Here is a 58,705-nt window from a genome sequence, read left to right as displayed (position 1 = left end):
AAAAGAGAACGTGTCTATTGGGGAGAATGATCCACATAGTCACTATACATACTTTCTATAATGGCAACTATGTTACTGCCTCCACTTCTCCCACACCGACTAGGAGGGAAATACAGAAGGGTTTAGATTTCTAATGAATTGTTGTTATTTTTTCTCAAACATTTTCATCAACAGGAAAAAGTATGGGAGTTGTCATGGCCAGAGAAAAGTGAGCTATGGTCTAAAGATCAGAGTTATTACGGGCTGATCAGAGTCAATGACCTCTGTTTTATGAGGTTGTCTGATTTCTGTAGTAACTTTCACTTCACTGTAGCTTGCACACTGAAAATTTGGGCATAAACCCCAGTTTTGCTTGTTTCCCTATGGCAATAATGCATTTGCTGTGTGTACTGACTTTACTGTAGGGTCAGGGAATACTGTTAAGAAACCACTTAATGTTTTTCATGTCTAAAGAGAAGAGCAAAATGCTTGGCTCAGTGAAGCAGATTTTCAGTTGGGTGACTGACATGGAACATCAAACACGTTTACTACTCAAAACCTATATTGTCTTGGCTCTTCTTTGTGGATCAGTTAAATGTTTCATTTTATTAATTTTTTAATGCAGTCAGGATGTCAGATGGCCCTCTGCCAGGGCCTCAGCCTGGTTAAAGGTGCTAAAGAAAGAGTCATCTCACAAGGATAATACACTCAGAAACAGCAGTGCACGGTATTTCTTTCTCATGGCTTTGTCATCAGAGGGTCTGAAGAGTATCTGAGTGCCTCAGCTAGCATCCCTGTTTATCTCCGAAGAACTAGCCTGTTTGGAAACTGTTCTTTTCAAAGGAGAACATCTGGAAAAGTCCCTAGTGCCTAGTTTATCCCTACTTTAGAAGGAAGAGTCTTCTGAGAGCCTGTATGTTCTGATTATCAGCTGAGCCCTGAGAACACAAATTGCTGTCAGAAACCTGTACCAAATTTTATAGTCAGGATTCTTATATTCAGGGTGGCAAATGGGGTTCTCTTTAGTTTTTCCCTGGATCTTCAAGTTTTTTTTGCTTTTCTCTCTTCTCTCAATGATTTTCTACCAGGAAAGAAAGCCGGGGTCTTCAAATGATTTATAGCCTCCTGAGCGGATGCACCATCTCTACTTTTCTTACGCACTCCTGGTCCCCCTGAGAGGGTTCCTGATCCTGCTTGTATGGAAGAGAAGGGGAGAATTTATACAGTAAACAGCAGAGAGTACTCCAAGAGGCCTGAATCTCACAGTCATTTCAAGGAAAGCAAAGGTTTGTGGACAGCTCTCTCTTCCTCCCTCAATCTCAGTCCCAATGTGGGTAAGCTGAAGCTGGGCAAATAAATGTCTCCTTCTGTACCAGGGTCCTGCCGTGCAGGAGTGCAGGAAGAGCAGCCAGGAGCTGTACAGATGCAAACCACAATGGAAAGGATTATGGTGAATCACATGGCCAAGATGAGTGTAGTGAGTGGGAGGGGAGGGGTGTGTTTCTACAGGCGACTAGGAGAAGAGGGACTAGGAGAGAAATTAGAAGTTGTCAGGAATTGTTAATAAGAGGGAGATCCTTGAAAACCCAGAAAAAGGCAAGTGTCACAGCCACCCTCAAGGCGAAGTAGGAGAATCCAGGGAACTACAGGTCAGTCAGCCTAATTTCAGTCCACAGGAAGATTATGGAATGAAGTGAAAGAGCCTTACAGCCTCATGGCAGCTGAGAGCAGGAGCATGGGGAGATCCAGAGAGGTGACAGAACTCCACGGGTGCCACGAGAGGGCACCTCTGCTCCAGCCCCAGGAGATGGCTTGGAGGCTTTGAGAAGAGGGTGACAGAGAAGAGCATCTCTGGGGCCTGCAGTGGTCCAGACAGGCAGGGACCACAGCAGTAGGCACCTGGCTGGGGCCATCTGGCAATATGATGGGCCATGAAATGAGCAGTTGCAGATGCTGGGAAACCTATTGCCTTGAATGTTGCCACCTGCTTAAGCCTGGGAGGCCCCCAGGCATTTCCAGGTGTCTGAAGCCTTCACTATCTGCAGCAGCATCCTGCACAGCTGCCCTCCACCTTACCAGCACTGGTGGCAGCTGAACAAGTGAGTCACCAGGAGCTGTCAATCTGCTGTCCCGCCTCAGGCTGCCGAATCTTGCTGTATCTTCACTGGAATAACCCCCAGATCACATCCCACAATTGCCAAAACCCCTTCATCTGGGTCAGTCATTGCCTGTGCTCCAGCTGGGGCTGGTGGTGTTTGGGGACAAAGATCTGAGGACTTAGCGCATCCCCCAGGACCAACTGGGTGATGGGCCCATGGCTGATGGTCTCTGCCTCCAGTCAGCTGCAAAAGCGCTACACGCCTTGAGCCCCGGCGGGGACCAGTCCCAGCTCCTGCCCCAGGGACTGGCCCTGGTCCCTCTGTTCAGGACGATGCAGGAAGAACATGTAGGGAGTTTCTAACCTTGACTTATTGATAAGAGCCCAGGTAGGCGCCACTGTCACCCTGATGCCATTCAGTGAACTTTTGCTTAAAATCTAGGAAATTCCATAGAAAACGCTACTTGATAAAATGCCCTGCCAGCAGTATCAAGCAGTCCAAAGTCAGTAGGAAAGAGAGGGGCTTTGGCTACCCACCAGGAAGGAGATGGAGGACAGGGACAGGGGTGTGGGAGCACTCCAGCACCGATACACCAAATGGTCTCAAGCGAGAAGCCTGTTGTGTGAGCCTGGCTGTAAAGGATTGGAGCTAGTCTGGCAGCATACCAGCATAGCCCTACTGACCAGCATGTGTGTGTGAATCGACATGTTCTCACCAGCAGCCTTCATCTTGCAATGACAGGATGAAGTCCAAGTAGGTCAAGAGAGAGAGGACCCAGAGCCATCATTTGTCAAAACAATGGGGATCAGTGAATGTAGGTGAATTGGAAAACTGTACAGCAAAGAGCTTGCACTTGGTTTTCTGCTTTAGATTGTCTTACTGCAGTCCAAAATTGGGTTTTGGAAATGTATGCATGCTTACGTTAAATATGTTCATGTATTTATGTTAAAATATCTTTCATGATTATATCTGAAATGTTCTTGGACCTGCAGTGTGCTTTGGATTGGCTTGTAGCTTTTGGATGTAGGATCAATTCCAGATCAGCTATCATGACCAAAAAAGGGTTGAATTTAGATTGTCACTGAAAGACACACGAGAAGAAAGACCTCTTTCTGTTTTTGAAAACCCGTATTTCTAATATGCAGAGCAACAAACCATTTACTAAAATGTAATTAGAGTTCAGTAACTTTTCCATCTGATTTTCCATCACTTTCCTTACCTGCTATACTCTGGTTGCTATGTTGATCTCTCTCAACTTGTCAAAGGTACTTTCTAGTGTTCTGCACTTAAATATCACATATAATCACAGGCACTCAGTAAGATTCTTTGCCTACTCATTTTCAGTTATTTCATACGATCATACTTTAATAAAAGTTCAAAGCTGAAAGATACAAATTTTCACTCACCTGGATGTCCATCCTAAATCCATTGTACTTACAAAAGCACTGTATGTATTTAGTGTTGTGATCCATGGTCAAATCAAAGTCCCTCCTGGAACCTCAGGGAATAAAGTGAATGGGACCTTGGGAAAGTGGTGTGCATTGTAGGACTGAGACCTGTACTGGCTTGGCTTGAGCTTGGCTGCTTCTTCAGCATCTCAGTCGAGCTGCAAAAAAATATATTTCTTGTTTTCAGAAAATACAAATTCAGAAAAACATATTTTCTTCTTTGTAAAATTTGCACTTAAGATAAATGGAGAGCCATTTAGTACAAGAGAAAAAAAGTTACAAGTGTGACAAGGAGGTTATAATTGTTGGCTTTCAGCTGCTGTTGGGAGATCACAGAAAGAAGAGTTCCTCAAAAAGATACCATATCTAAAGAATATGAAGAATTCCTAACCACCTTTGAAGTCTGCAGATTGTCTGGGAGGTTTCCAGGAGTAAGCAACACAACTGCCAGTAGTTCAGCTGCCTGAAAGATTAACATAAACACATCAAAAACTGCTCTGAACTGTACCCAGGTGAAACATGCGAAATCTAGTTTGCATTTAGGGAAATCAGTTGTTTCCCAAACTTCATAAAACCTTTTTATCCCATCAAAGCAGAAAACATAAACCAGGCCTTTTAACAAACTTATATTATAGAAGCTTCTTGTGTGGTAATGGAGAGCCTTAATTACAAATGCCAAGGTATGAGTATGTTGTTTAATTTCTGACTTCCTATTTGCATAATTTGCAAGTTCACTGAGGAATGTGCAGTTTCATTGCTGTTCTTCTGAGTCATGAGTCTTCTGAGTCTCTTCTGAGCCTACTGTTTGCTGTCAGCATACATAATATGTGTTTGTCCCTGGGAATTCATTTAGCTCTCAGAGCTTTAAGTTTGAAAATATTGGCATTTATGTCTTTTCTCACAGGAAAGAATTTATCATGATTGCTGCATAACAGACAGAAATGGTTGTGCTCAGCTAAACCATGGGTTTTAACTCTGAGGAACTGAAATGAGCAGGTTGTGATTTTTTTAAGGGTAAATACATATCATCAGAAAAATCCATGTGATTGAAATTCAGTTTTGGTGCCACTTTTGAAGAAATTTCAGGGGAAGAAATCAGAAGTACGCACCGATTTCTGCTTAAAATCAGAGAGAGAGTGTTGGAATAGCTAATAGTATACTAGTATCTGACTGGAATGAGAGGAATAAGGCTTCTGGTTCCTGCTTACATGAAAGCAGAAGTGGCTGTACAAAGGCAGTGTCTCCCAGAGAAGACAGAGGGTAAGAAGTAGCCATGTGGGTATGGCAGTCTCCACATGAATGGACATGGTGGAGCAGCAGCCTGAATGTGATCTCTGACCTAGCATATTTATGTTAAATCTTCAAGGCCACACTGAAGGCATATGTCTTGTATAGAAAGTCCTGGGTCCTTCTTTCAGGACCAGCCTATCCAAGACTTCCTCCCACAGTGTTATTCCTATCTCCTTTATATCCAAGTTTTATTTTTTGTGTGAATGTTCAGACAAATGCTAACCCATTAATGTCAATCTATCACTCTCTCATGAGAAAGAGTATGTGAAGGTAAAGAAGCTCTATGAATTTCTTCTGCGGAAAAGATGGCTCATTTCCCTTTTTCCCCTCCCCCTGCTTTATCCAGATAACAAGCCTGAGGATTATCCACACCCTGGATAACTCATTCACTGTTTGTATCTGGGCTTACAAGAAGGTTTGTCCAAGGAGGAAAGGAAATCCACTGGGGTCTGTCTTGGCAGAAGCTAGCTGTGACTTCGCTCAAACAAACGGATCTTGGCTCCCCTAGAAAACCTAGGAGCAAGCTGGGAGATCTGAGGAAGCTAATAAGTTGTGGTGCAGACTGTTGGTCTCTCTGAAGAGAGGCAGGTGACTGGGGATTTGATTCCAGTTTGCTGGGGAAGGGTTTCAGGTTTGGGTTGGTTTTTCCTCCTGAACCAGGAGAACAGCCAAGCTTGGCCTGAGGTCTGAGCTGTAGCTCAAGACAGAGCTCTGGAAGGGGCCTGCCTTATGGTAGCTGTTGTGTCAAGTACAGACAGGCTCTATAGCTTTCTGGGAAAAAAGGAAAAGTGAAGCACCTGAGAGAGGAACCTTACAAAGAATTGCATAAGGTGGCCCTAAGCTTTTTGCCTCATGCCCCCCCCTCCTTGTGGGTCTAGCAGGCACCTGAGGTCCATTCGTTTCAGACCAGAAGGAAGCAGTATGCTGGAAATTGTCTTGACTGAAGGTGGTAATATCAGCCCTATAAGAGCAAATCTGATAAGCCTTGAAGTTTCCTGCCTAAGCTCATGCTTTTATCCTTGCTGAAACCTCAAGTTTGAAACTCGCTAGTTCACAAACAAGCTATAGAAGAGCAAGCTTGGGAGTTCACTCTTTGTTGGCATAGCTGTTTCAGCACAAATACCCCTTACAAATGTTTTAACTGTCCAGTGAGCAGGGGGAGACAGATGATGACCAGGTGGGCAGGGGGAGGTAACCTCTTCCACATGATGCCACACACAGCAGATGTCCTCTCTGAACCAGAGAGGGTGGCCAGTGGCTGGAGTCTGTTTGGCTTCCCTGGCCCAAGCTTTCCGTTTCACACATAATGCATGTTGCCGTTGCGGCTGCCTGTGCCTGCCCTGGCTAGTGCAGGGGCAGGAGATGTCCCTTCCCTGCCTGGACCTTTCTCCTGAGGTCCTCCCTTATGTGTTCGCTCCAGGATGTGCTCAGGGGCTCTTAGAAACTGATTTTGTTAAACTGGCACAGACTGTGGGGTAGGTATACTCACTCCCAGCACAGACTCAACCATTTGCGGGATTACACAGAAATGTAATTTTCTTCTGCTAGGCCAATGTTCATTATCTTGTTTTAGAAAAAGTGTAAGAACAGGTGCTCTCTGCAAACATATTTAATAAAGTACCTTGATTGCTCTGAATTGATTTATGTATGGTAATTACCTTGTAATATAATTAGAAACTCTTATATTTACTTTCCTTAAACTTGCTGCTTTGATGTTGCGCTTGGGCGTCTGTATTGCTTTGTGGGACACAGTCCAGAGCTGCCTGGACCCAGTCCAAGATTACTAATGCGTAGACATGTTTGCAAAACAGGACTTTTAAAATCAAGCAAACATGGGAAGAAGAGGTTTGGTTTTTTTCTGGTGCTCTGTCTAAAATTTTGGAATTTAAAACACTGATTTAGTACAGTCATTTTTGCCAGAATTGTTCAATAATCACTGATAATAGCAAACATCTCCCCTTTTTCCAAGTAGGAAACCCCCCCTAAATATTCATCTAGAAGAGGTATAGCCTATGGGGGAACATATCTAAGTGGAAATTTTGGGCTTCTCTTGGCTTTAAATAGGATCTCTTGGAAAACCTCTCAGACAAATCAGACTGTTCAGGTGCACACTGGGAGTTACAGTGGAGAAGCCAGATATCTACCCATGAAAATTGCCTCTTCTGAAAAGTGGGGTAAATTCTACTGGCACAAGGTGCAGCTTCTTGTCCAAGGCAACTTATTTGTACTGAAGAATGAAAGTGTGTTTATATTTTAGTGCAAACACAGCCTTAATTGCAAGCAAACAAAATGACCTGCTTCCAGCTGATTAACCCCAGCAAGTTCCTGAAATATAAAATAAGGAATAAATGAGTTTTGTTTAATGAAACAACTCATACCAAGAAAAGTAAAAAAAAAAAAACAAAAAAAAAACCAACCAAAACTTGTGCTCAGGAACAACCCAAATATATGTAATTCTAAATCAACGTTTATGGAGAAAATTCTGCATACGAAATTCAGCTTTCATAAATATGCGGAATTAATCAATCCTTGAAGGTAATACTCTGAAAGGGAGATAACTGCAAAGAAAAGTATTTTATAGTCATTTCTAGATCCCAATTTTTTGTAGGTTTAGAGAAGAAGACAAAATATTTGGTAATAAAAAATAATAGACATATTAACTCATGCAAAAACAGATGTTCAGATTTTTAGATTAGGAAATCAACCCTTAATCCATGCAATTATCCAAGTAATCTTAATTCTATCGTCTTGCTCATGTATCTATTTATAGTGTTCAGTGCAACTATGATGCTGCCTCTGATCTTGGGTACCTATTCTTGAGTCATTGCTCCAAAATTTACTATTTTCCCTATAGCTTGCTATTCACATTCGCTATTATTTGTAATATTTGAAATCATTTGCCTTGTACTGAAATTCCAATAAAAGTGCTTTTTTATAAATTATGAGCTACTGAATAACCTGGAAATACCTGGATAGTGTTAGGTAATTTTGACACGCCTCTGTGCGTGTCATCCACAATATTAAAGTAGTTGTCCTGTTATCACTTTGGCATAATTAAAAGTTATACTCCACTTTTTTTCTATAAAGTTCACAAAACACACCCTCTGAAATCTCACAAGCTCTTTCAGGAAAAAATAGGAAATCTGAGACTAATATTTTAGGTAAAAATTAATCCAAACCAGGCAGGAGAAACCCAGAAGCTGTTGAGTCAACCAGTTCTACATGCCAAGAGGCAAATTAGCAACATACCTATTTAAAACAATTTTTTGCAGATCGTCCTTCTGTCCCTGGGTCAGAGCCATACTTGTGATTTTAGGGAGAAAAGGAGTTGTGTGCTCTGAGACCCAACCTTGGCTCACCCAAAAGAAAAGCGTGACACTCAGAGGGACACTAAAAGTGACAACCAGAAACCAGTTGACACTGGTGGCTTCAAATAACTTACAGAAATGGAGTAGACTGGAAAGCTAGGAAAGGGGGCAGATGCAAGGGGGAGAAGGCCAAAGGGGAGAGATGATGACAGATGCGGTCTATTATTTTTTAGCAGCAAATGAAAACGCTGGGGAGTGCGAGCATGGCGAGAGATGCAAAGAAGCAGCCATCACCCTGGCCTGGGTCCTGGTGCCCCGTGGGGAATGGTGGGTGCTCTGCTGGGTGCAGGGAATGCGGCCATGACTTCCAGTGCCGTACCAGATGAAGCAGATAAGGTCACTCCCACAAAGGAGAGACTTCAGAGCCTTTCTTCTTAGACACACGGGAAAGCATGGGAAAGAGCGGGGATACGGCTTGCTACTAACCAAATCAGAGAATTCCTGGAAATTTTCTTTAATGCTCCAGGCAAAGGCAGCCATGAACTCTCTTTACAGAGCACCACACCAGGTAAAGAACAAAATCATAAGTGTGAGACTAGTTTTCACCAATGACAACGAAAGTATCTGTACATGAAAGACTTCTGTCAAGCCTTGATTTGTATTAACAAGAGCTGGCCCAATTTCCAAGAATCTTTTTTCAAACACTGACTAGAGACCAAAGCCAGAAACCTGGAAAATGAAATAAAATTTGTTGAACTATATTTCTTCACTCCCAAGTGATGACTCAATAGATAAGTTTAGGAACGCAGCCTATTACGGTTTTGAGGGAAATGAACTGGAATAACATACAGAATCAAAAGCTGCAAACCCAGCTTCAAATTACAAGCCCACGAATCAGGCCCTCTCTTTACAGTGAAGTTGTGTGAAAGTGACTAGTTATGTTCTCCTCCTGTAGCCACCCAAGTCCCAAATGCCTTTTGCTCTCAGGGCAGGTGCTGGGTACAGAGCCCTCACTGGCATTACAGCTGGCCCTGCAGGGCTGAGCCGTTCTGACCCGATCTCACCACGCTTCTCTGCTAACCCTTCCTGAGAGCCTCTCCACCGGTTCCTCACAAGGTGCCCTCAGTGGTGGTAACCCCTCAATAAGGCTGCTATTACCAGCAGGACACATGCAAGAGGTGAAGGGAGCCTCGCCATCCCTCTTGCCTCATCTGCAGCTTCTAGGCTGCAAGCAGAGCATCACTCATCTCAGGCGCTTTGAACAGGTTTTTCACAACATAAATATAACATTTGTAACCATTTCAACTTTCTGACAAGTCTGTTGCTAACAGCAGCACTCCAAATACTGTACCAGGTGACGGTACATGGGGCATGTTTAAGCCTGTCCAGTGGTCTCTCTGTTGGGCTCTTTCACTTCTGCACTGGATGCCAGCAGAGTACTTGGCTTTCTGGGTTTTTATCTATCAATAGCTGTCTGGGAGAGAATACCTTTCTATTTTGCCTCGGGACAGCAGGCTTGCATGTCCTAGGATCTTATTCCTGATGTTAACATACAGCTGAAAACGCAGCCAAAAGCTGAAGATTTACTTTGGGGTTTTATTCCACGCCCATTTCTATAAAACCAGGAAGAGCAATTGGAGGAGTACTGGTGCAAACCTTCAGGGAAAAAAACCCAACCAACCAAACGAAAACCAGCTGTGTGTTTCAGGTGAAGCAGAAATTTGACCACTGTGTGTTTGAACAAATGAATCTGTTGTGCTCGTTCCAATACTTGTCTGTCTTCTTCCTCTTTTTTTTTTTTTTGAAACCCCTAAAAACAGAGCAATTCACAGCAGGCTTAAAAAAATAAATGTATAAGCTGCTTGAGACTGTAGGAAATGCAGGGGAGCAATGAACTCCATTATCCTGAGTCCATGAGTCCATTACAGATATGATTATATCTTATGGGGAAAGAGACAGTCTCTTCAAGTATGCGAGATCTAAATGATTTGGGGTTTGCAAGTCAAACAATCACAGTGCGGAGGCAAAGGCTGCATTAGAGCAGAGCAAGTCCTTTGCTCCCCTTTCACCCTCACCACCCCCAATTAGAGATGCTGAGCATGAAGACAGGATATACAGTGAGATGTGTGTGGCATCAGATGTTTGCTCCTGCTGGCCCAATCTGTTCCACAGGGGACTGCAACTTGGACAGACCCAAGTTCTTGGGGGGACAAGGTAGGAAGACAGTACTTCAGTCTTGTGGATCTGAGTACAGCATTCCCACCCATCTGAGCTTGGACAAGCTCAACCGAGATGTGATTAATATCAAAGCATAAACCAGATCTTTTCAGTGAAGACTCCCCACTCCCTCCCTTGCAACACAAGCAATCTTTTTAATGGTTTCTTATACAATCCTGATGTGCAAAGCTACTGACAGGTATGACAGGACAAACGCACTCTGTCTGGTCGTGACAAACATTAATTTTAAGTTGTGTGTAGCTCCCACAGCACAAAGAGGTGGAACTCATCTTGCCTGAATGATGATGCACTCAACGCAGCAATCTACGCCTGCACTAGGTGGGTAGGCTGCCATTAAACTCCATGATCAGCACAAATGGTGGCATCTAGGGGACTATCCATTTCATTCTAAAGAAGACACCCATAGAGCGTGAATCATACCTAAATCTTGATGACAACTGTGGGAGTGTAGGCATCCTCATTGTAAATGTCTGAAGTTTTGTGAACTGAATCCAACCACCATCTGTTTTACATAGTCCTCAGATTACACAGTGGTCACTACCACACATCGTACTGCTGAGGATCTACAGAGCAACTGTGGGACTTGTCTGTCATATACACTTAGGATCAAAATATCTTTATTGGTCTCTGACTTGAAATGACATTGTCATTTTCTTTGAGCTCTTTTGTCTCTCTTGTTCCTTCCCCCCAACATGCACACACAAACGCATACTAACCACGTGCACACACAGAGAAAATTAAAGATACAGTACACGTCAGCCTGAGGGCTAAGCTAATGTTCCTTGCATACAAGGCCATTATGGAAATAGGAATGGAAAATTTCAATGAGCCACCATCAATAACAACCAACTCAGACTCAAATGTTTCTAACTTGTTGAAAGCAAGTCTAATCAAAAATAACCTGGAACACTTTTGGACTTGTTGGGAATACTTGTGGGTGTGGCTGTAATACGTTTGATCTGTGTGCTAGGGAGACTTCCATAATTTTTTTATGCTGCAAGTTTTCCAGGACAGAGTCATCTTAATTCAGCACAAATCCCATTAAAGACATTTATTATGGACAATAAAAGTGCATGAATATACTATAAGAAAATGCACCTCTGAATTTGACAATGCATCAGCAAACACACCACTGATGCTAAATGTCTCAGCTATAAATGCTGAGGTCTAAAGATTCTGCATTGTCTTAAATGGCTACATCACACACATCATTTGCTTTGTGGTGTACAGGTCTGGAAGGGACATTTTCCCAGGAAATGGAAGTGTGCTGATTATAAGACTCAGCAGCCTTGTTTCACGTTCTCTATACTATTTCATTAGAAATTACGCATATTTAGAGATGTGAAAAAAAAAAGTGCAGTATAGTGTTTGGGTGCTTCTTGCTTTCTAAACTCCTGAACTAATAAATAAAAAAAAGGTAGAGTAAAAGGCAACTGATGTGGAGCTTGCTGCACCCTGCCTCTCCGCATGATCTGTCCCCACCCCTTCCGTTTGGGATGACTCCCATGCTAAGCCTCTCCTCCTCACCTCCAAAGGCTGCAGAAGAGTTGAAGAGCACCTGGTAACTGGATGGGCAGCAGCAGGAGCAAAACTGTCAGCAGAACTGGTTTTCTTCTTTTTGTGTTTAGAGAAATCTAGCTGGTATCTCACTGAGCAGAAGAAGCGAACTGGGCTAAAACAGGATCCTATACTCCAGGTATGTGATGGCAAACTGGTCCACAAAGACTGAGTTGGCAGCAGAGAAAGGCTAACTACTTTTAACTGTGCTGAAAGGGAGAAATCTGAAATGGCTAAGCAATTAGATACAGCTCTTTGAAAAGGCATGAAATATTCAGCAAAACCCAGTCTTTTAAAGAGTGACTTTTATTTTGGTTTTGGTAAAAAAAAAACGCACAAAGAAAGTATTAGGGAGCAGGTAAGGTGAAGATAAAGGGTATCAACTTTGGGAAAGACTGGATTTCATTTTGAGTCTTTGCTGTGGCACAGCAACAATTCTGAGGACACTGATAACCATTTTATGTCCATCAGTAGCAAGATCGCACTATAGGACCATAATAATTCCTTTTGCTCTTATGGCAATGAATTCCCATTCTGTTCCTTGTTTGGTCCATTGGAGCACATACCAGTGAAATTAATTATCGCTGGAGTTTAAAATGTTATCACTGGAACCAGGAAAAGGGCAGAGATGTAACACCTTGGCATCACTAGTCTCCAAGGTCCTGCCAAAGAGCACAGCACTTCGAGATCACGTGCTCATACTCGCTTTCTGAGAAGTGGGGATTATCCGTAGGACTATCTTTGCCCCTGTTTTACCTAATTGTTTTTAAAAGATTTTTAGCTTCACTTTCCAACAAGGTATTTGGTTTTTGCTATTGAAAGCTAAGACTCAGCAAGTTTTAACCATGTAATTTGTTGCTCCCTAAAAATGTAGTAGTTCAGGTCTGTCCGACCACACAAGGGAGCCCACCTTTGCCTTGTGATAATAGTAAGTAACTCAGTTTCTGCATTACTTGTATGAAAGCTGAATAGTATCTAGACATCCAAGGAAAAGCAGGATGACTGGCGAGAAGGAGAGGCCTTATCTTCACGAGCAGAAGTGTGACAGCAGACTCACAGATATCAGTCTTTTTTCCCTGCTAGCAGCAGTCAGTTTTCCCCCTGTTCCTAGCTTCCCACCAGGCCCCATGTCTCCTCGGTGCTGGAGCTCAGCGATGAGGAGCGGGGCATAAAGGCAAGATGCTGCTTGCTTGGAACCGTGCCACAGGGAAAGCGGGAAAACGAAAAGTGTAATGGCTGAAGTTGGTGGGAAGAGGGAATGAGGTGAGACAGGACAGGTAGGAAATATCCTATCCTGTTCCTTCGCCACACCGTGTTGCGTAGGACAAAGCGGGCGGGAAGAAATAAAGCTTCTGACTGAACAGGATCTCATCAAAGACTTCTAAGCAGTTCAGGTGTGGCTGACTATTTACTAACGTTCTCCTCTCTGCAGCCTGGTGCCTGGAGGAGAGCCAGCTGGCTAGGCATCAATCAAGATAGGCCAAAGAAATGATTTATGGGAAGCAACCAACAGTTAGGGAGTAGGCTGTTTCACAACTATTGCAAAGCTTAATGCCTCCTAAACACTACTTCCTTGAAGGGGATACCATAGGTTGTGCCCTGCTGAAAAAGAAGACCTTAGTGGAGTAAGAGTGGCTGCCATCTCAGAAGCCAGTAGTGTTAGCTATCTTTGGGAGTGCCTGTGAATTCTCCAGGCAGTCTCCTGTACTTCAACAAGCTCATTCATCCTTTGCATGAACAGACACCTCTCAAGCATTTTCAGGCCTATTATGGGGGGCTTAAACAAGGAGATACTCTCCCATGCATGTTACAACTTCCACTTTCATATGATGCCAAACCAATGGAGAATTTAGTCCTGAAGATCAGGCTACTTTATGCTGCCTAGCACCAACCCTGACATTCAGATGTTGAGAAAGGTGGGAGAACAATTAACAAATGTAATCGTCTCTCAGATTACTCACAATGTGAGATCATCCACCTCATGGCTCTTTCTGAAGCAGCTTGAATTTAGCCATAAAGCCACATTCACCCAGTTCCTATATCTCTACACCACACTATCAGCCAGGGGTTACGGCTGTAATAAGCATATTTGCTCGAACTCAGTGCCGCCAGATCTGGTGACAGCAGCCCCAGGGTTGGGAGAGGATGAGGAAGAACAGTGTCTCTGTGCTATACGTTGGGTAGGCTGATTATCTTGGATATAAGGCAGTCTAAACGCATATAAAATCTGGATGCTGTTATTGAGCCTGTGTAAATCATGCAAGCTGAGAAGTGTGTAAAGCATAAGCAAGCAGTGAGTCTCTGCGGCACCAACTCTCTGTTCTCCACTCTGCCTGCACCGTGGTTGCAAGTGTGTCTGCATTGCCCAGGCAAAATTTCCCATTACTCAGCGAAACCTAGCTCTCCACTGCTGTGGTTAACAGAGAGCTGAGGAAGGTATACATTTTCACCAGAATTTGATGCACTTCACGAAGAGTAGATAGTTTTCTGAAGTACACGTTACAACGTGCACAGGAACAATAGGGTCATGTAGAAATGATGAAGCAGAGACAGTCATAATGTATATGCGTCTGCAAAGACAGTTTCAAAGTCAGTACATGGCTAGGAAATGCTACTACTAACACTGCCCTTGCAGAGTTAATTAGATTGCTTGTATAGATGCATTATAACACTACTTTTAATTACAGGATCACATTTTACTTTTTCCACAGAGCCCATTCCAAGCTCCTGATGCATAGAGTCAGAACAACTTTTGACTTTAATCTCTCTAGCACAGCTGCTGGCTCATTGTCTGTAATTGCTGTTTTTGGAGAAGGGACAAACCCAGGCACTCTCACATATTTTGAATGAGATTTGCATATCTGCTTGTTTTCTTGCAATCCCTTTCAAGGGCATATGGGCCAAGGCATTGGAATCTAATTTACAAATCCATACTGCAGACCTTCACCAACTGCGCCCAATGCATCAGCTTCCAGAACAGCTGTGATGCTCCTACCGAAAGCACAGGTTACCCAGCAGGTGCCAGCACTGACAGAAGCACTGAACACTTTACTTTTCTATAGCAGTTGAGTGCTGTGGTCCTCACCCATCACATGATTCAGAGAAACCAGATTCCCCATGAAGACACGTGTGATGGCCCCATGCCTGGGGAGAAAGTGACATCTGAAGCCATACTGCTCCACACCAGTGCTGACAGAGTGGTATGGGAACAAAAGAAATGTGATGTGAGAACCAGAACCTACATGGTTCTTTTTTTGAATTTTATGACTTTGCTTTTGGTATTTCTCTTCATTTTCAACTTAATAACACATAATGGGTTAAGATCCATTCTGCACTGGAACTTTGCTTTTGCTTTTTTCTACTTTCTCATTTCAGACAAGGATGTCAATATTATTTACAGAAGTTATTGAACTACTTTCTGCAGATTGTATTTGCCTTTATCTGCCCTTAATAATCTGTGTTGATTTTCTTGCTCTCTTTTTTTAGGTTTCCAAATGGCTGATCCTTTTCTATATGATACTGGAGAAAGATCTCAATATGGGTGCCTTGGCCATGAAGTACAAATTGAGCACATCAAGGCATATGTTTGCAGACCATCTTTTTTCACAGACAAAGCTGTGATTGTGATTCATGATATATTTGGATGGTTGTTCCCAGACATTAGATACATAGTCGATTTGATTGCAGGTCATGGATACATGTAAGCAATTCTCTTTCCTGTCCTCCTCTTAAATGCACCAAGAGATCACCAGGCCCAAAGATAAGCATGCTATATACCATACACATAGGGCAACCATACCATTTCAGTCTGAGCGAATAAAACTGCAAAGGGACACATTGTTCCTATGAGGCCACGAAAGCTACTAAAATGGACCCATCAAAAATGCTACCTGAGCACAATGCCACAAGGAGAGTCATGAAGTGCCAGTGTTTGTTTATGTGGCAGGCTGGGTGATTAAAAGATAAACATTGTTATCTGTAAGTTGTACAAGCTTTTCACAACCAATCTTCTCAAGAGTTGCTTTAGCTCTTACTAGCAGAGACATCTACGCGTGTTTATATAGAATCAGGAGGGTTGCTTAATCCCTTTGCTTTTGTATTAAGTATGTCTAAGGAAACATCAAGTTTATTTGTGGGGTTTTTTTCCATAGAAAGACATATACTTTTAGCTCTGCTGATTGCCAGAACGGGATGAGTAGAAGATGATTCAGATAGTAACCATGTAGATGTGTACTCTGGAGCAGAAAAGACATTAGGAGACATTTTTACGTCTATAGATTCTCCCCATCTGCACATGAAAGTTGACTTGATTCCCTGTCTCACACAGAACCATCTGCCCAGACTTCTTCAAGGGGACAGACCCCTGGAAAACTACGGATCACTGGGCTGACTTTGCTGACTGGATGAAAGCTCACGATCCTATGAAAGTAGACAAGTAAGACACATATTTGTACTTGAACATTAAAGAGCATCCAGCAAACAAGGGGAATTTGTGTGAAATGTTAGAAGTGGCATCTCAAGCTGGCTGCATGCACACAATTGCTTATTCTGGGTGGTTCTTCTGTGATTCTGGGCGCTGTCTTGGCTGGGATTTGGAAAGGATCATCTGCTCCATCCATCACTCTGCTTATTGTCCCCATCTTTTTCCTGGCCCCTTTTCTAATTATGTTATATTGGCCACACAGGCCCATAGCCAGAGTTTCACAGGCTATGAAATACTCAGCACTCTCACCCGCAAGTGCTGATTCTGCCTCCATTCCCTCAAGGTAAGGAGGCAAACTCTTCGACAGCTGCTCCTGCTACCTGCTAGTCGTCACTTGCTCATCTTGCTTTCTGCATGTAGATAATGATAGGTGCAGATGACATTCTCCTGAGCAGCACTAGATCAAAATTTGCCAAGACAGCCCAAAACTTAAAATACATCTGATCAACTATATTGTTTTTCTCAATGTGAAAGAAAGGGCCTGCTACCTGTAGAGCCTAGAATTGACTGTAACAGGGCTTTCCTGAATTACGGGAAGCATTACTGTTTCTTCAGCATTTATCACCACAGTCTAAAACTTCAGAAGATGACAGTAAGGCACTGAGACCCTATTACTCAGCTGTCATCAGGTAATCCACAAGTATTCTTCTGACCCTTTCAGGAGGTCCCAGCAATTACAGTCTAACTTTAACATCTCTCAGCAAAGCTTTTGACCACATACTTGCAGAAGCTGTGACCGAATTTTTTGAAAAGACAAATAACTAGCACATGTAAAAAAATCTTACTTCAAAGACTAAGCAGACGTGGGCACTGTGTTAAACAATTAAGACCTCAAGGACATGGGTGTGCTGTCTTTTGAGGGTTCACCTGTAGCTGCCCTCAAGGTCAGATCCATTGCTCTTTCAGAACACAAGGAATCCAACATATCCATGACTGACTTAGCCTCCTTCCAAACAAACTGAATCTGAGAAAGCCCATCCATTCACAGCGCACTCCCTGGCTACAGGCCAAGGACACAATCTCCTTCTCATGTCACTCTCATACTGTTTTTTTTGTCAGCCTAACCAAATCTGTGATGACCACACTAATATACCAAATATTTGAAAATATACTTATTAGCGTATGCAGTCTGCATTTAAAATTCATTTAAAACTCTGTAGGTAATGAAAAAGATAAAACTATTAAGACTTTAAAAGTTAGCAATTAAAAACAATTTTCATATTTTTTGCATTATACCTAATGCAATACCTGTTTTTTTAAACATTATAGTTACTGACAATTTAATTTTGAGTAATTGCTACTTTAGCATAGTATTATTGCATGTGGGCTTGGTAGGATATTTTAATATTAACTCATGCAACAGGAATGACACAGCCAAGATAAATCTTTATCTAAATAGGTGGACTCTGTAGAGATAGCACAGTGAAGCTTATCTATTCCTGCAATCCATAATGCAAGATGTTGTTCTACTTGCAGATATGTCTTGTCTTTAGTTGTCCTGTCCTAGACAAAGTGATTCAATTAAAAATTTGCTTATTTTGAAAACAAAGGAGCAGGTCACAATTCAGGTAAGTGTTTAAGTACCTACATCTGTACTTTCCTAAACTAGGACCGGAGATGTTAACTCCCATTTAAGAACAGAAGTCACTGCTCTGGGCTGAAATGTGTTTTTAAAGTATTCTGTTTTAAATGATTGGGGGTGCAGATGCAGAAAAATTCATGTATCTCTTTTAATTTATTTCTTAAATTGTTAAGTACTGATTCTGCAATAGATTCCTTAGTTTACTTTTGTTTATATGTCTTAGGGAAGCTGATGTTGTCTTGAAGTATCTAAAGGAACAATGCGGTGCAAAGAAGATTGGTATCGTTGGGTTTTCCTGGGGTGGAATGGCAGTACATCACTTGATGCTGAAAAATCCTGAATTAACCACTGGGGTGTCCCTCTACGGTAGTGTAGAACACATGGAAACTTACATGGGCTCACACAACTATGCATAGTTTGTAAGTCTAGTTATTGCTTTGTAACAATTTCTGTAAATACTCAACTCAAAGGTGAGTTGCAGATTTTAATTATTTCAGCAATATGCTGTCTTGGTATCAAAATTTAAGAATGGTGTAAACCAGAAAAAAAAGTTTCCTTTTGCACAGAAATTTTCTAATCTTTTTTTAGCACTTGGAGAGTGGGAAATATATTTTCTAAATGCTTTTTTTCTCCATCGGAATAGAAACTGTCCTGATCTAAAAGAAGTATTTAATAAGTAAACTTAAATAGAAATTTTGTCTTTTAATTTGCCATTTGTCTTGCAATATTGTTAACCTCACTAACAGATTGTTTCTCAAATACACTACAGGAATAATTAGGGACTCCGAAGAAAGATACAATTTACTAAATCCCACATTTTTCATTTTTGGTGAGAAAGACCACACTATTTCTTATGATCAGGTAAGTTGCACTGGAAATTATTTTCTTTTTCCCATAGTTCTTTTATCCTACACAGAAATCCTAGTTTGTTAGAAACCATTTTCAGATATGAAAAATCAGACAGGCTGGACTGTTTTGCTTATATTTCAACTTCCCCTGTATCTTGCTTAGGTTATTCAAAGCTTCTTTTTTGAGGTGAGAAATGCAGTAAAGACCAGTCATCAGTCTCTGAGTGGCTGGACAAGCAGAGTATGAAACTGGGCAGGAAGATCCAACTGGTATGAGCCAAACAACTCAAAAACTTGGATATTACTGCTATGGTTGAGACAACAGGTAGTTAAACCACTGAATTGTTTCCATTTGAATGGAAAAAAATTTTCAGCCTAGTAACTGAACTTTTTGATGATGTGGAACAATGACTAATTGCTTTCGGTACAAGAAGACAAAACGAACTGTGTCAGAAGAGTGGGCGTGAATCTTAAGTATGACAATGACAACTTGTGGACTCTGTTTTGACTCCTGGCTGCCTTCTACATTCTGATATAACCCCTATTGTAAGTGTTATCTGAGAGGGTGGAAAAATATATGGGTAGGAAACTGGTGGCCTCTTCTGTGTGTAAATTCTTTCTCTTTGGTGACGAAGGTAACTTACCACCTCTAGAGTAGTTTGCTGTGCAGGAGCAGGGTCTAATGGGAACTGGCAGTGTGCTCTGGGAATGCAGAAGCCAATCGATATTTACTTCTGTGTTATTCAGCACATTGATCTCTACCTCAAATATGTGTCTCCTCTGCACAGGAAAACAACTCCTTCACTCCCTGTCCCCTTTTTATGGTGAAGGTGTCCTTTTCCCAGGGGCACAATTTTCATAAATAAGTTTTTTTCCGTCATGCATTACACATTAAAACCATACCTTTTCTCCTGAAGCTTTCTCTCCAGGCTACCTGTGCAGATTGTGTAAGAAAAATTCCTGCATTTAAAAAAAATAAATCTTCGAATACATTGTTTTCTGCACTGAGCAATCCAGGGCTCTGGGGAAAAAAAAAAAGTGAACATGAAATAAATTACAGTACTGTCTCTAACCTGCACAGTGGGTAGAAATAAGCTTGCAGGGCCAAAATAAGTGTTCACTCTCCTATTTTCTTAATTTTTAAATGGAAATGAGCATAAAAATGTGTCTATACGTATATAGGTACATAATCATATTATTAGTACTCTGTGTGTAAGCATGTGTGTACTTACGAAGAGATTGTGCAGGAGTGGTGTCTTTTTTGTCATACAGTAAACTAAAAAAACCCCTCTGTTTTCTTAAACTCTGTTACTAAGCCTCTAAACATATTTTGGACTGAGAGTCACTGAGGGAATATGTTCTCTCAAGATCGGAGCTTAAAATTAGGTTACAAAACTAAGTCTCTGAATAGAAATGCACCCATTCCTTTATGGCAATGAGATTTACCAAACCATCTTTGCAGTAAATCTTGAGGTTCTTAGACTGACCCATACTTTTAAAAAATGTTTCAGTCTTGTATTCCTAAAAGGGGTTTTCTCATCTGTTGAGCCACAGAACCTGCTTCAAGTGTGACAGTTGAGAAAAGACAAAGATGTAGCGGTACGAGAAAAGGTGTTTGTCAAACTTAAAAAAAAAAAACCAGAACGCAAAACCGCAACATAATGGAAAAAATCTCTCTTTTACAGATCACCTTATTGGAGGAGAAGTTGAAACAGTACTGTAAAGTGGCATATAAAATTAAAGTTTATCCTGGACAAGTTCACGGGTTTGCACAATTGAAGCCAGAAGATATGAAACCTGAGGATAAACCTTATATTGAAGAAGCTAGAAAAGATATGATTGACTGGATCAAAATGTTTATTTGACAAAAGCATAAAGTAATACTAGGCTTCAAGATCGGTGTTTGACTTCATTTGAAAGAAGAAAACAGCCAAGGGAAAACTATCTGGTTTTGAAAATTTTCACAAAGAAAAATAGGAACACTTTAATTTATAGTTCTTAATTATTTTTTACAAGGTTTACACAAGATTGTGAAATCAAAGTTGACTAAAGGACGATTAGGTATTAAAAAGTTGCTTGAATTTATCTTGATTTGTATTTGCTTCATTATTCTGCATTATGACATCAATAGTAATGATACCATTTATCCATTTGTCTATGCTAGTGAGTATGACTTCATCTTAACTTTATCCGAGTAGTTTCAGGCTTTATTTTGGAATGATGATTGGTGGTCATAGGTGTTAACACAGAAATACCCTGGCTTTGCATATAGACTTTTTTTTTTTAATTAGCTGCAAAGCATTGTCTCAGAAACACTGCTGTACTGAGCAGAATTTCCCGTATATGAAAGGAACATTTGGCTATGTTAAAGAGTTACGAAGGAATGATGTTGTTAGGTACCTACCTCCAGGTATTCCCTTGGCATTGTTAAGAAAGGCACTTCTAGTATTACTTCATCAACATCCAGGAAAGGTAGAACCAGTCCCTCCTAGCTGTGGAAGTAACCCAGGCATGAACACCGCAGAAACACTGGGTTTATTGTCCTGGTCCAAACTGTGGTGATCAGGCACAAGGCTCACAAACAGCTACCCTCACTCCGTCCTGATTATATTCTTTGCTTTACATTATATTCCTTGTTCCTCTCTCAAGTTTTTCCCCTTTAACACCCTTATCTCCACCCAAGTATACAATGTACAAACAGTAAACATCTCTCTTTCCTCTTACCGAACTGGCTCCAGTTTTGCTGAGCTGCTAATCTGTTTTGTTGTTGGGCTTTTTTTTTTCTTTTCATTTCATTGCTTTGGTAATGACTTGGCAACTTGTGTTTACTCAGAGATCCTCTAAGGGACCCACCTCCCTTTTTATTTTCTACAGCATCTGTCAGTTTCTCACGCTGTTGCCTTGATAATGTAGCCATAAATCAAGGCTCACTATCTGCATGGACTTTACTTTCCCTTTGGTATCAGGAATATCTGACAGTTTCACACATTGCTATCCTGTTAGTGTAACTATATCGGTTGTCTGCATACCTCAATAGACAATATTGTATGTTAATATTGCCGTGAGAAGTCATGAAGTTAGACACGCTATGAACTACATGTTGCTCGGCTCTCTGGTCTGCCCGGCAGTACCTGTGTGGCCTCTCAGCATGTCCATCTGCGCCTTTGGGGCAGTATAAGTGTGTAAGTGCAGGTATGGCCATAAACATGGTGATGGAGGATGTCCAATAGTTAGAGAGAACGAAAAACATAAGCACTGTACTGCAGCCAAGACAGATGCCTTGCTGTAAGCACATGGCTATGTCTAGCGGCTCACCTTCTCCCCGGGGTGCCGTGCTTCTGCAAAGCTGGCAACAGCAGCTCTGTGCTCTGCAGCCAAGCAGCCTGCTCCGCCAAATAAATTCCCTCCGACACCGAGACAGAAGGATAAAAGGAAAATATATGCGCGTGTGTGGGTTTTTTTGAGTACTTCTCTGGATGGGACATGCTCTGCGACTCCAGACCGGGTTTCAGGCACTACTGGGGGGACCTGGAGAAGTGCTACCAATCCCCACGCTCGCCTTTTTCACCCGCAGCCCTCGCCTGGCCCCTCAGCGCCCGCCGGCCCCGGTCCAGCTCACGCTGGGCCGGCAGGGGCGAGCAGGCCCCCTAGCGCCACCAGTAACCCTCCGTCCCAGGAGCCCGAGGCCGCTTAGCGGGCACTGACTGTTGCCCGGAGCCCTCCCCGCCCCGGATCCCTGCAGCCGGCGCCGCCCTTCGCAGGCCGGGCGCCGAGCGGGCGATAGGCCGCGTGCGCGGCCCCCACACGGCGACGGGCGTCGGCCGCGACTGGTAACGGCTGCGCCCTCAGGGGCGGGGGAGCCGCCGGCGGCGGCATCGGCCCGGGCTGCCCGCGGAGGGGCGAGCGGTGGGCCCCTATTGGCGAGAGAGACGCTGGGAAGCGGGAGCGGGGCGGGCGGTGGCCGGTGGCTGTGGGGCTGGGGGTACGAAGGCCAGGTGAGGCCCAGGAGTCGGCGTGGCCGGGCCGGGGGGGCGAGGAGAGCCCGGGCTGCTGCTGCCTTCGCGGGGGCGGTGGAGGGGGCCCTGTCAGAAGGGCGAAGGGGAGGGCGAGGAGGCAGCAGGCTTTGGGGGAAGCACTGGGCTCTGAGGAGGAGAGGGTGTTTCTCAACCCAGCTCTGGAGCAACCTGCCCAGAGAAGTGATGGCGGCTCCCTTTTCGGAGTGTTTCAAAACCTTTCAGGGTGAAGCCTTGAGCGGTGTGGTCTAGCTTAGAAACTGCCCTGGCCTGCAGTGGGAGATTGGACGAGGTGACTTCCATGGGTGCTGTCAACCCCAAAACCCCTCTGACCCCTGAAATCCCTGTGCTGACCTGGTGCCTTCTGCATCATAAGCCAATTCTGTGTTAACCCATGTTCCCAGGTGGCCATACCAGGTCACTAGCTGTATCTGGTGTAGCCAAACATTCAGGTCCTGGTCCTGCAGCATTCCCGTGTACCCCAAGGAGAGCTCCAGGTCCTTGTCCCTGTGTGCCTTCATGACCTCAGAAAAATCTTCCGAGAATTGTGGGTTTGTGAAGGCAGCGCCATACATAACATCATATTTGTAGGAGACAAGTGGTAAGCATAACAAAGCTTTTGCTGATCAGGAAAATGTAAATTTGAGGGAGCTGGGAAAGCAGTGGCTGCTGTAGCTTGTCCTGAACTGAGAAATGCCAGTTGGGTTGTTGGTGTTAAAAACCTGTTTGAAACACGTTGCACGCATAACAGCTTTCTCCTGTTTGTTTTCCCAAATACTACACAGCTTCTTAGAAATAAGCATTCAGTAGGGAGCCTCCTTAGATGAGGCTAACGAGCTGGATGGCGTAGCTGTGGGATAGCACGTGTGGGATGCAGCTGCAGGTTGTGTAAACAGCTTTTACAGAAGAGGTGTGAGAGCCTGCCTGTACTCTCCTCCTAATGCGCTGAGCCCTGGGTTGTCAATGCTGGCATAGGGTGTCTCCAGCCGTGCTGGGTGGGGATCCAGGCTCTCCTGCCCTTCACAGGACTTAGCCACAGGTGCCATAGCTTCTGGGGCCCCTGAGAAATTGTCCCCTGGCTTGGTTGGTTGATCTTGGTGGTGGTGGATGCCCTGCCTTCATCACTGTTCATTCCCCTCTGCCCTTGTCCCCCCTCCTCAGTGCATGTAAACTTTCCTCCACATCTTTAAAAGCTGTATGGAGGCAGGTTTCCTCACACCTGCAGAAAGGGGAGGATGGTTTGTGTCCGGAGGAAGAAAGGAGGCATTTTCTGCACATAACCCTTAGCTGCTCAGCCCAGACATAACTCTACTTAGGCGAGATCTGATGCAGCTATCTGATGCTAGCTATCACAGCTAGCTTTTCAGTACTGCATTAAAAACACTGTGTTTAACAGCTTCACAGTCATCCTCGCTCCAGGAAACGTCCACAAGATGGGGCCCCTCTCCTTGATTGTCATGAAGGTGGCTTTTAGAGGGTTTGGCTCTAATTACAATAATCAACAGTCTGAATGGTCCCTGTCAAATCCTGTGGTAATGGTACACCACTGTCAGGGGAAAACTGGCTTCCTAGTAAGTGGGAAGTTGTAGTGAGCAAATCTGCTGAACGTTGTCACTGTGTGCAGCGAGGCACTGTAGCCTGCTGGGTTATCATTAAAGGTGGAGTGTCACCTCCTCCTTAGGACTTCTGAGCTCTTCAGAGGGAGCCCTTGTGATACAACATTGTCACACCCCACATTTTATTTTGCGCTACTGATTGTTTATTGGTTTATCGCCTGTGCATAGCAAAATCAGATTGTCTTGAGATATGATTAAAACTTGATAAGCCAATGAGTTGGAAGAAGCATGATTTGAATTGTACCCTGAGGATATTCTGTTTATGCTTGCTCATCATGAGTAAGATCTTTTTTCTCATACAAACAAATATAAATAGAGGTATACTGAGCTGCTTAAGGGAATTTTAACCATGACAAACAGTATTAGTTCCAAAATGCCGAGTTAATCTCCTTACAATTCTCTGTTATTTAAACTTGATTGGCCAAATAGCGCAAAATCACATTAAAATGACTCAGCAAACTAAAACTCAATTGAGAGGGGACGCACCTTAAGCAACTCAAATATTTATCACTGAAGAAGTACCATTCAAAGAATAGCAACTAGTAAATCTGAACTTCTGCCATCCAAGCATCACCAGCACTTATTAAAGGTAGGAGAAGCCTCTGTTACAGTACAGGCTCTCGTAGAGACCATTTTTTCCAGTTTTGTGTCTGGCACGCCTATCACTTGAGGATCAGAGCTTGCTGGAAGAGAAGGCAGGGAGTTGCTACCTTGATGACATGCCGTAGAGGAAGCAGGAAAAGGGCTGATGAGGTGTTTCTGAGCAATGGGAAGAATAAATAGAGGAATGAAAGATAAGTGTTTCAAACTAGGGCTGTTCTGAGTCTTGTTACCTATTTCTGTGTTGATGCTGTAGCCCCAGGTGGGTGTAGCTCCCACTGTGGGTGGGAGAACAGCACGGGTGCTGTTGTGCTGTGGCCTCAATATCAGGAGTTCACAGATTGGACTCTCTGCCTAAACTGGGTTTTACCAAAATTGTTTTACTCTTTGGTTTTATTTTATAGAGGGGGCTTATGTGATAGTCTAAATCTTGAAACTGGGAAGGGTAAATCAGGGCGATGGAAATGCCAGATCTGGGCTGTAAATATGCCGTGTGTGGGCTTGATAAAATGTGACAAAGTGTCTAAAACTGTGAGACTGTAAAGTATAACGAGTAGTTTTTTGAAAAAAAAAGACAAGACGTGCAGCATTTTAAAGTCATGATGAAATTCACACTTCATAAAGCTTTGAAAGAAAAGTCAAAAGAGATGGCAATGCAGCTGATTTCTTACGTGGAGATCAAACCCGAGTAGCTGATATGTTAAAAAGTCTTCATGTGTGTCAGCTGTAGACAAGTTTGAACTGTATTTCATTTGAAGTTTCACAAATGCAAAGAGCCGATCTCACCTACAAGTGCAAAGAGCTGATCTAAACTGCAAATAGATTCCTAAACTAACAACCTGCTCATTAAATTTGTGGGGATTGAATAACATATAGGTGAAAATTAGAATTAAATTAATAAGCAGCTTTAAAAATCTTGGGTTCCTGCAGTTTTTATTTAAATGTTTTAGCTGTACCAGCTAAATTCTATGGGGTGTGGGGAGAAAAAAGTGTTTTGTTCATGGTCTGCTCAACATTCTATTAAACCCTTCTGTGAACTATTCTCTTGTACTTTTGAAAATCTGTATCCATTTCAGTTTAATTAGTGTTTTTAACAGGTATTCACTCTGTTCAAAGAAAGGTTATGCTGTGAATTTTGGCATGTTTGTAGGGACAGCCTCAGCAGTACAACGTTTTACCCCTTTCTGTGAATAATTCGTAAACATTCTTCAAGTTATTATGCTTTTAAAAAATACTTACTGATGCAGCGTGTTGGTTTTGTTTATTAAACCTTGGCAATACTGTTATTTTTTGTTTAAATACAGCTTGTGTTTTAACATGTATTTTTAAACATTTATTTTAAAATAAACAAGTCTCTTACTTAAATAGAAATCAATTTTTGTCAGCTTACTGCTCAGACAAACTGCTCATGAAGGAAAACAGTCAGCAAGCACAATGGGAGGAGAGTTGTTCTAAGTCTGGTCAGTTATACAGGGTGTGTTTGAAGTCACATGTCTTTGCTTTGTCTGAGATTTGGAAAAGGTACTTCTGCCTCATTGTAATGCTGGCAAAGCTGCACTCAGTATAACTGGCAAGTAAAACTCCAGCTGCATCTATTGGAGATCTATGTGGCGATTGACTGCGGAAGGTCAGGAGACGAGATTTGTTCAAAAAAGGCACTGTTGGGAGACATCCTTAAAGGGGGCCAGTTCTCAGTGCTGGGAACCTCTCCATGGATCACCCCAAAGTGCGTTGTCCTGTGAAAAGAACATAACTGGTGTAAAGAGGCAGGATTTGGAGTAATTAATTTTGTTGGTCACTGTGTTTTCTTGTTTTGTTTCTAGTACCGTTTACTATGTTCCACACATTTATAGGAGAGAAATTGAAGAGGGAAGGGAGTATTGGAAGGTCTTATCTGACATCCGTTTGAATTAGTTAGAAAATCTAGAAGGAGATAAATGGTTAAGATACGTTCCTAACAAAAAATAGTTAGTCATTGAAGAATGCATTTGATTTTTATTACCAGCATTCTGCATTTCATTTTAGTAAGGGGACCAGCCAGACCAAGGAGTATTGTTCCAGTGCATGCACTTACACAGGAGGAGAGAGTAGCTCTTGTTAATAAGCAAACAGTGCCATTTGGATAGGTTAGGAGTGATGGCAGAGATAGGCTAAACAGCTTCTCAAACTAGGGTAGAAAAAAGGCTCTGTGTTTGACCACCTACTGCTTGGTGGATGGAGAAGAGTAGGGGGCATCAAAAGTTAGTTGTGTGTTAAAAAGCTGCTACAGTGGCCTATCTCCAGTTGAAAGGAACAAGAAATTAAACTGAGCTTGAGGGATTCTTCTGAGAAGACCTCTTAGGTCATAAACTCTTAGGAAACCTTTCTTCACCTGAGGAGAAATGGAGTATTTTCCAGTTTGTCCTTTAAAATGTACACCTCTAGAGAAGTTGCGTATCTGTGATACATGAGGCTGTTATTTGCACAACACTGGTGTATGTCTCTGTATTCCTCTGACCACTCTTAGTTCAGATTACGTAGTGTGTAACTCTCAGAGAAAACTCTGGTGTTTACCTTCTTCGAGTTGATTTATTAGAACTTTTAAAGGTGCCAGTTAATGATGTGTTCCTTGGGAAAGAGCTGTACACAGCAGAGGATATAAGGGACCAGCAAAGTGCATGTAGGCAGCAGCAGCCTTGGATTCCCCGTGGAGGAAGGAAAAGGGGACGTGCACAATGAAAACCTGAAGGGAAAGAGTAGTCAGAAAAGCAGCATGCTGACAGTGAGGTCTCACAGGAGTTCCCAGCAAGAGGTTACCAGGTGCCAGCCTGTGAGGAGGAGCTGTAAGACCACATGAGAGGAATGGTTATGAAGCACAGTGTGTGGGAATCTATCACATGCTGGATTGCTCCAGGCGCAAAGCTGGGAATAGTGGACTGATGGGAGACCTTCTTCTGCCTTACTGCACTCCTGGGTTACACTGACTGACCTGGAATTCATGAATATTTCTGTTAACCAGAGAGGGCTGGTGTCAAGAGCCTGATTGCTATAAACACCTGCAGCTTTCACTTCTAACTTTGCAGTGTCACACAGGTATTACTAGGAGCCTGGATGGGACTGTATAAAGATAATGACCCATAACCACAGTTGTTACTGCAAATAAATTATATTACTGTTTCTCCTTTTTGATTTCCTGCAGATTCCTAGATGGCTAACGAATCGAGGTCCTGCCCATGTGGTATTGGAGACAGATTTGACTACGAGGGTTGTGGGCAGGAAGTACAAGTTGAGCACATCAAGGCGTATGTTTGCAAACCACCTGCCAGCACAGACAGAGCTGTGATTGTGATTCATGATATATTTGGATGGCAACTCCCAAACACCAGATACATGGCTGATATGCTTGCGGCTAATGGATACATGTAAGAAATCTTTTCTCCCCCAGGAAATCCCACTCTTTATGATTTCTAGCCTTATGTTGGAACTGTTATTGCCATACATGAGAGGGAACTATTACCAGGGCAGTTTAAGTGATATATTTCCATAATACAAAACCACAAAGGATCATTGCTGTGAAATGTTGCAGAGTACAGCATGCTTCCTTCATACTTTGCTGTTGACAGAAGCAACTGCATATATAGAATGCATAGAATATTGAAAACACAACACAGTAGAAAGTGATCCTGATAATTTTCCCAGCAATGTGAGCTGGCTTTAAAAAATAGTGTGTTCTGAAACATAAGTATGTATTCTGTTTTTAGAAATCTTTTAAAAATAAAGTCATTCAAGCTAAATTATATGATGGCATTAAAAAAATTATCATCAGAAATATGAATGTTATATTTTGAATATGATATTGAATATGTGCATATGAATAATTCATATGCACACATGGGGTATTAAATACAGCCCACTTCTCCCCTTAAATCTTTCACAATCATTTTCACTGCCCTACAGCAGTTAAACTCCAAAATGCAGCAACACCTTGCAATAACTGGATAGGCTGCAAGGTACTCCATTTGCACTGTACATTACAAATATTCGTATAGGGTTGGGACTGGCCTGCAGTTCCAAAAAGGAAATCTCCACCTAGTTCTGTGGTCTAGTTTTGAGAGAGGGTGCCTTTAATGCTCTCAGCCTGTGGAGGGTGAGGGAAGTCAGATATCAGCAGACAGTTGCCATGTGGATGAGATCTGTCTGTGGAGCTGAAAGGAGCTCTTATGTCTCTGTGAGAGAAAGATACTTTCTTGAGGATTAGGGTTTTCTGGTACACTGAACAGTGAATTGGTCTATAGTCTACTCCCAGCTGCTCTCTTTCCTGAGGACTTGACATCCCCTGTTCTGCTCCATGACTGGAAGTATGTTTGTCTTGTGACCACATGCGGTGAAACTCTCAACGTGAAACTGCATGTACACCTTTTGTGCTGTGCAGGATACCGTCAAATCGCTGGTGTGACAGTGTGCTTCCTTATTACAGTAAGAGTCCACTCTGTCAAAAGTACCCAGTGTCTGATGAATTGGTATTTCTCCACACTACCTTACTTACTGTAATTTTTCCCTGTGATTCATGACATGTCATACTTCTTTTTGTAACACCTACTTTCCCTCCACCTGTACTGCTAGTATTGGAGTGGTCAAGAGAAGGCGGCTGGTGTTTCTGTTGCTCTAAGCAGGAGGAGAGCTGGGAGTTTTCAGGCAGCAGTTTCTGAATGAAGAGAGCCCATGGGTATCTTCCCTGGTTGCTTTAGGATGCTGCTAAACTAGTGCATCAATGTTTATTGAGAGGAAAATAGCTGCATTTTTTCCGAGGGCAGTATGGTATGAGGAGCTATGAGAGCTGTATTTCAGAGACCATGTTAAGACTGATGGCTTGTAGCGTGTTGCCAGGCTAGTTTGAGTGGGGAAGAACCTGTTCATCTATGTGGGCTTGGGAAGGTTCACTTTCAAAGCAATACATAGCCTTTTTGACAGGTTCTTATCCAAAGGCTGTGCAATTTTGCCTATACCTTTCCAAACACAAGTATGCTGTGGATATCACTGCTTTTTTAACAGAAATGATCAAGCACAAAAAAAAATAAAATGGCTGCAACGTACTTTGGTCTGCTCTAGGCCAAACTGATCCAGTCATTTCACCGCAATCATTGTGGTACATGCTGTGTGTCTGAGGAGGGAGAGAGACAAAGGCATTTGGTAAGTGAAAGATGTTAGCAGTTTCCCAGAGATCCTGTTACTTCCCTGGGAGCTGGGCGGCACACACACAGCGGCATCTGGGGGTGACCTAGTGATGGCAGCCTCCAGACTCCCTTCATGTTCCCTTCTGCATGAGGAGGCTGTATTATCCACTAGTGACTGCACCATCACAACTCTGCTGCTGGTCACACAACACATTTCAGCCGAGGTCATCCCGAGCCAGGCTTTGGGCACCCTCATGATGCAGGAACTCTGTAGTACTGAGTGGACTCTTACTGTACTTCCCTTTTTTCAGTCACCAAATGATACCTGTGGTAAAACACTCTTCCCTTCCCACATGTTTTCCCTTCACTTGTTCTTTCCTGACCTCAGTCCATCAGGCGTGTGTTTGGATTTTTTTTTTCTAGCTCATAAGTAAGCCTCATGATGTGCTCTGTTGTAAATAACTATTTCCTATAATTGTCTTTGTATAAATGGAACCCATTAACAATGGATTTATGTTAAATGGTATTATGTTGTATGCAAAATCTAAAATTGTTGTAAGCAGGACCTAGTTTGATCATCCTTTACAAGATAATCTGTTGGTTTACTGTGTGTAGTTTCAAATTATGTACTCAAAACAGGTAAAATACTAGGGATAAAATATTTATATTTTCCAGATTTGTATCACAAATTGTATTATGTGGTTTAGTCATTGAAAAAAATCTATATAGATACCTATAAATGTTTTATAAATCTTACAGCATTTCTGTAGAATAGTTAACAATGGTCTTTAAAAACATTACTTTCTCAGGAAAAAAGAAATCAAACCAAAATTATGGCTGGATAGAAACTTTCTGTGCTATGAAGGGCATGGAAAAAATCTCAGTGTTTGATTAATTAATTCAATTTGGATTTTTTTTTTTGTGTGTGTATCTGTGTGCAGAGCCATCTGCCCAGATTTTTTTTCAGGAAAAGAACCTTGGAAGCCTTCTGATGACTGGTCCAAGTTTGATGATTGGCTCAAAACTCGAGATGCCAGGAAAATAAACAAGTAAGATGTCAGGGAGCTGGATACCACATTGTCTGCTGCTGTCAGATATTGCTTTCCCCCCTGCTCTTTTTTTTTAACCTTTGAGATTGGGTTCAGCTAATCTACCAGTGAAGGTGGCCTTTTTTAATCACTCCTTAAAAGTGGATGGAATCAGTGACCTTTTATTTTGCCTTGAGCAGAGTTCACGGACAACTCTCTCAGTAGTGGCCGAGTGAAGAGTTTTGTCATCTGATGTTGATACAGACTGGTAATTGCTTCCTCTGCCTCAGAAAGCATGGTTTAAAAATGACCAGTGACACAAGCAGTGGGAAAACATAATTCTTGTCTTGAGTCTCACCGAGTGTAACAGACTGATACTTTGAGATGTGTGGAAAGAACAAAAAGAGTTTTTGATTGTGCCATTGTATTTGCCCAAAATGGTGTAACTGTCCCCAGGTAGCTGATGGCTGGATCATCTGTTGTCAGGGCCCAGTGAGGGCTGGCAGCTCTCTAGGGGACAGGGTACTGGGAGCCAAGAAGAGTATCAGCTGGCAGTGCTAGGGCCCCATCCCATGGTACTCCATAAAGATGGGCAGGGCAGGCACCAGGATGGAAGCCAGGGCCAACTGAGGCAGATCCTACGTCAAGCTGGGAATGAGGAAGTTGGGGTCAGGGGCAGGTCCAGAGGCATTAACCAGTATCAGATACAGTCCAGTGATCACCAGGCAGGTCTGTAGTGATATGGCAGGGCCGAGGCCAAGCCAGAAAGTCAGTCTGTGGGTCCATGATCTGTACAGGGATCTGGTCAACAGGGCCTATGGCCAGGCACAGGCATGGCTGTGACAAAGCGAGAGCTGTAGCTCAAGCAAGGCCGAATGGCAGAGCCTCGGCTTAAAAGCAGCTCTCATGGAGACAGGGGTTGTCAGCCCTTGCCGAGGCTGTCCCACAGCACTGTCTGGGAGCCTCTGCCAATGGTCACTAGAGGGAACGCACCTGCACTATCTCGAGGTTGATGCTGGGTCCTGTCAGCAAACCCCTGGGGGAAGGGGAAGTGGATGTGTTCAGGGCCCTGAACACAGATTTGGCACGCAGCCTCTGCTTTTCACTGTGAAGAATTTTTAAGACCAAGTTTGCTGTGATTTGTGTTCATGGTGTGTTGGCTGCCTTGAAAAAAAACGCTAACTTTGAACAACATGAGGCAAGAGTCCTCTGCTAGTCCTTTCCCCTATATTGCACAGCTACAAAACAGTGGGAGAATAGAGCTGTTCGCTGCTACAACCTTAGAGTCAAACTCTTGACTTAGCAAAGGCCAAGGGAAAGGTACAAGCCTGTGCTTACATGCAGGCTATATGGTCTTTTAGTTAGTGAGATCAAGGACATCTTCATTAGCTGCTAAAGATGTTATCCTGGCGTGGCTGCTGAGGAAACTCTGTTGGTTCCAGTTCTGTCTGGCTGTTGGTGTAACTATTTCCCTTTTCTGCACTTAAGGATAGCTGACTGATAGCTGAGTTGTATTCAGCAGTGTTGGCATTTTCTTGATCGCTCAGATTTCCTGGATGCACATCAGTCCAGTTATATTAGAACATCCTTTGGTTTCCTTAGCTCATAATTTCCTTCTAGTAATGGAGTCTATGATACCTGTTTTAGATTTCTGTTGCAGATTTTGAAACAGATTTCACTGGCGTCTTCCTGAACTATAGCAGTGTTTGCAGCACCTCTTGTTTTGCTCTTTTCTGAGAGAATCTAACAGGTAGCTTAAGGGCTTCTTCCTCTACCTCAAAGGCAGACCATGTGTTCCAAATTATCATGTCTCCTCACAGCAGAAACACAACATACCTGGAGAGAAATATGACTGATTTCTTTAGCATGCTGACAGCACCTTGGGATTCTTTTGTTATGGCCTGTGTCCCAGGCAGAGTGTTAGAAAACTCTGTGACTAGAAGGGACGTTAGCAGACAGTTTCCCAAATTTGATGCAAAACCAAACAAGATGAAAAATCTGAATTTAAGCTGTTGGTTAATTTTAACTTGTTAATGTTAGCAAGTGAAGTCTCCTGTTGTTTTGGGCCTGTCCCCAAAGAGATCATGTCTTCCTCTCCCATGTGCAAGACTGCCTGAGCATTTATCAGGAAAGACCTGTCACGAGCAGAGGTGCTGTACTGCCTTAATAACACAGAAGGAAGCTGTTGGCAAGACAATACTGAGGAGGGCTCAATTAGAAACTAAACTAATTAACTTCCTGGGAGAGCAAATATCTTTCTTGGACTGTTGGCAGTAGCTAGGTTGAAGGTTGCTAGGCTTAGGTATTTGGTGAGAAGGTTGTGGGAGTCATAACTGAATCATTTCCAGAGAGCTTCTGTCTCAGAGGGTTCAGTTGTTGTGGAAACTTTTTAGTCTGGAATCTGTCCTCTCTCTACTGCAATGGGAAGGAGAGGTTGGGCTCTGCCTGGCATTTCTTACAGGCGATTCACACGTTTCAAGTGCCAGCTCCAGTGAAAAAATAATTTTTTGACACTTAATTTGTTCCTGTGTTTGTGTGTTGGAGAATAATGTGGCATTTGCGAGGCTGATGTATCGATGGGATATATAGCTCATGTGCCCCAGGCAGCAAGGAACTGGGGCTGAAAATATGGTCTTGAGGTGACATAAAAGACTTAACTGCTACCTTTATCCCACCAATACCTCCTTTTTACTGCCTCTGCATGATGACACCTGCTGCAGGGGTAAGTGGATGTTTTCAGAATATAGCATCTGGGCAAGGTGTATTTCAAGCTACATTGTAAATTGTGAAAACATCTACAGCGTTTGTTACATTGACTTTCCTGCAGCAATTATTTCAGATGCTAACTTACAGTTATTGTCAGCATTTTTACTGTCTAATGAATTGTATTCTCTAGAGAGGTTTTTATTACTTTTTCTATGTACATTTACAAAGCAGAAATTCATCCAGCTTCTCAGAGAATTTGAAGCTTTTTAAACTCTTAGGTAGGTGTTTAATCAATCCTCTACTTTCCATCCCTTTAGGTCTCCTTCGATGTATGTCGTTCATGTTGTGTTTTTATTTTATTCCATTCAGTTCTATTTTTTACTCTTTCTGATGATTTCAGATTAGCAACTCCTAATACTTGTCTGAAATAATGATTTATTTAAAGTGTGTGAAAGTAGCAGCATGATATGGGGACACTTATATGCATCTCTACATTTTCTTTTCATACTTTTGAATACTGGTTTTAGTATGGGTGTTTAATTTGCATTTGCTTGTATGTTCCAGAGAAGCTGATGCTGTCCTGAAATATCTAAAGGAACAGTGTGGTGCAAAGAAATTAGGAGTCATTGGTTTTTGCTGGGGTGGTGTTGCTGTACATCACCTGATGATGACATACGTGGAATTGAAGGCTGGTGTATCTCTCTATGGTAGGTAAATACAAAGATGTAATATAAGCAGGTAATATAAGCTTATGTGCTTGATCTATTCTATTCTATTCTATTCTATTCTATTCTATTCTATTCTATTCTAATTTTCAGCAGAGTAGGAAGGCTATTATGCAAAGAAGATGGTGGTGTGGATATTTGTTCCCAGTTTCAGAATGGGTCATAGCAGTCATGTGTTTATTTCAGGTCTGGACAGACAGACGTGTCCTTTGGTCACCTTCCAAATTTAGCTCACTTTTCCTGTTTACTACTGCTCTGCATGCTGCAGAGCTAGAACTTCACCCGGGAGCAGAGAGTGTTATTTTTGATCTGGCTACTCTGTAAATTTAGATTGTGGTTATTTTAACAGCAGCTTTCCTTTTATGCTCTGCTGAAGAAGCTGGGATAGGTAAGCTACCCTTTGCTAATGTTCTCAGAATGTAAATTCTGGTTTACTTACTGAAGTGTTGGCTTTCTGAGTCAGTTCAAATGAACTCAAGCTTGTATGCCAAGAAGGCATCTTTCAAGTCTTACTAGTTCAGATATTCAGTCTTTATCTTCATAAACTGGCTTAAATCGAGTTTTAGTCTAGGAGGGTATTCTTCTAGGAGCCACGGTTACAATAGCTTGAAAGTAAAAAGGGTATTTATAGTTACAAATGGCTTGAGACGTGAAAACTTTTCACTGCAGAAACAGAGTGCTGTATTTAAATTTGGATTTCATATTAAAAGTCAATTAAAGAGGGTTTGTTTTTGTTTCTTCTTAGGACTAATCAAGGATTCTGATGATATAGCCAATCTCCTGAACCCCACGTTTTTCATTTTTGCTGAAAAAGATGATTTCATTCCCCTTCGTCAAGTATGCTAATAACCTTCTTTCATTTCTGCGTGTTTAAATTTCCATCCTGAATTGGTAGTCAAAACTCGGCCTCATAATAGTGCTTGAAGGTCAAAAAATAAGCCAAAAAATGGACCTAGACATAGAAGGGCTAATGTAACCTAGGGAAAGAATGAAAGCTAGATATATTATTTCTTTCTGAAGTTTCTCTCATTTGTAAAAGCATGGCTAGTAACCCAATTAACAAAGTTTTATCAAAATCACATTGCTATTTTGGAGTGCTCTACTCTGGGACCTATTGTTTGCTTTGTTTTCTATCAGTCCTAGGAACCCATAAACCATGTAGGATACATCAAATTCCATCCAGAGGTTAGAAGCTTTTTGTTCACTTGTAGTGTATTTGGCATTGTTGTATATTTCACATGTAGGAAATACTTTTATTATATCCATATCTTTGTACATTGTTGGGCCTGCCTTCATATTTTTACAAATTTTCTAGATCCTTGCTGCAAAGGTGGTTTTTCTTTATATAATTTTACTGTTTGGTTTGCCTGTATGGAGCTTGGTTATTAGTGTCTAGCCTGAATGCTAAATTAGGGAGTTGAATTCTGAATAAGATGAGGAGTGGAAGCATGGAATATGGCTACATTAATGTAGCTACTACTGTGCTCTATTTTACAGGTCACCCTGCTGGAGGAGAAGCTAAAGAGGAATTGTAAAGTCGATTATGAAGTTAAAATTTATCCTGGACAAACTCATGGTTTTGTACATCGCAAAAGAGAAGATATCAATCCTCGGGATAGGCCTTATATTGAGGAGGGAAGAAAGGATATGATCAACTGGCTGAATAAATACATTTAATAGAAGAGCAAGCAACTTAATTTGTAACACAATTATGTAATACACTGGAGATTTTTGATAACACATTTTAGAAGATTAAAGCAAAAAGCAAACAGAATATTTTAGATGTTTTTGTCAGTAGATTCTAATTGATACTTTCATACTATGTTCCTTTGAAGAATTCTCAGATTTTGCTTAGCAGTGTCATGTTTTAGTATACAGTGAAACTTCTCCAGTTCCTCAAGGTTTATGTTAGTGCTTGAAATAAGTTAGACTAATGGTAAATTAATCTATTTGTGTATTATGGCTACTGTTCATCTTAGCTCTGCATAAATCACAAGCCTAAAATTTAGGAATACAAATACATTTTTTGGTGAAGCTCATTTGGAGAGATTAGGCTTTTTTGACCTGTACCCATGTGGCAGATGTGATGTAAGTGGGCACATCTTGTTTCAAAATTTGTGGCTAAGGTTACTCAGATGGAGTACTACTTTCTCAAATTACCTGTGAAATTCTGTAGGTGATTTTCTGGTCAGTTTAGGAATTCAAAAATACAATGCAATCTGCAGACAAGGCATTTTAGTGCGTGGCTTACAAACCCTGGTTGCTGCTTAAGGAAGAAATGTTACATGTTTTTGCGTAATGTATCTTGTTGCATAATTTTTCCATTGATGATACAACACAAATCCTTGTGTTGCATCAGCTCAAGATTGCATCTACCTCGGCACCCAGCCTCCAGCAGTGGCTTCGTAGGGAATTTCCCCTCTCACTCCACATCCTGGCAGCCAGCAGTTCAGGGAATTCCTGAGCTGGATGTTGCCGCTGCAGCAGTGTGTCGAATGGCCACTGGTGGACCTAGTCCCTGTGGATTTGCCAGTACTTTTTTGAACCTGCTTGTAAATGCCGACCTCTAGTGCACCCTGTGACACTGACTTCCACAGTTTAATTATGCCTCATGGGGAGAAAGGCTTGTTGTGTTCCTTAGTTTGAAACCAGCTGCCTAGTATCTTCACTAAGTGCTGGTGCACCAGTTAGAAGAAAAGTTATAAGAAAAAGAAAAAAATATATGTCCCTTTTCACTTTCTCAGTGCTACTGGTAATGACTGCTATGTGATTTAATGGGAAGAAAATGTGATTTAGGAAAGCCTTAATTTTACTAATGGCGATCTATCAAATTAAACTGATAGAATATCAGAGAAATATATGTTGTGGTGTGTCATTTAAAAATAGTCAACAATATGTGTTAATTGTCTCTCTCTCAATGGGATTTTAATTTCTTTTGCTTTTTCCCATCCACGTTTTCCTCCTTTACATACTGCTAATGGCCCTTTGTCTTTCCCATGGGGAGGTCTTCAGAGAATTCTGGCCTGCAACTGCTGATTAATTGTTGCTTTTCATATGATACCATCTATATGTAATGCATTAATCCAGCTGTTACCTGGGTGATGATACAGCTCTCATAACACATTTTTCCAGGAGAAGAAGGTAGAGGTCTGGAAGTTTATTGTATCTTAATTACCCCAATGTAAAACCTGGATGTCTCCACATTAATGGAGTTCCATTAGCATGAGAAGGTCGGCTAACGTGCAAGAGGACAATCAGGTCATGTATTTAGAGACCAACAGTCATTCATAAGTACTGCAACAGCATGTGCTGTAACGCTAACACCGTGACTAAGCAAAAAGAAAAAAAAAAAGCCAAACAGATGGAGATGCAGCATTTGTTTGAAGTTGACAGGGAAGCTACGAGTTACTACAAGTACAGCCCAATCTTCACCATAAATCTGCAGGTCACAGAGTAAGAGCTGGAAATGCGAGATGCAAAAGAGGCGTGTGCTCACAGTACAAAGCGCAACCAGCTGCACAGAGAGATCGCAAATGTGTTGAATTAAGTTTTGACTTCTAAGTAAAAAAACCTGCATGGATTGCCTAGCAAGGAACATGGGAACAAGAGGAAATCAAATTAAAAGCCATTTAATTTCTAAAGTTTAATTTTATTATTAAGGTAAAGGGGAATAGTCTTAATGTATAAAGAAGAATTTCCGGACCCGCATTACTGTGACTAAGGGAGTAGAAATGTGGTTAAGCAACGCCAGGGGAGAGAAGGTTCTGCAAGCATTGCTGTCATTTCTCTGTTCTAGGAATGATTTAAGCTGCCAATTTTTCTCGCATTTATTTTCCTGCTGTTCTTTGAAATTGCTATGGAGTATCCAAGCTCCCTGTGTGCTATAATCTGTTGTTTGTGGGAAAAAACGAAAAACGGAACCAAACCAAAATGATTGGGTTTTGAACCTTATGACTTCACCTTGGAATTCTTTGGTGGGATTTTTTTTTTTTTTCATTTGTTTGAATTTATTTTAGGAATAGTAAATAAATAGCATTGACAAAGTTATTTAGAATATGGGAAAACAGCCCGTGTATGAGGACTAAGTTGTAAGGCCGGTCACTTTCGCAAGGCAAAAGTGTGGTAGATGTCCATTTGGTGTGCCTTTTTAGATGTGCGTCTGAGGAAACAGTGAATTTTGGGTTGCTAATATCCTTAGATAAAGATCCTTAGAGAATAATCCTAATAATCCAATAAAAAGAAAATCAGGATAATGGGAGGGATACATGGATTAGGCAATCACTTTAATTCTAAAGGGAAAAAAACAACTATAAAATGTCCTGTGATAGCATAAAAATGTATCAGCATTTTAAACACTTATTGTAATGGTATGTCCAGCAATCTACAAACTGTTACCTTTTTACATGTTACTTATTTTCATTCTGAAAGAGAAAATATTCTTCCTATACTATATAAGCTTTGCTATGTATAGAGCTTTGAAATGATGTCTACTTCACTACCTCACCCGCTAATGACTTTAGAAATGTCTTTTACCTATGGATGAATAATCTAAGGAAATAATAATGCCAACATAATGTTTAAAAGTGATACTACCCCATCCTTTATAAACAAAGAAACACCCTTTAAAAAAAAAAAAGAAAAAAGTTTTGTCTAAATGAATTGCGCAGCAAAGTCAACATGTTTCCTAAGCCAAAAAGAAAAGAAAGACCTCCAGTGCTTACTCCTATTTTGTGTAAGTTGAAAAGAAGGTTTGGTACTCGGCTGTAGCAGTACTCCCGGCAGTAGCACCCCCTGCCTGCACTGGCAATAAAAATAACGGCTTAAAAAGAGGCTCTTAAAACTCTGTGACTCTGCGATATGCAAAGATAAAGGCAGTAACTGACGTAGCTCTTATTTGAAGAAACCTGATCCCTGCACTCGCCCCTTTCGTTTTGTGAGTTAGCACTTTCTTTTGGGAGTACGCTCAGGGGTAACCGTCCACCCTGAGCTCCCGCGACCTGCCGCTCCGATCTCGTGCACTTGCTGTGCTACAGGTATGTCTGGGGTTTGTTTATTCTGTTTTTTTTTAAAAAACTTCTATGGCTTTTCCTGCTGAAAAACGTAAAACAAGTGCATGCTGAGGTTTGACTCGGCATCTTTGGGGCACTTTCATTTTATCTATGATGTACTCTTAGGAGCGCTTGCCCATTTAAATGCCATCAAGGTGCTACTTTCTTCCCTAATTGTTTGAGGTGATGGTTCAGAAACCTCTCAGTTTCCCTCCTGAGGTGAGGAAGACCACTCAGGAGAGTCTGTTGAAAGTGAAAGAGCCACACAGCAATATCTTTATGTTTTCCTGGTTGTAGGTTCAAGTTTCTGAAAACTGAAGTTATTGTTTGGTCTTCAAATGCTCAAGTGCTTGCAGGTGGAGGTGGTGGAACAGTGGCTGTGGGTTCACAGATCCTCCTAAAAGAGTATCTTCATTGGATGTAAGAGAAGGGGAGCATTTCTTAAGCAATGTTTCAGTAGCATCTCAGAAATGGAAAAAGGTGCGATTTGCATGTAATGCATACTATGGCAATTGTAGAAACCCCAAAACGTTTTGATTATGCTACAAAGGTTGCAAGTCTGTTATAAAGGGTTATAAACGGTACAAGCCAACACTACGCCTCACAGGCTTGTGTCTGGAGCTGTTTTCCTCAGCTTCTAGAGCTGCATCTTTAAATATTTCAGGTTTTACATTTTGCTTTATCAGATAATGTGAAATCTTTGCAATTAAAGCCCTTAAGGATATACTCACTGGCAATGGCATTGCGTTTGTGTTTCTGAAGCTCTGAAATATATGTTTCTTTAATATTCAGCTGCTGGTTTTGTTATATTTTAGTCTAATCCAAAGGAAATATTTTGTGGATGGAAAATTAGTTATCAACTCGTTCCTATTATATATTTAAACTGTATTTTGTCTTACATGCTCATCTATTAATTCTTTTTTTTTTTTCCTGGTAGACTTATTTTAAATTAGAAGTCCTATATGTGAGACTACATGTGGGGAAAAAAACACCTATGGGTGGGTGTGGCTTATTAAAAAAAAAAAAAGTAGACGATTAGTACAAATATGTGCCCAGAGTTAATAATGCTTTCAAATAAGGTACAGCTTGTCTTGAATTGATCTGTGAAAATGAAATCTCCCAAGATTTGCAACCCTAGCCCTGCTAATACTGCTTGGGATATTCTCAAATTTAAAGTCTGCAAATCCAGAACATCTTGGTCCCTGGTAATCTGTGCAAATCTCCTGGCTGTAGGGCTGTTTCCTTGTTTGTTTTCCTAAAGCTGTCCCTTTAGTGCCTCAGCTTTGGAAGTCAGACTAGTTCAGGCACTGTTCAGTAACCTGCTTTTTCCCATTTGTCCCTGTGAGTATATTTGGCGTAACCAAGTTTGAACATCTTTGTTTCTGTACTAACAAAACTTTCCTAGTGCACGCAATTTATCTGTAGAGAGTTTACCTTTATCTACATTCTCTCCATATTCTTTGGAGTTATTCTGTGCATGTTCAAATATGTTATTCGAGTCATTTTGCATCAATGTGCAGTCAGTTTACCCAGCTGGTTAACCTACAGTCAGTGGCATAAAACCATTAACTTGAGATCAAGGAGTTACATAAATCTGTGTTAGATTCAGCTGGCATTTTTTGACCTTTGTGCATTACTTGTTTATTTTAGTTTAAGCAATAATTTGTAAAAAATTAACCATGCCCTACTGTTACCTTGTTCATAAAACATTTAGCTCAGCTTAAGGATTTTTTCCTTATGTTTAGTTTTCTTTTTTCATGTCTTGGGGTTTGAATGCATTCCTTATTTAATATTCGATAAATGTGATTTTCTACTCTGGCTTTCACTGCTGTATTTTTATTGGCCCCTTCCTTAAGTATCCTCCTTCAAAAGTCTGCAATATCTGGTGCTAAAGCTGGTTTAGAAAAATAATTTCTTGACAATGAAAAAGCCAGCTATGGAATATTTTAAGTCTTTGGAGGAAAATATCACATTTAATCTAAGTGTAATTGTATCTTTCTACACAGTAGCTGTGGGGTTTTTTGGTTTTTTTTTTCTTCTTCAAAATGCTAAGTCCTGTATTAAGCCTTTACAGTCTACAGTAAAGAAAGTTCTGCCTTCCTGACAAGGACATACACATGAAGAAGTGTGAAAGAACTGGCTTTACCACTATTTAAATAATTTGTGATGGTTGTCTGGCTGGTTGGACCCAACTTTATTTTTACTGTATTACTGTAGGGCATGGAAGCCCTAGTTAAGTACCAGTCCCCACTGAAGAGTTCGTAACATAAGTAACTCTAACAAGATTATTATGTATTAAAAAACCAACCCAATGGGCTTTTTGACGAATTTTGCATTTTAGATGTAACAGTAATCACTATATTCACAATACTGCTGTAATGATTCAAAGATTCGACAGCCTATGATACCACTGTATTTTGATCTTTTTCAGTACGGTATGCTGGGATATTCACAACTGAATATTTTTTGTTCTTTAGTGTTACACATGGCTAACGAATCAAGGCCCTGCCCCTGTGATATGGGAGACAGGTTTGACTACGGAGGCCGTGGGCAGGAAGTACAAGTTGAGCACATCAAGGCGTATGTTTGCAAACCACCTGCCAGCACAGACAGAGCTGTGATTGTGATTCATGATATATTTGGATGGCAACTCCCAAACACCAGATACATGGCTGATATGCTAACAACTAATGGATATATGTAAGAAATACTACTGTTTTCAAAGTGTCTTTTTAATAAGAAAGTTTATATTTCCTTTTTTTTTTTAATATGAACCATATGAACACAAATAATTCCATAGACTTCACTTATCTGTTTCTATAAAGAGTTTCCTGTTTGTTAAAACAGTGTAAGAAGTCTAACATAGTTGAGTAGTCCTACCGTAACGAGGTAGTAGGCAAGGACAGAAGAAGAGAGGGGAAATAGCAAAAAAATCTTATTTCTTCATCTTCCATCCTCCATGAGTCTGAAGCAGCATGCTTCCTCCCTCCCGACATAGCGTCTGTGAAACTTTGCTGTTACGGTAAAAATTCCAGAGAAGCTGAAAGTCATTGCGTGAAGGTAAAGTGTACCAGCTTGTGCCAGAGAAAGAAACCGGTTCTCAAATATACGAAAAGCATATTGGGTATCCTCTTCCCTGTGTTACTGGGTTAGCATTACTTCTAGCCCAAACGTATGTATGATGTAAATTGTAGTTTGGTGGGTTTTTTTATTCGATAGGAAAGCAGTAAGGGTTTTCAATTGCAGTTAATTATTTGTCAAATTAATCAATTAATTTTAACAGCACAAAATGTATCTGGAAGTTATACTAAGTCTTCTCATTAAGACATAGAAAAGTAATGAGGGTTGCTTCTATGATGTTTTGATGTAGATTAAATTCTATGTGTATTCAAGAAAATTAATTTGTTGTATAGTTTACACAGACTTCCCTTCAGCCCTTTCTCTATATTATTTCACGGGCATAAAATGTTTTCATTTTTCTTGCAGAGCCATCTGCCCTGATTTTTTTGTGGGACAAGAAGCTTGGAAACCTTCTAATGACTGGGCGACTTTCGATGACTGGCTGAAAACCCGAAATGCCGGCAAAATAGACAAGTACAACCATTGTTCTTTGTCCAGCGAGTGGACATCCTTCTTTCATAGGAATTTTTGCCCCAGTGAAGATGCAGGATTAGATCTTAAATTATTAACGGGTCAAATACAGCTGGATGGTCACAAACAGAAATTTCATGCAGCTCATGGGTCAAACTTAGAGTTTTGTGAGGGGTGCTTTTTGGAGAAAAGTAGAACTTTGAACAAGAATAAAAGTGCCCACCATTTCCCTGTGCAGAGAGTAGAAGCGAGATGAATGACTCAGAAGAAAAGAACCAGCAAAGGCCAGAAAATGCAGCTCGCTCCTTCCACTTCAGTTTTATTGAGTTCCCACAGGCAGGCACAACTTCTGTGATTTCAGAGCGGGCGCATATGTAGTCACCAGACACTATTTAACTAGAGAACACTGGTCCCGCTCCCCATCAGATCCCAGCTAGTTCAAAGCATACTACTTTCCGATTCTTCCACCTATATTTTTTCCCATTTTTGTCTGACACATAGCTTGATTGCATAATATTACTGCTGATTTTGAAGCAACAATTTCAAATTTACTTCCACAATTTCATAAAATATTTGTTTCCCAGATGAGAGAGATTTTACCTATAGTCACATTTGTGATAATGGGATGCTCTTGACTGGCTGTCTCTCAAACTTTTATTTGTGTTAGCCTATAACTATTGCCATTTGTGAAATTAATTTGGCTGCTGTTTATAAAATCACCTTAGGTTCTAGTAACAGTGATCTAGGAAGACTGATTTTCCCCTATGTCTTCTCCCCTGGAGTTTCTCTTGTATTTCAGAAATGAATAATAGTAAACTAGTGTTGTGGGTTGAGCCCAGCCAGCAGCCAAGCACCTGTACCGCTGCTCGCTCACTCCCCCCAAGATGGACAGGGGAGAGAATGGAAGGCACAGAAGCAAGAAAACTCATGGGTTGAGATAAAGACAGTTTGATAAGTGAAGGAAAGAGATAAAACAGGAGTGATGCAAAGACATTCACTCACCACTTCCTACAAGCAGACCGATGCCCAGCCGGTCTCTGAGCAGCAGCCACCTTGGAGGCCAGGGGAGCAGAGCCAGCAGAGCCTTAATTCACTTTCATTTACATGTCTCAGAGAAGTTGATGTCATCCTGAAGTATCTAAGTGAGCAATGTGGTGCGAAGAAGATCGGTGTCATTGGGTTTTGTTGGGGTGGAGCAGCAGTACAACACCTGATGCTGAAAAATCCTCATTTGAAGACGGGGGTGTCCCTCTATGGTAGGTCTCAAATGCCTATTATGTTCTGAGTAGACATGACTGGTGCAAGAGCTTACTCTGTAGGAGTATTACTGTAACAAAATTCAATGTGACATCTTATGGAAGAGGGTGATTTTATTATACAAAATCTTTAAGCAATTTCATTTTACACACTCACATTTTTGCACTTAATCATAACCAGAAAGATCTGTGCATTCAAGTGGCATGGCCAGGATCGCTTCTGTGTAACACAGAAGGGACACCAAATGCCGAGGCCTCACTATGGCTCAGGTTCCTCTTGGCTGGCCATGACAAAATGGTTTCTGGGCATTATCTTTTGTATCTTTTAGGAGTCAGCAGTTACTATGGGGTGGATCTTCGCCACGGTATCTTGCTTGCCTCAGTCTGCAGAAATCCTAGGACAGGCTGCTGCCTCCTGCTGTCTGGCTCTCATTGTTTGAAAAACCTGTCTGACACACGTCTGTACTCTATTCCCCCATTGGGCTAACAGGGAAAGACACAGCAGTAGTGATACACTGCAACCTTTTTGCTGTATTTCTGTTAGAGTGCAAGGTCTTCTGCCAATAAGTCATATGGGCTGGGGGCTGCACAGGCTGCAGACCTTCTAGTCAGGACATGAACACATTATTCCTCAATGTTACTCCTGGCAGTGGCCCCTTGTTACTAATATTAACCATTCTTTAACTCTCAGAATGGCCAGGGTGGTAGCCAGTCAGTTTTATTGTTACTTAAATTCAAATATATTTGAACAGTCCAAATTGCAATATCAATTTGTTATTAATTTATATTAGTATAAATATATGTACACTGAAGTCCTAACACTGTATCTGGAATGATGACTATTTACAACGATCTTAAAAATGGCTGTGCCAGACTAGAGGCAAGCAGCTCTTAAGTGTCAGTCTTTCACAGGACCCTGTCTCTGACAGCAGTCAGAAGCAGATGCCCAAAGAAAATCACAAGAATGGGACAAATGTAACAATTCTTCCCTGACTTTTTCAGACAGAGACGGTCTTTCTATCTTTAATGACATCCCAAAACACAGGAAATTCTTAAAACAAAAAAGCATTTTAAGGAAAGCGTGTTTAATTCCGTTACAAGCTGATCAACTCTGACTGAACAGAATGTCTTTTATTTTGATGGTATAGCTTTGGTAGTGATTTAACCACTTTAAGTAGCATGACTCCTTATACTGGCCTCTCCTTCTTCCCTAGGAGTGATCAAGTTCTTTGACGACAGATCCAGTTTGCTTCATCCCACTTTTTTCATTTTTGCTGAAAAGGATGACTACATCCCATTGGAGCAGGTGAGTTTCCTATCAGAAATATTTGTCTTTTTAATGCTTTTCATGCTTGTTTTGTAATTTGATACTTAATTAAGCAAAAGTAGAAGACTAATTTGCCCTTTTCTTCCTCTTTCACTAACTCTTACAGTAGTCCTACAAAAATTTATGTTATTTATCCCCAAATCAAAAAGTTTTACAGTGACCCTAAAAAATGTTTTATGTTTCTGTTGCAAAATATGGATGATTTATATATGAGTTCCTAGGAGGAAAAGAGTAAGAATCCAAAGCAAGACTTCTGTTAAGATAGGAGACCCTCTTTAATCACACTGATGATGCATAAAAGCAGCAGAAAGTTCCCACCTGTACCAGTGGAACCACTAGTTGCAGGAGAATAAAAAAATCCCGTAAGGGTTTTTTAGTATAGCCCTTTTCCTTCTCCTACTGTTGTGCAGAGCTTCTCCTTTCTGGTACTCTGTCAACAGCCTTCCTGGGGAGCATGGGTGGAGAATGACTGGAGAAAGATGATAATCCACCAAGGGAATCAAAGAGGAAGATACGCTTTCATTGAGTGGTGTTGGCTTTAATTTCCCTGCCAAAAGTGTCAGTAGCTTTGAACAGCCGATTTTGTGCTTCTCCTCCCTCAACTTCAAATTTATTCAAAATCTTGCCTTCCCCCTCCCTCCTTTTTTTTTTTTTTTTTTTATGAGGTCTATCAGCAGTAACTTGTAAAGTGATCACTACATGCTAACCCTCTCATGACACTGAGCAATAGGTGTTTCTACCTTTACAGGTGTTATTACAGTAACCCATATACTTTTTTTGCAGTTTTATACAGTCACATGCTGTTATTCTACTGGAGAAAAAAGCCTAGTTAAATACAGAAAGTGTAGTACCAGAAATACATTTGGGTATAAAATTAGTAGGAGAGAAAACAATGACAAGGACACACTGTGTCTGTCTCCCAGAAAAGTAAAAAAACAGGACAATTTGATGACTGTAAATACATAACATGTTAACTCTGTACTCAGCCAACGTGGAACATTCTGTGTTACAGGTCACCCTACTGGAGCAGAAGCTTAAACAAAACTGTAAAGTTGATTATAAAGTTAAAATTTACCCTGGACAGACGCATGGGTTTGTACATCGCAAAAGAGAAGATATCAATCCTCAAGATAAACCTTATATTGAGGAAGGAAGAAAGGATATGATCAACTGGCTGAATAAATATCTTTAGCATAAGTAAATGCCCATAAAATAAATCAATTATTGCAGGAAATAAAAAAAAAATACAGACTATATTGATTAAAATGTTCTTAAAACCGTCAAAATGTTTTGTAAAACTATTGTAATAACACTACTTATTTGCACTTAATTTGTAAGTAGATGCTTAGAAATGGCTTTTCAAATGCTGAAAGCTATAAATGTAAAAAAGATTTATAAATTTGATCTTGTATATATTAAAATTATTAGAAATTCATGTCAGATATTTTCTAGAACCTGAAAGTTTCACTTTTTTATATTAATGTCAGTATAATAAAAAATCATTGAAACTGCCCACACTTGAGAAATGCTCTGCTAAAAGCTGTGTTTAGAGTTGTTGAGCTATGAGATTTTAATCTCCAAGGTTTTCTTCTTTGAGGTAAATATAGTTCTGATTTGGAAGGCTGGGATATTTTCTTGGAAACAGAATATCCTATTCAGAGTTCATAAAAAAAACCACAAATCGTGCCAGTATCGTCAGGTTACTCTCTACTGTGATTTAATTAGGTATCGGGTTTGTAAAGCACAGCCCATCCCCGGTGACTAGGGGAACATCACTCTATTTCTGCTGTTTTGGTCCCCCTCAGCGTAATTCACAGTAATCATGTGGTGAGGTCTTGCCTGCAACTGTGATGCTGAGAGAATAGATGTGGCTAAGATATTGTAGTGAACACAGCCCAGTTTCCCCAGTGAAATACTTGTGAGCCCAGGGAACCCCTTCAGCTGTCACAGAATATTATCCTTCAAGATGCAGCCCTTTAGTTGTATCCATTGCCCCACAATATTTTTCTTTTCACAGTCACCTCTACCGGCCATGCCCGCCAGCTCCCTCCCACGGTTACCTTCCCTCTGGCTCCCCACCAGCCAGTGGCACATGCCAGGTCACCCCAAAGTGGTCTGTGGTGGAGCTGCAGTCACACACATGTCTTTGAACTCCATAGTGCCTCTGCTTCACAGTCTCCTGCCAGGTCCCACATCATCAGCAGTTCTTCAGCCACTCCTTCATCACAAACCCCTTCTTCATGTCACTCCTTCCCCTTCCTCCTGCAATGCACGATGTAGCTCTCACGAGAAGATAGTTCTCCTTGTGCTACACTGAGTTGATATTAAAGAAACTCTCCTGTCTTTCAAAAAGATTTCATGGTAAAAGTCCAGAAGCTTCCCTTGCTCCTCTGCTTATGCCCTCGGTCAGTGATTAGTGCTGTTCTCTGGTTTGGACACTGCACATCGTGTTCGCATCTCCTTGCTGTCAGGAGAGATAAGCCTGTTCCTAGTGGGTCTAGCCAGTGCAGAGAAAGCCTCTTCAGGTCTGCAGGTCATTGTTGCCATGAGTCATGCTGGCAAAACCAGTCCCTCCACGTTGGGAGGTGAGAAGTTCCATGATGCCCTCCCTGATCCTGACCTTGCGCTGGATCTGTACGGCTTCCCGGTGACCTACAGATGGAGGGAAGGGCCATACAGTGTCCTTCCTGCTAGACCTGACATGGTTCTGGACTCAGCATCCAGACGAGAAATGGTTTCACGTGGGAAAATTCACATGGGAAAAAAGACAGACACCTCCATTCACTGGTGCAGGCACATCTGATACATGTGCCTGTGCAGCTCTGGGGTAACGGGAGGGAGAGCAGCGCACAAATCTTCCCAGAAGAAAGCAACATGGACATGTGCTTCAGATGGATAGTCTGTAAAGTGTGAATTCAATTCTGAGCTATGGATTCATGCCCACTTTATCAGGGTTGCCATGAGAACAGAGAGAGATGATGAAATTGAACTCCCTACAACTATTGTCTCACATGGATTTTAAATAAAAGAGTCTTGGTTTCTCACAAGGTAATATCTTGGCTGGCAAACCATTCCAGCTTGTTTTTTTATGTGACTGAACAGATGTCTCGGGGAATTGGGCTAAGCTTTGCCAAATTGCTCCTGAGACAAGGGAAGACTGTGAAACTGAGGAGGATTTTGTCAAAATTAATTGTCCTTGGAGAATTCAGAGTGGCTTGCTGTAGGACAGGTATTGCATTTCATTGTGTATTTGTTTTTGTAGTAGTATGGCACCTAAGATGGAAAACTCAGGATTTTGCCACTGTTAACATTTACTTTACTAAAACCCCCCTGCACACACATTCTCAAAACTCGCATTTGAGAATATCCATTGTGTCTAGAGAACACTGACATATAGGTGTATAGGTTAGATATTACAAACTCAGGTTTGTAATGTTCAGTTCTGTCAAACTTAGCAACTTTCACATAAGGTAAATTAGCTGCAGAAAAAATGCATGGGTAGACATAGTAGAAATGCATGAGGCCTGATCAGGGGACCTCATGCAGGTGCTTTTGATCCTCTGGGCATTGTGCTGTCTTGTCAGTTCATTCCCAGTAACTTTAGAGCCCTTTGATCTGTTCCAAACAAATTTGACAAAACAGTGAAGTCCTCAGTGCTATTTAGTTCGTCTACATCTCTAGAAAATCTGGACGGCACAGAGGAGACAGACTCACTGCACTGAGCAAAATGGTGTGGTGTGAATTCATCGGTACTTTGTATTATTTAGGCTGCTGGCTGGCCGGTCAGCACACAGGCAGCCCGAACCGCTCGTGTAGGGGTTGTCGGAGGGTACAGGAGGGAAGCAGACTAAGGAAATTTTGGGGACAACCAAGATGCAGGGGAGCAGGAGGGCAGAGGGAATGGGCTGAGGGTAACCCTGTGGATATGGGGAACTGAGACCCTATTGGGGACAATCACCTGATACGTGGACAAAATGGAAGGGAGAACCTAGAAGAGCCTTAATCTCACCTTTTGTAGACTGAGTGGGATTCTGGTCACTTGAGAGAGTGTTATACTGAGGAAGGCTCATGGACTGCACGCGAGGAAACCTTGATGCCTGAGTGAAGAAACTTATCTGGACTAAAGTGAAAGAGGTCTCCCAAAGGAAAACCTCAGGGACTGGAGATACATAGGACAAAACAGAACATGGTGGAAATAAGAGCCCTGAAGAACAAGAGCACGTATCCTGTCCACCGCTGATAATCTCCTCTTTGCAAGAAGAGTTAGGTCCCATATATAAAAGAAAATACTAAACACAGCTTGAATATGAATCACTGGATCCTCTGTCTTCTTGGAAGCTGAATTCCAGGTTCTGATTTCTGCTCTCTGGCAGAAGTATTTTGGTAGCATTTGACATCTTTAATCGGTTCAATAATACACAGACTTAACTTCCAGTTCTACTTCATTTGCTCACTTTTTTTAAACACTGAGTGGGAGCTCTTTTATGGGTTTTCAGTGTAATCGTTATGGCAAAAATTTTTAATCAACAAGATGACTTTTCAACTCTGCTCCATTTTCTGACTTCCTCTCTGTCAAGTTAGCATTTACTGGGTTTTTTTTTTTGGTTTGGATTTGGAATTTTTTTTATTACTGTGATGTCTAAAATGGATAGTCACTATTTTATCTTAATAATTTTTCTCAGCTTTTTTTGACTCCTAAACTTCAATTAGGAATGGGCTTTCAATGTACAGGCCATAGTCAGCAAGGACGAAGAGAAGCACTGTCCCCACCCACCCACATGCGCATGCATACATAGCAGTGCCAATTATTCCCGTACGATAACGTGCACTCAGTCAGTATAAAAAATATCTAATATCTTCTAGCCTGCAGGCAGGATGGCATCTATGCTTTATGGTAGATTATAAAAGACTCTGCACTTGCTTTAAAAATATGTCCCTCTGCACAGCGCCAGCTGCGCTAGCGTGAGGAGCAGTTCTCCTTCCTCAGCTGCAACCTCTGGCTCTGAGGAACTCTGCTGCTAGGTCTTGGAGGGTTTTTTTGTCTTTGTCTTCTTCAGAGCAGACCCTAGGGAGGAAGCTGAACAATTGCTGTGCTGGATTAGTGAGGCTTCAGGGCTAGAGGACTGACCAGAAGTTGAACTCGATGGAACTTGGGGAATTGATGGAAGACATGGTAGAGGTGACTACATCCATAGATTCAGCTCCAGCCTATCTGAGGGCCTTGTAATTCATTTTGGCCACATCCAGAGGCACACCAAGCTTGTTATTTAGGACTGTAGTTGCCTACCTAGCACAGGCTTTAATCAAACTGGACTTTGTTCCTTTAACTAATGACACTTCAATGTGTTTCACTGCAGGCAATGAGTGGTAGCTTAGCCTCTAGAAAGGTGTAGTGAGGGGATCATTTTTCAGATAGGTAGTCTTGTCACATGGACACAAAACAATCTGGCTTCATTTCATTTAAGATAAGAAAAAATAAAGGTAAACCCACGAAGAGTACTTTGTTGCAGGGCTCCCATGGGAAGAGTGATAGGAGTTTGGTGCTTGCCTCCTCTTTATGCCCAGAAACCTCCTTCAGGACATTTTATTTATTTGCCCATTTCTCATCTTTGGCACTGAAGTACATCAAAGTCCAGCAAATAACAGAATGCTGAATTTCAGAAAGTGGGAAGTGGAATGGGCTAATAAAGCTCCAAAACAAAGTTTGCCTTTCAGACCATGGAGCAGATGGTGGCACCTGTGGCAATACATTTCCTTTCCTTCCCGCCACTGCTATATAAAGAGCTGGTGAGGAAATTTTGCATCTGGGCTGGTAGTTTGCCATGAACTTCAGCAAAGCTATGATAATGTTATTTGTTAAGGGGATTGCAAATTATTCCAACTGCACTATTAAGCCGTTCTTTAGTTTTTCTTCCAGGTGTTGAGCTTACAGATTGCTGACAATTTCTTTAAGGTTCTTTCTTTTTTGCCAGACTCCTTAATTAACAACAATTAAGAAAGCTGCCAAGATGCCTCAAGTGGGTGACTAACCACAAGTAAAAACCCCATGTCCTTCAGTAAAGATAAAATATTATTGCTTCCTCTAACCCCTTTAAGCAAAAAGCTGAAGGTAATTTTTAGGTACTGGTGTTTGCAAGGGGAAAGAGGTGCAGGGGGAAGGGGTAGTTCGCATGTTGTTGTGTATATTTGCAAACACTGTGCTTTGCAACGCTCTGTGATGCTGCTTTAGAGGGCAGCGAGCTGTGAAAACTCTCCCTGCCAGTGGGACTGTCGCTGGGAGTAGCTGTGTGCAGCAGGGTAGGTTAGCAGTATGAGGTAAGGTGATCCTGTCAGATGGTTTGAATAGAATGAGCATTTGTTATTGTCCCAGGTGTTCCCTGTTCTGCTCACCCAGCTGGTTTAACTCCGACTTCCCTCAGATTTTTTCTTTCTGAGAGACACAGAGATAACCTCGGGCAGGCTCACTCGTGTCTGTTATCCACCACAGGGAAAATCAGCTTCTGGCTCCACGGGTCAGGGTAAAGTAGAGCTCACCTTCTGCTCAGGTGTATTCCTGATGTATACAGGGTGTTTATCACATATGTATTTTCATAAATGTTCTCTCTTTATAGTGGGATATGACAAAGAGTGGAAGAAAAATAAATGAAACAGTAGAGCCCACTTTACTAATGCAACTATGAAATCACATCATTAGAATTTCTTGAAGCTGGAAAAACAGAAGTAGCACCGCCCTGCAGCAATGTTGTTTCTTGCTGCTCAGTTCCAGCCCATGCTTTGCAGACGTTGCTTTGCTGGGTTAACAGCAAGGCAGGGAGAAACACTGTTGTGTTTGGCTTTGTCAAGGCTGTTGCAAGCAGCCGTCAACTTGTTCTACTCGCAGCCTGAGCCAGGATAAAGCTGCGTAGCCCTGTCAGCAGGGCTCTTTGCTTAAACATTCTCAGCAGGTTATGTCAGTTTGAAATCATTATTCATAGCCAAAGGGCTTCCAAGTGGGACTGGGCTTGTACTGCAGTGGCTGGCAACATGGCTAGAGTGCACATAATCCTGTCTTTTTTACCTCTGCAAAATACTGCTGAGGTGCAGCCCTAATTATCTGTGTAACACCTCACTCTTGCACTTCTCTCTCTATTTTTGCAGACTAAATATCTGCAAGAAGCTACCTATAGCAGGTGCCTACAGGAAGAGCAGCAGAGACCATGGAATAGGAAGAGATGGCACAGCTTTAGGGTCTTTCTGGTAGGGCAGGGAAGGAGGAGACAGAAGTGCTGAAACTGGAACAGGCAAAGAGTGCAGTTACCAGGTGGGAGGAAGAGGGAGCACATAATTGCCTGTGAAAGGGAAAGGTGTGAGAGTCAGGCACTGAAGAGGGCAGAGAGTGGTGCTGGTTGCAAAAAAACAGAGTTGTGGGAAAATTAGAGGGTTCAAGGACCTCAGAGAGAAGGGAAAAACCCACTGTGAACAACAGGGAAAAGAGACCTGGGGCTGACCCTTACAGGCCACCTTCACTAGTTCCACATATGTGTTACCTGTGCAGCTTGTTTTTGCTTGCCAAGGATCGGTTGAATAAGTCTTGTCTGCGTGAGGACAGGAGGGTGAAAAAACAAATAAGCAAGTGAAAGGTGTAGGAGGCAGATGGAAGGCAGGATAGGCAGAAGCGGGGTGTCCAGGTGGGGAAAGACACTGGCAGTGGTGGTGCTTCCTGAAAGTCACAGGTATCCCATGCATCCCCTCCATTTCCCTTACCTAATGGGCCAAGAATCAGCTCTGGCCGAACACTAGATATCATTAGCAGAGGTATAGTAGTTGAAGGGGAGCAAAAAGCCTGGGTTACTAAATGGAGGCAGAGCCCCTCTGTGGAGAAAGAGCTAAAGGGAGATCTGCTTCAAAGGAGAGGCAGTGGGTCAGCACTGGAGAGGCAAGGCAGGAGACATTTCTATTTCCAGGTGCCCTAGATTTTTGAGGAGATAAGCACTCCTCACTGTCTAGCCTTTCTCCATCACCCTGCAAGCAGTGGCACTGTAAGAGACCGGTGGCCTTGTGTTGTTTCATGGCTGTTGCTGGGTGATTTGTAGATCTAAAGCCAAAGTGCAAAGTTAAATTCCTAGGAATTGCTGAACCCAGCAATAAAGGCAGGAGGTAGACAGTGAAGTTGGTGGGATGACGGAAGTTAATCCTCAGCAAGACAAAAGCAACTTGGGGAAAAATGAGCATCTGGGATTTTTCTTGGATCTCACCCACCCCCTTCCATTGCTGAGCCCCAATTTCACTGCCTCCTCAAATGTACTTGTTCTGCTGGGCTGATGCCAAGTGGTACATGCAAAATGAGTTGAAGAAGAACCTGTCAGGATGTTTCCGCAGAAAGACAAGCAGCTGGAAAGCAATTCAAAGGAGAAGGAAATAAAACAGGAATTAACAAAGTGGAACAAGTTATAAGTATGAATTCCTTCTTCCCCCGGGCAAATTGGGAAATGGTGGGTCTGAAAGAAGGAAAAGAACTGAAAGAGAAAGGAAAAGAAAGACGTCTGCACTGTAACATGCTAAAACAGTAGGAGGGAGGCCAGAAGGTCTGAGCAAAGACCTCTGCAGGCTGATGAGGTAGAGAGGGGACCATCCCAAATCTTGTTGTTTTCCAGCTGGCTCACTGCGAGTTGCTGGTGTTTGCTATTCCCATGATACCTTTAATAGCATCTGTCTGATGTACTAATGACAAGATGCTCCATTCACCACTCAAGAGAAGGATTAGGAATCAAATTGCCATTCCAGCTTGTCACTCACCAAGGAATTAAAATCTTCTTTGAATGTGGAATTTACTGATCCCCACGGGAAAGCCTAATACTAAGGAAATGATGCTTTAAACATGAGATCACTGAAATAAAATAATGCATTAGCTGGAGAACTTTCAGCTTTCCAAGCTGTGGCTGAGAGCCACTGGGCAGCATTACACAGAGGCACCTAATTCATGCTCCAGCCAGATCATCACAAATACTCTAGCCATTTCCTCCTCTGAAGGAATAGCGGAGTATAGTGCAGGGACCCCAAGAGATGGATAGTTTTTAAAGAGTTTGTATGGCCCATATGAAAGAGGCTTTGATCTGTGTCTTTCCTAACAGAGGAAAATATCTACTTAATGTCATGGTTTTATTACTGACAGCTGGCCACGTTCACAAGTCTGGGTCAGTGACTGCAGAGAAAAGCACTTTGAATTTCATCTAAGCAAAAGACTGATGCTTGTAGCGACAACTTTAGTGAACCTATAGAGATGTGCCCACACAGGAAGAGCAGCTTCCTGCAGTGCAAGCCCATGATCTCGGCTAGCTCAGCTGCGCTGTGAAGTTTTTCAGCAGAAGTGAGCTGGTAATGAACTAAACGTGCATAACGGTAAAGAGCAGCAATGTCACTTATCTCAGGAAACTAGATGGTTGGACAATGATACACAGTCACCTTGGGGTGCTCTGGACTCCTCCAGAAATTACTGGCATTTGTGTTTTTAGAAAGTCTGTGGACAACCCACCCCCCAGTTAAAAAAAAAAAAAAAAAAAAAAGGTTTTTAGAAGTGTCCAGGAAATAAAATCTTTTAAAAATTGAACTGTGGATTCAAGTTCTTACTATTTTGTGTTGGTTGTGTGGGTTTTTTTGTTTATTTGGTTGTACTTTTTTAAAAAAAGAATTATTCTCGGTCTAGTTTCTGGCCATAGCACACATAATTTTGTTGGAATAATTCTGAACTTATCTCCTTTGGAACATAAGTGCAATTTAATTTGAGCCAAAATGTGCTCCAAATTGAAGCAATTCAATTGTAGTTGATGGAGTTGATGGGGGTACAAGATGTGACTCGAGGCCAAAATCTCCTTTTCTGTTCCCTGCTTTGCATAGGTTGGATAATACATTTTGGTTTAGCATCTTGGTATGCCCACTCCTACTGGCTCAGCCTACTCAGGAGTTTTCCAAACCTGTTCAGTACCTCCTTTCACAGCTTTCTGTTTGCATTGCCATATGTCAAAAATAATAATATGTTCCTGCCTCACGTGACATCTCTGGTGTTTAGACTTCTAACTGTGAGTGCAGTTTTGGGGTCCAGCTAGGAACGACGAGAGCGTGAATTTGAGAAATGCTGAGCACTGTTTGCTGTCTTCACCTCTAGCGTGCACTGTGACTTGCTGGCAGCTTTGATGCTTAGGCTTGGACCGTCCAACTCAAGGAGCCAAAACTACAGACTTCTTTGAAAAGATAATCTTACTATCTGAGCTTTCTCGTAAGGAAAAAGCATTGCAGAAGAACCTTCCATTGCACAATAACACAAATAAGATGACAACCTGAACGTTTCAGGACACAATAGGATGGACATGTTTATCCTGGACATATCCTTTCTGCCTGGTTCTGTGGTTAGCAACTGAGGATTAGAAGAGAAAAGCCTGTCCACAAAGCGTAGTAATGTTTTACCATGTATGTGAAATTGCTGAGAACTGGTGGAACCACCAGTTATGACAGGATATGAACGGGAGGTAGAACAGGCCTCATCTGGAAGTTCAATTCCTTTTCCCTCTGGAACAATCTCTGCTAACATACCAGCACCAGTAGCTCTCTCTGACTCTCTGGAGGAGGATTCTGAACCTCTCATGAGTGAAGCCTCAATTTTCATGCAGTCTCAGAGGCTGATGAAATCTCTTCTCTGGAAGATTTAAATTGCGTATGAGCTCCTCTAGGGATGAAGCACAGCTGGGAATCCTATAGCTTGTGTCATGCCTGCAGATCATCTCTCAGAGGGAAGTTCCCTGGATGGGCTGTGCAAGCTGGAAAATCTCCAGGGACCACAGCAGTAGACAGGTCTTACAGCTCCTACAGGGTAGAACAGCATGAAGGTAAACCCAGACTAGGAGGGATCAAGGGCTGCCTGAAGACAGCAAAAGACCGTCCTGACTCCTTTTTCTGTGGAGACAGAAGAATTGTGGTAGCAGAGTTGTTGATGTTGAAATCCATATCTCCCACACCACATGTCCACCCAGTAATGTCTCATCAGAGTAAGGAGGTTTTTCTGCCTCTTTTGATTCTGTTTGCATATTCACGTCTCTTCCCTATTCACTTTTGTCCCAGGTCCTCAGCCATCCATGTATCTAGGTATTTACTTAGTGTCATCTCATACCAGAGATGGATCATTGGACCACAGCGGCAAGGAAAGCAGAAGCTCAGACTCTGGGAGTCCCCAGCTAAGAAGGGCTTAGATTTAACAGATCACTTCTGTGGAACTGAATTTCAAAGCAGCTAGATGAATCTATACAATTAATGCACTTTTCCTTAGTTTAAAATCACCCCCTAGTGTCACTTGGGTCCAGTTTCTGCATATTATGTATTTCCAGACCAGTCCTGATTTCTTGCCTCTGGCCCTCAGTAGTATCACCTTGAAGGTGCAGCAACAGCCACACCAGCAGCCATGCTTCTGGGAAAGAATTGGCAAGACATCAAACTTAGACGCTTTTCCCAGGAAGTTTAGGAAGCTTTAAAGCTCCTTTCTTTTATGCCTTTCTGGGAGACAAGCCTTGGGATACAGTTGGTTCTTCCACCTTCCAGCAGAGGAGTACCTTGGTAGGGAGATTTCCACTGCTGATGCCATATTTACAGTAGATTGGTCAGAGGAGACAGCTTAGTCTGAAGTAAGACTAGACAGATACTTTAAATATTAATAAGTCACTAAGATTGCATGACATTTGCTTGAAAGTCTTGAAGGAATTCAAATGTGGAACTGCAAACTTCTGGCCAGGCTGTATAACCTGTCATTAATGTCTCTGTGCCAGAGCACTGGTGGATTGCCAGTGTAACACCACCCCCTCCCCGACCCCCTGTAAAAAATGGCTGGTGAGTCTGACTTCCATCCATGGTGAGACAGTGGCGTCTATAATAAAGAGTAAGACTGATGAGTATGTGAATAACGGTCTGTTGAGAAAGACGGGGAGGTTTGCTGCCCAGTCGTCTGATAGCATCCCATAGACAATGCACTCGCACGTGGCCCTTGAAGAGAAAGGACAAATAATCCAGCATCCTACTGCTTAGGGCTGGCATCCACTCCTTCTCTGGAAACCTTCTGTCCTGTGAGGTCCCTGTTCCACCCACAAGGCAAACTCCCTCCCATCTTACCCCCTCAACCTATCTGAAAGCTGTCACCTGAGCAGGGAGAGGCTGCAAAGGTGACAGGTTAGCCTAGGACAGACAATCACGCCAGCTACTTAAATAGCAGCTATGGGGCTCTTTTGGGAGAAGTAGTTGCAGCACAGGGCCGTGGAGTTTTTTGCCTTGCTAGCTTTGCCCAAGGGGCTTTGCAGCATACTCGTGCCACCACAACATTTCATTAGTGGAATGAATGAGAACAGCTGAACCAGACGAGAATAAAACACCGTTTAATGCTATATCCTGGCTGTGAGACCATTCAGTGGCAAATTCCTTGTGGAAGATATAAGAACAAGGAAGTATGTAGTAAATCCCTCAGATATTCTCCTAACCTCCAGCAGTCTGAGACAGATGTTGAATCTTTGTATTTAATTGCTTTTCCTCTGCAGTGTCTCCATCCAGTTATTTTATGAAACCACATTAATGTTTGTTACCCACGCTCTCCTGAGGCAAGGTGTCCATGGCTGAAGGCTTGCTGTGTGACCCTTGTGTTTGTTTTGGACCTGCCTCTGGTTCTTTTATCTTGTCTTTTGAAGAGTCAGTGAGCAATAATTTATTTTCATCTTAGTTATTCCCCTCAAAGCTTTATTATACCTATTTATTATAGCTATTACACCTTCCCTCCTCCTTTTCTTTATAGAAGAAGGTAGT

At 41.9% G+C, this 58,705-nt stretch overlaps 3 protein-coding genes across 3 annotated transcripts; all 3 read left to right on the top strand.

Moving 5' to 3' along the window:
- Positions 1 to 15,413: 15,413 nt before the first annotated feature.
- Positions 15,414 to 20,697, top strand: LOC141464038 (carboxymethylenebutenolidase homolog). The gene is made up of 5 exons (XM_074146762.1): positions 15,414 to 15,619; positions 16,247 to 16,354; positions 18,208 to 18,350; positions 18,754 to 18,845; positions 20,518 to 20,697. Exons 1-5 carry the CDS (start codon positions 15,414 to 15,416, stop codon positions 20,695 to 20,697), a joined length of 729 nt encoding a protein of 242 aa, XP_074002863.1.
- A 1,900-nt stretch (positions 20,698 to 22,597) lies between these two features.
- LOC141464001 (carboxymethylenebutenolidase homolog) lies at positions 22,598 to 37,522 on the top strand. Its single transcript, XM_074146716.1, has 6 exons — positions 22,598 to 22,662; positions 28,240 to 28,462; positions 31,156 to 31,263; positions 34,513 to 34,655; positions 35,419 to 35,510; positions 36,171 to 37,522. Exons 2-6 carry the CDS (start codon positions 28,248 to 28,250, stop codon positions 36,348 to 36,350), a joined length of 738 nt encoding a protein of 245 aa, XP_074002817.1. The 5' UTR covers positions 22,598 to 22,662; positions 28,240 to 28,247; the 3' UTR covers positions 36,351 to 37,522.
- Positions 37,523 to 42,206: 4,684 nt separating this feature from the next.
- Positions 42,207 to 47,087, top strand: LOC141464025 (carboxymethylenebutenolidase homolog). Its single transcript, XM_074146748.1, has 5 exons — positions 42,207 to 42,421; positions 43,208 to 43,315; positions 44,426 to 44,568; positions 45,783 to 45,874; positions 46,908 to 47,087. The coding sequence occupies exons 1-5, from the start codon at positions 42,207 to 42,209 to the stop codon at positions 47,085 to 47,087; spliced, it is 738 nt and encodes a 245-aa protein (XP_074002849.1).
- Positions 47,088 to 58,705: the final 11,618 nt, after the last annotated feature.

This window comes from Numenius arquata, chromosome 4, assembly GCF_964106895.1.
Source record: "Numenius arquata chromosome 4, bNumArq3.hap1.1, whole genome shotgun sequence".
Classification (NCBI taxonomy): Eukaryota; Metazoa; Chordata; class Aves; order Charadriiformes; family Scolopacidae; genus Numenius; species Numenius arquata.
This window is presented reverse-complemented; position numbering and strand designations above follow the sequence as displayed.

Coding starts and splice junctions, on each gene's coding strand:
- LOC141464038 (XM_074146762.1), top strand. CDS start 15,414: ATGGCTGATCCTTTTCTATATGATACTGGAGAAAGATCTCAATATGGG. Junction 16,355..18,207: donor GATCCTATGAAAGTAGACAA/GTAAGACACATA, acceptor TATATGTCTTAG/GGAAGCTGATGTTGTCTTGA. Junction 18,351..18,753: donor CACTGGGGTGTCCCTCTACG/GTAGTGTAGAAC, acceptor AATACACTACAG/GAATAATTAGGGACTCCGAA.
- LOC141464001 (XM_074146716.1), top strand. CDS start 28,248: ATGGCTAACGAATCGAGGTCCTGCCCATGTGGTATTGGAGACAGATTT. Junction 34,656..35,418: donor GGCTGGTGTATCTCTCTATG/GTAGGTAAATAC, acceptor GTTTCTTCTTAG/GACTAATCAAGGATTCTGAT. Junction 35,511..36,170: donor ATTTCATTCCCCTTCGTCAA/GTATGCTAATAA, acceptor TCTATTTTACAG/GTCACCCTGCTGGAGGAGAA.
- LOC141464025 (XM_074146748.1), top strand. CDS start 42,207: ATGGCTAACGAATCAAGGCCCTGCCCCTGTGATATGGGAGACAGGTTT. Junction 44,569..45,782: donor GACGGGGGTGTCCCTCTATG/GTAGGTCTCAAA, acceptor CTTCTTCCCTAG/GAGTGATCAAGTTCTTTGAC. Junction 45,875..46,907: donor ACTACATCCCATTGGAGCAG/GTGAGTTTCCTA, acceptor TCTGTGTTACAG/GTCACCCTACTGGAGCAGAA.